At 44.7% G+C, this 71,728-nt stretch overlaps 5 protein-coding genes and 1 pseudogene across 6 annotated transcripts in view; 3 read left to right on the top strand and 3 right to left on the bottom strand.

Annotated features, from left to right (window-relative positions):
• The first annotated feature begins 403 nt into the window (after positions 1-403).
• Positions 404-11,653, top strand: LOC311319757 (casein kinase II subunit alpha-like; annotated as a pseudogene). Its single transcript has 7 exons — positions 404-436; positions 8,723-8,807; positions 9,777-9,892; positions 10,390-10,491; positions 10,678-10,786; positions 10,920-11,066; positions 11,640-11,653. The product of its transcript is annotated as a casein kinase II subunit alpha-like (transcript).
• Positions 11,654-30,252: 18,599 nt separating this feature from the next.
• Positions 30,253-39,492, bottom strand: poc1b (POC1 centriolar protein B; the record flags this gene model as incomplete). The annotated part of the gene is made up of 10 exons (XM_084451361.1): positions 30,253-30,289; positions 36,352-36,512; positions 36,629-36,697; positions 36,812-36,945; positions 37,045-37,160; positions 37,651-37,758; positions 38,149-38,328; positions 38,710-38,881; positions 39,049-39,133; positions 39,478-39,492. The coding sequence occupies 10 exons, from the start codon at positions 39,490-39,492 to the stop codon at positions 30,253-30,255; spliced, it is 1,077 nt and encodes a 358-aa protein (XP_084307487.1).
• A 523-nt stretch (positions 39,493-40,015) lies between these two features.
• On the top strand, positions 40,016-47,025 carry cep41 (centrosomal protein 41). The gene is made up of 11 exons (XM_084450718.1): positions 40,016-40,073; positions 40,428-40,491; positions 40,642-40,689; positions 41,627-41,688; positions 41,947-42,016; positions 42,237-42,372; positions 44,433-44,611; positions 44,847-44,914; positions 45,185-45,299; positions 46,262-46,477; positions 46,816-47,025. Exons 1-11 carry the CDS (start codon positions 40,041-40,043, stop codon positions 46,941-46,943), a joined length of 1,119 nt encoding a protein of 372 aa, XP_084306844.1. The 5' UTR covers positions 40,016-40,040; the 3' UTR covers positions 46,944-47,025.
• Positions 47,026-48,344: 1,319 nt separating this feature from the next.
• Positions 48,345-52,276, bottom strand: LOC311319325 (carboxypeptidase A1-like; the record flags this gene model as incomplete). Its single annotated transcript, XM_084450850.1, has 11 exons — positions 48,345-48,648; positions 48,921-49,005; positions 49,365-49,564; positions 49,663-49,753; positions 50,014-50,124; positions 50,350-50,451; positions 50,608-50,709; positions 50,898-50,996; positions 51,359-51,493; positions 51,826-51,907; positions 52,212-52,276. The coding sequence occupies 11 exons, from the start codon at positions 52,274-52,276 to the stop codon at positions 48,461-48,463; spliced, it is 1,260 nt and encodes a 419-aa protein (XP_084306976.1). The 3' UTR covers positions 48,345-48,460.
• A 2,760-nt stretch (positions 52,277-55,036) lies between these two features.
• Positions 55,037-64,789, bottom strand: LOC311319755 (uncharacterized protein; the record flags this gene model as incomplete). The annotated part of the gene is made up of 22 exons (XM_084451360.1): positions 55,037-55,340; positions 55,637-55,721; positions 56,080-56,279; positions 56,370-56,460; positions 56,604-56,714; positions 56,899-57,000; positions 57,145-57,246; positions 57,435-57,533; positions 57,813-57,947; positions 58,287-58,368; positions 58,673-58,770; positions 61,096-61,280; positions 61,500-61,584; positions 61,683-61,882; positions 62,116-62,206; positions 62,402-62,512; positions 62,690-62,791; positions 62,937-63,038; positions 63,234-63,338; positions 63,696-63,830; positions 64,244-64,325; positions 64,725-64,789. 22 exons carry the CDS (start codon positions 64,787-64,789, stop codon positions 55,153-55,155), a joined length of 2,556 nt encoding a protein of 851 aa, XP_084307486.1. The 3' UTR covers positions 55,037-55,152.
• Positions 64,790-67,662: 2,873 nt separating this feature from the next.
• Positions 67,663-71,728, top strand: part of tes (testis derived transcript (3 LIM domains)) — an 11,341-nt gene continuing 7,275 nt past the window's right edge. The window contains exons 1-3 of the mRNA XM_084450765.1: positions 67,663-67,795; positions 69,461-69,546; positions 70,767-71,187. Coding sequence (XP_084306891.1) covers positions 67,769-67,795; positions 69,461-69,546; positions 70,767-71,187 — 534 coding nt within the window. The 5' untranslated portion in view covers positions 67,663-67,768. The remainder of the gene's footprint in view (positions 67,796-69,460; positions 69,547-70,766; positions 71,188-71,728) is intronic.

Genomic DNA, 71,728 nt, shown 5'->3' with positions numbered 1-71,728 from the left:
ACACACACACACACACACACACACACACACACACACACACACACACACACACGCTCTCTCGTTCTTCAGCCACATCTGGGCTACATCTGTTCTGCTCATTTACGCTCAGCAGACCCAGACCATACATCTTTCTTTTTTCTCTTCTCTTCTTCCTCTCTCATTCTCTCCTGCAGGAAGTTCTGAGTGCAATCAGACATTAAGGATACTCCGGCTGGCCCATGTGTCAATCACAGTATGCAGATACAAACACACACACACACACAGACGCACACGCGCACACACACGCACGCGCGCGCACGCACGCACACACACGCGCGTTGAGGCACCTTTGTAATCACGCTCATCTGCCTTGCCTTGTGGAACGGTAGGCCACGACACGCTCATTGCCACGGTTACCAAGGCCATGGCCGGCAGCTCTCAGCCTGACTGCCTCTCGGTGGGAGAGATGAGATCACTGCCACACAATGGAAACTTCACCCAAGTCCCATAATCACATAACAGTGTGGCCGTGTCCCTATTTGATATCACAGCAACAACGTAATAATATCAAACCTGACAGTGCTAGATGCTGGCAACGCTCCTGGGCTGTGTAATATTATGTCAGATGCTGGACGGTTCCAGGCTTGTAATTCTACAACCAGGGAATATAAGCCAACTGCAAATTCAGTGAGATTAATGACACTGTTTTATACAGGGAACACCATGTTGACTGGGTTTGCTATTGTAATATGAGTGCAATGCCAAAACAATTATGGTTCATACATGTATTAACCCACCCGGTGGGTTTTTGTGCGTGGCTGTAAGCCAGCGCACCATAGATAGAGTTTGTCGGGTTGTCCCTCCCTCCCTTACTCCGTTCCGTTGTTGACCTGCATTTCCACCACAAAAGGCAGTAGTCCCAGCACACCAAAATAAATACACTATGACATCCCACACTTTCAAGCTCCTCGGTAGTGTTGTGGATTAAGCGTCCGACTCCCATACGGGAGATGAGGGGTTCGATCCCCGGTTGAGGAGGAACCTGTTTGATTCTTAACTTTAGCCACAATCTTTCTTCCTCTCCTCTCTGCCCCCGTTTTTCAGACAGACGGGAGAGATCCCATGGGAACAAAAAGGTTTTTTATTTTATTTTTAAGGAAATGTCTTTTTTGCAGATGAATTAACTGTGTCAAACTGATTGCAGAAACTGGGTGACCAAATAAGTGACCAATTACAAGTCCCATTGATATACTAGACTTGTGCTTACTGTTATGTTTCTCTGTGTATGCAACTCTGTGTTTTGTTTTCTGCTCCACCTGTTCTCGGTCCCACTCCCAGATTCCTGAGTGGATCCAGTTATAATTAAGATAATTCAAAGCATTTTAATAAATATGAGCATTGTGATTTGTCCAGTGTTTGTCACTGGATGTTATAGAAGTTATGTAAAAATGTGGTTACCTGGTGGTCCTATGTCAGTTCGTCCATCGGGGACCCACTGTAGGTCTGCTAGCCTTGTGTTATCTGGGTTTATCCCTTACCTTTGTCCAGAAACAGAAGTTGAACCAATTGCAGCAAAATAGCTAACGTTACAGGAATCATCAGTGTAACTGCTTTAGCCACTGACCGCTACCATTAATGTTATGGAAGCTGCTGCTAGTTGATTTGATTGATAGTTGTTGTGAGCTCATGAGCTGACTATCCCACTCTTATTGTGCTGGATTAGCATTGGAAGCATTGGAACTGATGTGTCCAGGCGACAAGACCCATCTTAATTTATCAGACATTATTTCATGTCATTTCAATTCACAGCTATTTCAGTGGCATGGCTAGCTTCCGTCCTACCAGTCCTGAACAGAAACAAGCCAGCCACGCACATAAGCCAGGCTGGACCTGGCCTGGTCATCCGATGCTCTGGTCCAAGGGAGATGACCAGGCTGCTCCATTCTCTTTCTTTTTTTTTTAAATCACAAAAGACCAACCACCCCCCTCCATCGACAGACCTCGTTAAAAAGAATCCCTGTGATGTTAGCCATTAGGCCTTTTCCAACTCGCCATGTACGGTCCCCCTCCAGTCCCAACGCTGTTTACTGGCGCTCTGAAGTGGACACAGGTGGAGCACTCAGCCCTGTAAGATATGCACCCAGCGCCTGGCCTCCCGTATGCAGTATTCCCCATTAATGCCAATGACCGAATCAGTCATCCCCTCTGGTGCTGGCCTCGCCAGCAGCCACTAACTGGGCACTCCATCTCGCCCCTGCGATTAGGAATATTTATGAGTTACTTCACAGCAGAGTGTTCAGAGTGTTCTTGGCCAAACAATGGGCGCAATCAAAGCAACAGTGTTTTCCTTTGTTGCTGCTCTATACAGGAAGTACAATATTAGCAGCCGCGGGCCATGGCCGTTTTTTTTTCAGAACTTTGAGCCCGAAAATGGTCAAGAATCACTCACGCTACTGGCAATGGCTACATTTTGGAATTTCTGTGCCACCTAAATGTGCGTTTGCCAGGATCTTGCAAAGTTTGTGCCAAAGAAAATTTAAATGAAATTGAGTTCGAATATATTCTAATTAATTTAGTTTAGTTTGAACGATATTCAAATTTATACATAAAAAAAAGATTTTTCATGAATAAAATAGCCTAATAAAAGGCTAATAAAAAGGCTAATAAAAAGCCTTGACTGTAATATTGTAAAACACTGTTACCCCACACTGAGGTGTTAACTTTCATCTTTCGATAAGGTGCTGGGTCTGGATTATTGGATTATTGCCTGTAAATAAATTGTAGCCTATAAATGTTGTTATTAATGTAAATCGCTGCATAATCTTTGATAAATAATATTATTTATTAATATTACAATATTCAAAACTCTTTTAAAAAAAGATTTTTTTTTTTTTCCGAACATCGATTTTTTTTTGACAGCCCTAGTGAGCACAGACCTCCGCCCTTGAATGCATTTCGTGGCTCTGTGCGCGCGAGCAGGACATGTTTGGTATTGCTGCATTCGGAAGGTTGAGAGCTTTATGCCAGTCAAAGCCCTGTGTCTCTGTGACCTTCCCATATCCAGATATGTCAGTTTCAATTCCCCCTATTGACAATGAAGAGGGAATTTCTCGCTCCTTAAGTCTAAAAAATGAATGGACGTGAATGGTCGGCCATGTTTGAGCAGCTTGTGGACCCGCCCCGTGATTCGGATCCACTCCAAAATGTAATGGGTTCTAAGTTGGCCCATGCTACACCCCTCCTACCGAGTTTCATGAAAATCAGTCTGGTAGTTTTTGCGTAATCCTGCTAACAAACAAACAAACAAACAAACAAACAAACCAAGAAACGTCTCGTGGACCTGCCCCATGATTCGGATCTGCTCCAAAATACAATGGGTTCTAGTTCTAAGCAACTCTATCATTTCATATCGTTATTTGTCTCTGTAATTTCACTCTTCCACAAGCATGTCGCAGGAATTGCCCATTTGTTTATACTGCGGCACAGTCGACTGGCTTTGGGAAAGGATCTTCCACTGCTTTTATTCCCCCCCTTCACTGGACACACCTCCACTGACTTCCATGTATTTTGAGCAGATGAACAAAATTTTACAATTATGCCTATTGCGCTTTGAATATTGCCAGAAGCCTTTGCCGCTAGCACGAGTGATTCTGTGTGACCATATTTGGTTCCCCCAGACTACTAAAGTGCAGCAACTGCAGTGTTCTCTCTGTACATTAATCTGAAAGCTACCAGAAGTTGGTATTTGTTGGTCTCTGCTCTGCATCAATCAGAAAGGAAGGTCAAGGGTCGGAAGCAATAAACCACAGAAAGATCGAAAAAAAACTTGTGTAGGCAAGATGCACAGCAGTGTGTGTGTGTGTGTGCGTCTGTGTGTAAAACAGCACTCCATCTAAGGCTCTCTCCACTCCCTTTCCGTTAAACACATTAAGTGAGTGGAGAGGAGGAGGGAGGAGAGGAGAGGAGAGGAGAGGAGGGAGGAGAGGAGAGGAGAGGAGAGGAGAGGAGAGGAGAGGAGAGGAGAGGAGAGGAGAGGAGAGGAGAGGAGAGGAGAGGAGAGGAGAGGAGAGGAGAGGAGAGGAGAGGAGAGGAGAGGAGAGGAGAGGAGAGGAGAGGAGAGGAGAGGAGAGGAGGGGAGGGGAGGGGAGGGGAGGGGAGGGGAGAGGAGAGGAGAGGAGAGGAGAGGAGAGGAGAGGAGGGGAGGGGAGGGGAGGGGAGGGGAGGGGAGGGGAGGGGAGGGGCTGCCTGGTCTGCTGATAGGGAAGAGAGCATTTCCTGGTCACAGGATGCCATGTAATGCCATTAACGTCAAACCTCCCCAGCACAAGGAAATACAAGGAGGCATTAGTCGTCGCTGACCGCCACGCGCTTACACACACACACACACACACGTACACACACATGTACACACACAGCACACACACCAAATTGAACCCCAAATTGCTCCTAACAAGCAGGTTAGCACTGTGCATGGTAGCTGCATTGGTGTGTGAATGTGTGTGTGAATGGGTGAATGAGAGACCATTGTAAAGCGCTTTGAATAAAAGTGCTATGCTGGAAGTGGACTCCATTTACACATACACACACAAACACACACGCACACAATGCTCCCAGCACACAGGCTATACACCCGTACCGACAAACACACACACACACACACACACGCACACAATGCTCCCAGCACACAGGCTATACACCCGTACCGACAAACACACACATACACACACGCACGCTGGACTCACCCGTATGCCTCGCTAGGCTTTGCTTCAACGTTGACGGTGGACAGGCCTGACACTCGCAGCAACAACCAATCAGATTGTCCATCAAAAGGAAAAATGGAGGACAATATCTCTGATGCGACAAATAATTAGTTACATCTACACCACTATAGTTTATCAGTAGCCTAATGTCACTGACCCAAAACAATTAAGAAAGTTAATCAAGTGCAACAACTGCTCAAGGTGAAACATCATTGTTTCTGAAAAAGCTATGTTTGGAACCAGCCGATAAACTGACCACATTTTGAGAATCTACATAGTTACCTTGTCGCCTGAAAAAAGTTTTTTTGTACAGTTGAGTAATGGTGGCGGGTGAGAGGGGTGATCAGCCCGTGACATCAGCGGCTCATGAATGAAACCCATTGGCTGGCGCCTGCGGTAACGCTTCAAAAAGTTGAACTTTTGTGAAGTCTCAGCGCGAGCTACGCAAGCAAAGCGACACAACTGAACCGCGACGCAACCACAATTCTGTTCGGCAACGCGAGATGGAGTCCTTCGTTCTAGAATTCTTTATCTGTCTTGCGTAGGAGATCAAAGTGAAGGTCGGGGGGGTGGCAGCAAGGCCAGTGAGTACCTGATGGAGTCTGGCTAATAAAGTTAAGTATCCTGGCCGTCAATCCAACCCCCCCCCCCTTCCCCACAGCCCCCAGCACTGCATTATGACTCATATAGTCTGCGCGTGCTCCAGGCTTCCTGAGCATCAAACAAGGATCACTGAGACTGGGAAGGATTAAGGCTGCAGAGGAAACTGCATAAATCTCGGCTTGATCCCGGCCGTTTCTCACACCAAAGAGGGTTCAAGTACGGTGTTTTTTCATCCACGTGCAGCGCAGGAGATTCGGATGGAAGGGACACAAATTGGAAGCTGATACCGGTGCTGGTTCAAGACGTGTTAAGTTAACCATACGTGGCATAAATCAGAGAGGTGTTTCCCGTGGCGAGGTTACCAGGGCCGTTTCGTGCCGTTCTGCGCCGGTTCAGATGGTTACCGTTTCTGTTCCCATCCGTCGGGCTGCTAGAACCAGACAGCTAGTGACGCAGTTGTAAATTTGTGTATTCATTCTATCTGTTCTAAGAACGGCACGTAGGCTACAAGGAGATGTGATCCAGTTCAAAGGGAGCAATCAGAAGAGGACCAGTGCCTCCCCTTGGGTTTCTGCCAAATTGTCAAAAGTGACTCGAGAGCGCAGAACTGCGAGCAAAACTTCCTGACTCGCGTGAGCAGAGCTCAACTAAGTGTGCGAGCAGAAGGTGCTCGCCAAGCAGAAACTCTGTCGCACGCGGTGGTTCTATACGCTAGCAGCTGCCTGTTCCACTCTTGGTTGTTGAATTGTTACGTGAGAACTTAGATTGTGCGAGTGGGAAGTTAATATCTGTGCTTGTGAAATAATAGAATTTGCTTGTGACGTGAGCATGTTTTACGCGCTCGCGACTTTTGACATAAATCTGACGCAATACAAATCAGTTAAAATTCACCATTCAGGGGGCGCCCCGGTAGCTCAATGGGCTGCATGTCTTCCCCTCTCTCTCTCTCTCTCCCACCTTTCCTCTCTGTCACCTACACTGTCCTATCATAATAAAGCAGAAATGTCTTAAAAAATATCCTTAAAAATAAAAAAAAATAAAAAAAATCACCATTCAAATCATTTCCGGCGTACACCACAAATCGAAACAAATAATGTTTCTTTCATGCCAGAAACCGAAATGAACGCTCCTCTGACTGTAGATATGATATAGTTAGGTAGCTGGTTTTTACAGCTCGCTGTGTACCAACAAGGGCTGGCCCTGAACGTTCGGAGGCTCGTTCGTTGTATTGACATTTAAATCTCATGGTCATTTGAAGTCTGAAATTGTATGCCTAGCCCTGACAGGCACCCCAGCAAACCGTCAAATCATTACATACAAGTGTGACAATTCTGTCTCTGCCACTGCTCTGCTTGCTCTTGCATAAACAAAGGCATTCACACATGCCCCCTCACTCATCCATTCTTGTTCGCCTAGTCATAAATACTGGCTGATGTTGTTTTTGTTTTAAGTTTTTTTGTATATATTTTTTTTTTTTTACGAACGTTCAGAGCCTCATTCGTGAACACTAACAAATGTTCGAACCCTAAAAAATGACATTCGGGCCCGCCCCTGGAACTCATCTCACGTTTGTTCAGTGAAGAACGCAAGGTGCATGCAAGTTGGCAGGCATGTAAAACTCAGCATAACACCCCAGGTGACAAGATCTTAATTTATCAGACATTATTTCATGTAATTTCAGTTCACAGCTATTTTGGTGGCATGGCTAGCTGATTCCCTCCTACTGACCAGTCCTGAATTGAAACAAGCCAGCCCCGCCCAAAGCCAGGCTGGACCTGGCCTAGTTACTGGACAACGCCGGTCGAGAACCGCTGACCCAAACAACAAGTGACATCGAGCGCTCGGGGGTGTTGAGTGACACATAGGAAGTTGATTCATACATTGGCCGGTTGTCGGGATAATCGTACGTTCGCTGGTCGGTCCAAATCTGTCATTGTAGTGAGATAGATCTCTTGTTATGCTTAAGCCTCTGACAGCCTGTTATCGGAGGGCTAGCTACAGCAGTATGCCCTGTCCTGTCATAAGTAGGACACTTCCTGTGTGGTAACCAGCAGCCACAGCTGTCCCCTTCTCCTGTGACCTTTAACAGGAAGTCAAGTGATAGGTAATAAGGCTCAGAGCTCTAAAGCTCTGTTTCCTCTTCCGCTGTTTGGAACACAGATTGGGCAATGGCAAAGGGGATCATTTTACATATATACTCGCCGTAACCTCTCTCTCTCTCTCTCTCTCTCTCCCCCCCCCCACACACACACAAACACACACACGAAATATCTCAGTCATTCTCCATCTCCCTCCCTATATCTCACACGCAAGCATGCCTCCTCAACCCACAGAGACACACGGACACAACCGCACAAACAAAAACACAATCTCCAGCTGATCTGATCCAGCTGGATTGTGTGTCTCCACCGTGGAGCCTATTATGCTTGTTTTGAAAGGAAGAGGAAACCAAAGGTGGGTCATGTAGCTGCAAGGAAGTGTCTACTTCCTCTTTATCCCTCCCTCCCTCCCTCCCTCCCTCAGGACCTCAGCACCCAACTGCCCACACATGCAGGCTGAAATATCCTGTTCCACAGATGCCATGAAATAAAAAACTCTAATGAATTTCAGAGGCGTGTCTGAGACTAAGCGCTGAAGCCAGCGCGTGATAGCGTCCGGGGCGCTCACCTCAGATAAGAACAGTAAACAGGACAGGGGAATAAAAACAGCGCCAGGCTCTCAAGGTTCAATGGCAGGTGAACTGGTATCTCAATCTCTTTCATAGACAAAATCGCTCACACACAACACTTGTGCACGACACGTGAGGCAAAAAGGACACAAGCACGTGCAAGCGCACACACACACACGCACACGCACACGCACACAGTCACTTCATGAGACTGTCTACGTTCTGTCTTCTACCGTTTTCTCTTTATCAAATTATTGGTTTTCTTTCATTCTAAAAAGCTCCATTCATTATCTTTACTAACAGTCTCCACCCCACCCCCTCGCTGGCTGCTACTTGTTACAAATAAACTGTCAAATCAACTTTCTATTCTATTCTACCTGCTGAAAGATGTTAAGCTCATCCATCTCACTTGTTATTGACTTGTGAAAAAGGCCTGTTTGTGAGAACTAAATATGTAAACTAAAAATGGCACTTTTTTTGTTCATTTACAGTATAATTGGCTGCCTGAGAAATACAATTGTGTTGAATTGCATCATATTGCACCGAACCACATTTTTTGTATCAAATCATGTCGAATCGCACTGGTTTGCAACAGGGGGTGAATCGTATCGTATCGGTAGTTGGTGGTGGAGATTCCCATCACTACTGCGTACTGTCTGCATCATTCTCTCTCATTACTGCTTTTATGATCTAACCTACCTGTTAACTCCAGTACCTGGACTACTGTCACAGTATGGGGGGATCATGCAGAGAACATCAAACCACAAGATGTAATGAACGACCATAAGCACAGAAAGGTGTAGATTTCCCTTCACACTAGTTTACACTAAAACCTTGTACTGGAATTAACCAAGCATCTAGAGCAGGGATCCCCAGCCTTTTTCACACGAACTGCCAGTTTGAAATGATCTTGTTAATTAGTGTGACTTATTAGTGTGACTTATGAACATAAGTGTCAAAGGGAAACTAAAAGATATAAGCTTTATTAAAAAAAAGCTCATGCGGCACCATCTTGAAAACATAAAGTGTATCAAACAGAAATAGCTACTGGTAGGCTACTATACAGAATGCTGCCATTCTAATGAAAACATCCACATTTCAGTTGTCAAGCCATGTGTAGGCTACTGCAAATCAACAGCCTACAAGTCAGTGTGATCCCTGGTTCTGTTTCCTTTTATCAGCTCTTGGCCTGCTTCCCATATCTGCACACGGCGAGTTTGGTGGATTCTGCCTTGTCTGCCTTATCGTTGAAAGTTCTCTCGTGCCCGGTCTCAAAATGGCACTTAACACTTATCACAATCGGCAAACATTTTCAAAACTAAGTACACACAGCACAGTCCTGAAGGACAAAACTGAACTCTTCTGTCCATGAGGGCTGAATGCCTGAACCTCCTTCACTATAGCTTTCTTAGCTAGCGTGTCTGGAATTGTAAACCGATTACTGAAATTCCTAATTCCTGTGGGAAATGTGAGCGAGAGGCCGTACGGTCAATCAAAATAATACAGGCCGCACGTGCATTGAGCACAACGGCCAATGGCTGTTCAAGAGGTGATTTGACATGCAGTTGATAGGACACTTGAACATTTCTTTAAAAAGAAAAAAAGAAAAAAAAAGAGAAGAGAAGTAAATCCTCTGAAGTGCTTATCGCTAGTGTGCCAGTGATTAGGCTGCCGCGTGCCAATGGTGGCACCCGTGTCTTAGGGTGCCAACCCCTGATCTAGAGTAACTGAAAACACAAGCAACAATGATTTGTCTTCTCTTGTAGCTGTGTCTGATCAATTGGGGCTTGGCTGAGTTCTATCACCCAAGTCCGGAGTACAATGTGAGAGTGGCTTCCAGGTAGCCTACTTCAAAGGAGCTGAGCTGCTGGTAGACTACCAGGTGAGACCCCTCATGCTGTCTGGTAGGGCCGCCCCCTGAAGGTCGACAAGTCGAATCGTCAGTCGGAGGCCCTGAAGTTGCCTGAGATTCTCTAAGTTGAGCCGTTGTTTTTTCGCTCCACTGTCAAGATGCGCTGGTGGGCTTAGACCACTCACCTGCCTTGTGATTTATATAGGACAGGCCAATCATTAGTTTTAGACCTATTACTGTAGCCATTTGTTGTGCAGTAAAAGGAGACTTAAGACTGCGTCTTTTATTGTGCTGCCTGCGAGTTTGAGTTTAAAGTTTGACAGATGTCCTGACTCTCGCGGTCAGGACAGAAAAAAAAAAAAAAGAGGAATGAATCATCGAATCTCTGGTTGGAACAGGTGAATCTGATTCGACTCACAAAAATCATTCGGGTACAGCCGTACTGTCTAGTGATACTGGTATTAAAAATAGAACCAGTTTGCAGAAGAATGTAGTCTTGATGAGCGTGTTGGTCTGTGTTGTGGTAGATGTATCACTACAGATTGGACATGTGGATCTTGGATTGCATGTTGGCCAGCAGGATCTTGAGGAAGGAAGCCTTTTTTCATGAACACGATAACAACATGCAGGTAAGAGTTGTGTAGGCCTATCTGTTACTCTGTTAGGTGTCTCATTCGACATGTTTGCTGAACTTACCACACAACTGATGGTAGAAAAGTGACATACTGTAGATCAATTAGGATATTTAAACGTTGCTTGTGCATGGGTCCTTTGGTTTACTCCCCCTTTTAAAGATGTAATTTTATCTAATGCGGCTTTTGCGAATTGCAAAAGTTCTTGACACAGAGGACCTGTATTGATTACATTGACAAGTACAACATCGAATTGGACCCACGGCTGGACCTGCAATGACATTTTGAACAGGTAAGATCCCTTCGAAAATCGTTCTTGATTGTATGCAGTGTGAGTCCTTTGCATCTGACCTCTGCTACATGTGGTGCGATAGCTGTTGTTGTCCAGCGAGTTGACAATCCCTCCCCTTTTTTGTCTCATATAGACACTCCCACAAGAGGTGGCAGAGGTTTGTGCACAGTGAGACCCAGCGCCTGGTGAGCACTGAGGCCTTGGATTTCCTAGACAAGCTTCTGCGTTATAACCACCAAGCCCGCCTCACAGCGAGAGGCCACGGATCAGCCATACTTCTGTACTCCCAAGTCCACTCAGCACATCGCTCTCACTTCTCTCATGCACACTAGCTAGAGAAGACTCATGCCCTGTTTCATAAAACAGTTTTCTGAGGTAAAGACTGCGCCTCTCTTTTCACAGACCCCTTGTCTATAAAGATCAGGGAAGATCGACCACCCTTGGGGGCATGGGCTGCCAGCTCTGTATTGTGAAGCGCTTTGTGCATTCGTGCTGTGAAAGGCGCTATATAAATAAAGTTTTACTTACTTACTTACTCTAAACCAGTCAGCTCCTCAAGTACGATGCCGGGTACTTGTCAGTAGTTCAGCACAGCAGGCGTTTACTGAGCCATTTCTCAGCAGCCATTCGACATTTAAAACAATAACATGCCTTTATTATGCCTTTCTTCGTCATGCAGGCATCACCTTGATGTCCACCACACAGCCGCTGGCTATCGCTAATGGATCTCCTGGTATCTGCTGCTCCCAACATACTGGCAACAAAGTCCCAGCAGCCACTGGGGCACAGCCCTAAACCGACCTCCTCATGACACCTGCTCACTTGTGTTTGTGTGCACCCATGTCCATTCTAGGTAGCTCTCAGTGAAGGAGACCCATGTATTTCTATGTAGCTCTCAGTGAAGGAGACCCATGTCCATTCTAGGTAGCTCTCAGTGAAGGAGACCCATGTCCATCCTAGCTAGCTCTCAGTGAAGGAGACCCATGTCCATTCTAGCTAGCTCTCAGTGAAGGAGACCCATGTCCATTCTAGGTAGCTCTCAGTGAAGGAGACCCATGTATTTCTATGTAGCTCTCAGTGAAGGAGACCCATGTCCATTCTAGGTAGCTCTCAGTGAAGGAGACCCATGTCCATTCTAGGTAGCTCTCAGTGAAGGAGACCCATGTCCAACCCAACTAACACATGTTCACCCAACAAGAAGGCCAGACCCATGGGTCTTCTTTATTACAGTATGTTGAGAAGAAGAATTGAATTGCGTTTCATGTTCAGTTATATTTTGGGATCTGAACTTGACAAAAATGTATTGTCGGACCTGTCAGAATTATTAGAATCAGTACGGTTGTTATTTCACAATGCCAGTGTCTAGAAATTCTAATACAATGTATACATGAAAAAGTATTTTGTATGTCCCACATATTCAGTCATGCTTGAACCTTGCTTGTTGTATTACACTGTGAACCTTACACAATTTCACATGATGAGAGAGAATTATGTTTCCTACCTAGCAGTGCTTTAAGGCACTCACACACACACACACACACACACACACACACACACACACACACTCAGCAGCAGGCTTTTAGTGCTACCTCGGGGCGAATGGCTGCCCTGTCATTCCAAGGCCCCTGCGGTCGATTGACACAATCACGGCTCTTCTCTGTCCTGGCCCCGCAGTGGTGGAATGAACTGCCCACTGATGTCAGGACAGCAGAGTCACTGCCCATCTTTCACTGCAGGCTCAAAACACACCTCTTCAAGAAGTACTACCAGGACCCACCATAAACACCTATTGTATTCATATTTTGCTACTCTTGCAGTTTGGCACTAGATTATGCTCTTAGTCACTTGTTTAGAAAGAACATGCACTTGTGAGTTCTGACAAGTACTACACTATCTACGTTAAATGCAATTATTGTAAGTCGCTTTGGATAAAAGCGTCTGTTAAATGAGTAATGTAATGCAATGCAGGATAAAAGCGTCTGCTAAATGAGTAATGTAATGCAATGCAGAAGTTACATACTGTAGCTTTAAAGATTAAAACCTATACAAATTTAAAGTGAGGAAGACAGAAAAAAGAATTAAACTAGAAATGGTGCTTGGAGACAGCTTTTTGCGTAATCCTGCTAAAGAAGGAACGAATGAACGAAACCAATGAACGAACCAGCCAACCAACACACGCCACTGAAAACATTACCTCTCGCCCTGCGCTGTCGCTGGGGTGAAGGTAATAAAGCAAGGGAGCGGTAGAGTGAGAGGGATCTGGACAGGAGAAAGAGAGGTAACGTTAGCTATTCTGACACTATGTGAGGCTGACGTTTAACCCGGGCATTCTGACCCACCTCTGGAAGGATGAATGAGAATGTCTGCCCCATGGAGCGCTGATGACTCATCAGCCCACCATGTTGTTAAAATAACAGCCCCTGGCTGCTTCTTAGCTAACTACTGACTACTGACTGACTGCTCCTAAGCTCCTAAACACTCAGACACAGCTGTTAAAAGCTGTTATATGCAGAAACTAGCGTAATTATGTTAAGCCTGTGATTTCATGAATGGGCAGACGTGCAAAGGTTTGCATCAAACACATATGGGTTGGCATACTCATATTGAAAGTCATAGCACCTTCAGTGCCAATGCATGTTACACAAGCCAGAGTATACAATATTTCTTGTATTAAGATATACGTAAATATAAATGGGAAGGAAAATACAACATTTGTCATATTGGTTGACAGGTGATTCATACTGTGATTATTAAACTTGAGGGAGCCATCATGGTAAATTCCTATAATCGTGTGATCTGTGATAACTGCTCGACTGTTGTCAATACAGTGCTATAGTGAGTTTATCCGTAATGAGTATAATCTTGGAGTTGGCAGCAAAAACTGTGACTGTACACCGTACATTACATGTGACGAATAAAAATGAATCTAAACACATCTTGAGGTCAGCCTGGAGACTTCTTTGTTCTTTAACAGTCGTTATGGTGATAAGGCCTTCGTTGGGCAGGGAGTGGAGTTAGAGCGGGGAAAAAAGACGACTGTTATTCGGCAGCGTTTCAACATCGGACTGCAATCAACCCTCAATTAATCCCCTCTTCTTAAGAGGAACGAGTCACGCCGAAGGAATGGTGGTGATATGAACTAGTGAATGGACCCTGCTGTTCAGACACCCACGCTGGAGCTACAGGAGCCGTTTAGGTTGAACTGTAACGGTTGTTGTTGTTGTTGTTGATGACAATAAAAGCCTTGAACTTGAACTTGTTGTTGTTGTATACAACAGTATTCACTTATGTTAGTAGGCGCTGGTCACGGCTGAAGGACAAGGGCCTGCTGGAGAATTTGCAATAGTTGCAGATATAAATGAATCGTTATTGTTGATGCTGATATTTTTGATGTTGGCCATTTTAGTATGAGTGAATATTAGTGTTGTATTATTTCATAGGTTGATATGGTTAAATTGTAACTTATCATAGTCATTATTTATTTATGCTGTTATTTACAATCTGGCGGCAACAGTGCACAAGCTTCGAGGAGGGGAAGCTCGGGGTGGTGAACAGCTGGGACGAATAGAACACGCGTCCACTGTTCAATAGTGTAATTCTGAACTCCTAACAGTTTGTTGTTGTTGTTTACATTCTGCTGCAGCTGAGGTTAAACGGACAGCCTTCTGTGAGAGTGTGTGCGTGTCTGGCCGGGTTCCAGAGGATACTCAGAGCCCCTTTTATATAACGACGTCACACAAAGATAAGTCATGACAGAGGAAAGTGGAGGTTAAGCCCCCTGTGTCTTTCTGACACTCAGGACGCGGGAAACATCTGAGGCTGGGGTGTCGCAACAGACGAGCGTGCGTGCACGCACACACAGACGTACGTCCCTGTGAATGTATCTGGCGCTCTGATAGGCTCAAACCAGGTCATAATAGAGTTACTGACAAGAGAGAGAGAGAGAGGGAGAAAGAGAGATGGAAGAAGTTGGAGATGGATAAAAAATACAGAAAGAGGGAGGTATGACTCATTCTCTTTCAAAGGCATCCATCTTAATTACTGTACACTGGGGTGTATTTCTTGCCAACATGACACAAAAACCCAAATACAGGAGATGATAGATAAGAAGTCGCTGATGTATATACTGTAGGTACGGGACTCTCAGTAAGTGTATATGAAGATGTATACAACGTAATCTAAGCATCCTGTGTTGCCATAACAACAAAATATTGTCCTCTCAAGATTGCAAAAAATCAGAAGTGAATCTGAAATCAATCTGGAAATGTATGTATGTGTGTGTGTGTGTGTGTGTGTGTGTGTGTGTGTGTGTGTGAGAGAGAGAGAGAGAGAGGGAGAGAGAGATACAAGCCTATCCTCACTTTGACCAAAACGCCTTGGTTAGCAACACTGAAAATCCTGATATTGACAACTAGCTGGCTGTTTTGAGAATGCCAGACAAATACTGACCAAAAGATACAGTACTCTTATATTGTGTTGTCTTGTACTTCTGCCCCCTCCCACTCACTCCCCATCCTGTGTTGAGCCGATGTCCGGCGTTGATTTCTCTAAGAACTTGGCTCAAAAGTGAGTCTGACCAGAGCCATTCAGCTCCGACAGACGAAAATATAGACTGACAAAGCCGAGTTGGCCTGAGGGTTAGACCCCCTACTGTTCTCGCAGACTGACGGCTTGGTGTATTTTGGCCTTTAGAGTAGCTTTGGTCCCAAACTCCACATGCTCAGCAGCATGTGTGTGTGTGTCCTAGTGCTCAGGTCAGCCATGTAGTGGCTGTGGCAGCTACAAATGAGCATGGCGGCAGTGCGGCCATAATGCATCAGGACAGGAAGCCATTAACGTGGCATTACCAGGCGGATGAGGGGCAGGAAATTAAATTGGGCTGCCTCAGAGAAGCTGATGTCAGAGCCCTCCCAGCGGGTAATTGATTATTACAGCCTTCTGTCAGCCCACTGCGCACACACTGTGTGTGTGTGTGTGTGTGTGTGCATTCTGCCTCATATAATGGCAGTGAGCATAGCCAAGGTAAATATTCGAAAGGTATTACCGGTTAAAGTGGAATGACACCACCTCACATAGGTACTCCTGAGGCAGGAAACAGAGAGCTTGTCTCAGCCCATATTGAAGGAGACCCCCTGCTGTGTGAGTGACGTAAACGATGCCAAGCACAACCACCAACATCCATGAATATCAAATTCAAGGCAAGTCAGCACATTAGCCACGGTTAGCTTGCACATTCGGCAACGTCTCACTGCACAATTGTATTCCAAATGGTAGGGCTCATCCCTACACCCTATGAAGTCACTTCCCTTCATAGTGAGAACTCTCATACGGTTTCAAAATAACGCTTGTTTGGAATGCCCTTCAACACCATTCTTCAGGGCTGGCGCATGTGTGTCAACAGTCTGTCATATGGATAACCGCTGTTAATGAATCCTATCTAAACTGAAGCTAGACGTGTGGTAAAATGAGGTGTCTTCATCTCCATGTAGGCTAATAAAAGCCCAAACGGCGGTGTCATCTGAGAATTTCACAATTATTGTGCATCACCTGTTTAAGCAGCTGGGTTTAACACAGCTGTAGCTGATCTGGGCCAGTTTGAGCTAATACTAGTTAGCTAGCTAGATTGTAAATTCTCCAAACTGAATAAATACTACACACATTAAACAAAACTGCCTATAGCTAGATCAATATTGATGCAAACATTTAAGCTTGGTTGCCAAATGACTGTCGCCTCAACGTCTCCTGTCTTTGTTGATAAATTATTGATCGGAAACTGGTGACGTTTTGTTGTCGTGGTTTGCGTCACAAATAATTGTGGGAGCAAAGGGAGCAAAAGTCACCATCGCTTGTTCACTTTGAAAACAAGCATTAAGAAGGGCTAGTAAGAATGCTAGTAAGTTTGCTAGTTTTGCACTCTGTTGTGTCCACGTCGGGGTTGTTTGGCCCACCCACATACTCTCAAAAGCGCTGGTAAATATATACCCTTTATACATGAGACTATCATGTAACCTCTGTGAATCAAGTGACAGAAACGTATGAGTGCACGCAGAACACTGTTTACACTCTAACACCTTTACACTTGGCATTGCACTTTGCACGTATGATACTGTTTGTTGTGTTTAGAACTGTATGTGTATAAAGAACTCACGTGTGAAAGCACTTTAAGTATTGTTATTTAATTGTGCTAATGTGCAATGACAATAAAGTAAACTTGAACTTAAATGGAAGCATGTTATTTTACACGTATATCCACTGTGGTCAGCCTTTTTTCCATTTGGCACGCTATTTACGCCCTCAATTCTGGATGTTGAAATAGGATGTTCATTTCTCATTTCCTCTCATTCCACATGTTGTGGGGTAGCCTAGTCAGTATGTGTACTTCCTCTGTTTCAACACTCTCTCTTTCTGTCTTTCACACTATGGTTCCCTTTTACACTTCTGCTTTGCTACCTCATCCTTGCATGCCAAGTCGTGCTGTCCTAAGTTTTCTGCCTGCCACTTGGTGACACAATATGATATTCCTTTCCTGTCTGGTACAGTATGTTGGAATCACATAATGATAACTAAATGCTACTAGAAATAGAATGAAGTTCCTTTAAGCCCCCCGCAAACGGCAGCGAAATGAAACGACAGCGCAAGACGGCACATAGCGTTGTGTCCGTTTAGCCCCGCACAAGGGACACGACACGCGACACATTCTAGTGCACTGCGCTGTCACAACAACACTTATTTTTGTCTATTATAGCCCACACGTTGAACAATTGACTACCCAAGTTAGGTCCCCAGGGAAAACTGAAACATCTGTTGCCTTTAGAAAGTAGTGCTTGGTTTAACATTGACTGACATTCCTATCTATATAAAGATGACAAATTGTAGACAGAAATGTATTTACATAAGTGGATTGAAGGCCTTCTCAACAAAGCGACCCATGCAACTGAGACAGTCTGTCATAGAGGCAACATTTGATGAAGTCAGCTGGCTTTTCTGAATTATAGTCTCTGCTGCTCACCATAAGAGGAAGTCATGTTGCATGATTTTGGGTGGAGCACTACCCGAAACTGGCAAACAATACAGGAAACACTGCCATCTATATTGAAAATGTCATCAGCATAAAGCACAGTTCGCATCTGTTGTTAGCACACTTAGTAGTTAGCAGTGTTTGAAATGGATTAACTTTAGATATCCCTGAATGGGCTTTCTTCTTGGAAATGAAATCACTAGTACTGGAGGTTTTTCAGTTTCTTGTCCTCCCAAGTCTGAAACCAGGGCAAATTCTCTCTCGGTTAGGAAGTGAATGAGCGCCATTGTATCTTAGCATGAGATAAGGCCATTTTAAAGCCCCTTAGAAAGATTTACGGGCCGCTCACACGCGTGCGTTTGATGCGTGTCCGTCAACGTATGGCGGAAGGCGTGTCTGCCGCACGCAACAACAACCAATCACATTGTCCGAAACTGCGTTCGCAACAGCCAGTAGATTCTCTGAACCTGCTAGCGCGCACTATTTTGAAAACCCATCCGGCTTTTCGTTTAGTGCTGTCATGGATGCTAATCTGTTCGAACGTGTGGCGATCGTCTATCCATTGTGGTTGAGGCGACGTGAACATGGTGCCCGCAGGTATTGGGTACATCCTATCCTGCAAACCCGCCGGAAACAAACAGCGATGATAAGTTTGTCCTCCATCTTGGTATCGAAAAATGTGAAAATCCCACCATGCGATGACGTCTTTCTCCGTCAAGACATCTGATTGGTCGGCAGCTCCAGCAACGCATCTGAAAGTTGAACATTTCTCAACTTTCGACGCTAGCAACGCAGGCAACGCAACACACCGGGACAACAACGGAACCAGAATGTCATTCGGCTGCAGCCATTGAAAGTGAATGGCATCCGTCAATGTTGACGCATCAAACGGAAGCGTGTGAGCAGCCCGTTACCCCCTTATTCGCATTGCAATGCACACACACACACCCAACTCATACACGTCACTGAAATCACAATTCACTGAAATGAACTACAACACTGGTAATCTTAAAGAAGGACTTTTGAGCCATTAAGGCTACGTTTACACATCTACAGTTTTGCTTTAAAACATACCTTTTGCTATGTTTAGGACTCCTGTCCACACTACCCCAAAAGCGTAGACTTTTGAAAACACTTCTGACCCGGGTTTTGTCTGAATACTCAAGATTACGTTGTACTGTAGTGTGTGAACAGATGGAAACTGAGACTTTTGAAACTGATGACACCCAAGTTCGCTCCATCATGCTCCCTATCACGTGACTATTTCCAGGAAGAAAACAAGCGACATCAGCCTCAACTACCAGTGGATAATTCGACATGGATAATGCAGTACAGGTGGGTGTGTTGTCCAAGACGTTCTCCACCTATCATCCCCCTACCCGTGTCACCTGCTACATCCAATGTTTGTCACACACAACACCCGGTCCTCACTTCATATCCAACTAAAAGAAATCCCAGAACCAACACTTCCTTCGGTCTTGCATCATTCATGTGCTTATGTTTGGTTATTATCTGTTGCATTCGTGTTTATGTTTGACTGCTATTGTTGATGTATTTTGTGTAAATGCTTAGTAGTTATCATTGATGTATTTTGTGCTTTTAACATGCTTTTATCTTCTAGCCCACCTCCCTTTCACCTGTGGCAGGTGGGGAAGTGGATTTTGTCACTTCCCAGGCCGCCATTGTAAATAAGAGTTTGTTCTTAATGACTTGCCTGACTAAATAAAGGTTAAATAAAATTAAAAAAATACAGGTGTTGCTGACATTGTTGTCTATGCTAGCAGCTGCTTGCTGTGCAGTTAAATTCAGCATTTTATAATGCAAATACTGCCTACAGTGTCAACAGCTGGTGTTCTCTTAGAGTAACGTTATCTTTAGTTAGACTAACATTTTGTTTTAAGACGCCGTCTTAAAAGGAAACCGTATTAGTGTAAACGTAGCCTAAGGCTCACTAACAACCCTTAATGCACAAGTAAACAATTGATTAGATATGGTGGGACCTGTGTGAATATGAATTTGAATAATGGTTAGCATGGGCGATTTAATGGGGCAACTGTCCAGAATCCTGGATCAGAATCAATAAACAGAGCAGGGGTCAGGCGATCAACAAACACATTTTTATTTTCATTTTAAATTTTATTTGGAAGGGACCATGTGCAATTAAAACATAAATGTAAAAACATTTGATGCATCGCACCAGAGTTAGCCTTAGGCTAATTTGCATCTGCAGTCCCTGTAAACAGGTAACAGTAGTCCAGTAGTCCGTAATCCAAGTCCATAGTAGTTTTTTTTAAGTTTTTTTTTAAAATAGTTTCATGGATCATGTGGTTTTCGGATTCCAATTATACAATGGATATTGTGTGTAGTAGCAGGCAGACATATTGTGAAAAAGGGAATTGAATGTTCCAGAAACTGGCAACTTTGACAGTGCAGTAAAATGAGCAGACAGACAGAGACGAAGAAGAGAGAGAGAGAGTGGGAGAGAGAGAGAGAGAGAGAGAGAGAGAGTGGGAGAAAGAAACTGAGTAAGACAAGAAAGAGAGAAAGGCCAAAAAGGAAAGAGAGGGAGAGACAGAGAACCCATGCGGGACGGGGAACCAAGCCTGCCTGTATGACTGACAGCAAGGCTGAGTGATAGGGTATTGAGGCCCTCACAGCAAGGCTGAGTGATAGGGTATTGAGGCCCTCACAGCAGGGGGGCCAGCAGCTAGCAGCAGGGAAGTTTGTCGGTGGGGTGGGAGGTTTGATTGGCGGGTGGAGCCGCGGGGAGTGAGAAGTCATGCCGTGCCCCTGCCCTTCACAGTGTCGGAAAAAGGGGGGGGGGGCACCATTGGGGAACCTGCCTCATGCACACCCGTTAGCAGTGTGGTGTACTGTAGGAGACTCTCTCTCCATATTGGGAGACGGGAAATGGTGTGTGTGTTAAATAGGTCATGCGTGTGGTTATGTGGTTCAAAAGTAAGTAGTGTGTGTGTGTGTGTGTTTGTGTGAAGGAGTCTCAAGAAAGCCTGTGCTGCTGCAGTCACATTGTTGGTAGCTGCATATACTCTGTGCTCCCCGCACCACTCAACCTCCCAGGGTGCAACAGATCTGAAATAAAACCCTACCTCAGTCTGCTGGAAAAACTTAGCCTGGGGTGGCCAGCTACCATTCAATAATGACTAGAGGACAGGCCGATACAGGACAGTGTTACATGGCATCCTTACACAGTACCACTACAAACTCTTCAGCCTATTTCGGCATAGCATGCTTCACCGAAGAACAGTGTTGCAGAACTAATCAACTTACTTTAAATTACTTAAATGATGGTACATTTTTTCCATTTTACTATTTCTAGCCTATAGACTGTAGCTTACTGTGTCTATCATAGCTATTTTAGGGCATATTTAAAAAGAATTCAATCAAAACATTACAGCTTTGATAAAAAATAACAATTTTGGATTTGAAAGAACTCTCATACCGTCAAAACAAGTGCCCTTAGTTTGTATAAAGACTTCAGCTATGTAGACGTAGTGTCATGTCCTGAGTGATCCGCTACAGTTCTCTACAAATCTGTCCCTCCACCATGCAAGTCCAGGGCCCCTTGTGACCAGCTATATTTGAACACTTAAATGAGCCGAATGAAAGAAAGTCACTTGTGACAGCAGTTGATTTGGTTCCCAATAGGGCAAGGTCATTTTTCAGTGTTGTACAGATTATGAAAATGCAGATTGTCAACTTTCAAATTATGTACCATGCATTGAAATCTGCAAATATTTGAGATTTTTATTTAAGATGCTTATTTGAATGTTGGTACACCTAAAATGAACTAGCAGAAAAAATTACCCTCCTCTCAAAGTTCCAAAGACTGACCGCTAGCACTAGCAGCTAACAGACCAGGGACTACAGCTAGCTGGGCTGGGGCTGAGTGCCTGGGCTAGGGCAGACGATATGATTAGTCAACCAGCTGGCTCATCCACCCATTGCTAATTTATCTATCTAGCTAACTAGCTAGCTGTCATATCCTTTTGAGTTTTGTTTAGGTAATTGCGTGAGAGCATGCATGGCCAAGCTAGCATGCATTGTTCTTGTTCTTGTCAGTAAGATAGCTAGCATTTTCCATAGCTAACATTAGCATTGCATAGCATAATCCCCTTTTGTATCTAACATTATCTAGCCAGCTAACTTGACAGTCAACAATTATTTCCTCACAAACCACTCAAATCCAGTGAGATTTAAAAAGCAAGGTGGCTGATGCTAACCGGCACTAGCTAGCACCGGGATAGTCAGCAGCATCTGTACTTGGCTAGCTCGTAAAACAAGCTTAGTTTGCAGACAAATTAAACGTACTTAAGTGACCTCAAAATTGTTGTTTGTTATAGAGTGGGATGTTCAACATTTAAAAATACACAATAATAACAATTATTAAACAGTAAAAAGTTAAAAAAAATAAAATAAATAAAAAAAAAATAAAAAAAAAACTTGTTGATTTGCGCGATTTCACGGTTGCCTACTTGGTCCATGTTTTGCTGTCACAATTTGCATTCTATTATTTTTTTAGAAATGTTCTTTGTCCTCTGTAGAGAATTGGAAGTACCACTTCAAAGGCCCGAGTCTGAATTGACAGCCTGACCCTTGTGAGTGCTGTGAACTTCAGGAACCTTGTGACAATCTTCCAGGGGTTATTTATGGAATGGCACATGTGAGGGCAATCATTCAGGATGCATGGACAACAATCCATGCAGTGATGTCCCTGATTTTGCCATGGATCAATCGGATTAGGCTCCCAGAATCTAATTATCTTCAAGTTTTTTCTGGAATTCACTTGAACACCCGGAGTCATACATTTTTAGATGCTGAATGACATACGTCAGTGTTTTCAAGTTTTTGGGAAACTGACCATGAGCATAATCCTCTAAAAGTACGTTCTGAATTTGGCCTCCTTGAAATGCTTGGATTGTGGCTTTTTGGGTCATGGTTTGGACAGGTCACAAAGGCTGAACAAATTGGGATTGAAACAAATGCAGTATTTTTGACGTGGGAAGGTCACAGAGACAAGCGGTTTGAACTCGCAGAAAAGTTTCAACGTAACGAACGCAGCAAGTCCAAACATGCCCCGCTCGCACATGTGTGCGCACACAGCCGAAACAAGTCACGAATGAACGTGAAACGTCCATATCTCCTCGTGGGAAGGTCGCAGAGACGTGGTTTGGACTGGCAGAAAATTCTCGACGTACAGTAACAGACACAGCAAGATAGAACATGTCCCGCACACACGGCCAAAACAAAACCTTGAGCAAAGCCAGCTCCCTGTGTGGGGGCGCTAGAGACACAGGGTGTCCCTGAGGGCACGGACTCGCCCCCGGCTGGTTCCAACCCGAGGAGGTCACCACAGAGCCGCCCATTCACCTCCATTTGGATTTGAGCACAGGAGCCAAAATGTCAGTTTTAGATAGATAGACCATGACGGCTCCTCGAGCACAGTGCACTTGTGTCCCCTAATTGCCTGAAATCACTTTCCAAGATGGCCACCGTGTCTTTATATCGATAAACCTGGACAAAGATTCCCAGAATGAACTTGCACAGTTCATTTCTTCCAGACAGTAAAGAAAGATTGTCCTTTCTATTAGACTGACTTTGTTAGGGGATCCTGGATCCTCTTTCAAGCCCATACAAACTGCTGATGCTAAAACATACCTCTCTCTCACCCTCACACGGAGAATACAATACTGAATACTGTCTGAGAGCCACAGGAAGGAACACTTGTCTATCTGTTGTTCCACCTGGCGGAGGTCAGTGTGGGACTGAAGGTAATGTCTGTTCGAGGTTAACCCTTAGCCCGTGTGGAGGTGGAGGACTGAACTCAAAGAATGCTCCACTGTTACTTGTGTTTTTCTGGTCTCTCCCAGGTTTGCCTCCAGAGTCCCTCCTCTGCTAAGTTCCTGTAGCCCTCCCTTGCTTCTTTCTTCTCTTCTTCTATCTCCCAATCCTCTCTTCTTTCTCCTTCCCCCTTCTTTCTCACACCTACTACATCTTCTCTTCCTACTCCCAAAACTCCTCCATCTTCTCTCATTTCTTTCATTGGTTTTCGTCCCCATCCTCCTGACCCCTGTGGTGTTGACTGGGTTCTGGACCTAGGGTCATTTTTTTACCATGTGAATGTGTGTCTTTGTGTGTTGTAGGTGTGTACGCCGTCTGTTCACGGGTTCCCATGCAGGCGTGTGCACACACCTCTATATGCACTGTGTACGTGTGCTCTCCTGCTAAAGTTCTTCACACATTCCCAGGATGCCTCATCGGCGCGACGCGGATCCTTCCTGCTTCTCTGCTCCAGACGCTGACTCTCCCAGTTATTTACGGGGGCCCCCAGGAAGTCGATCTCACCCCCCAGGATGCTAAAATTAGGGTGCTCCATTCACACCTTTTCCGAAGCTGCCATATTTGATACCTGCAGTTCCGGTGTTGGTGTGAATTGTGAACATGACCTCCTTCCTTCTCCTGTTTGGCAGAAAGAGCCAGGTTCTGTCGCTAGTTTCTCATTTTCCCGTGAGAAGAGGCCTGACACCTCATTAAAGACATTTTGAATCTGGTGTGCAAATGTGCTAAAGCCCCACGAATGCTAACGTCATGACCTGGATGTTTAATGCCAGGTCAGTATCAATGAGAGAGGGAGATTCTAATAGCCTACCCTGTGCCTCACTCATGAGCTTTGCCAGGGAGGGGGGGAACTACAGTCTCTTACCCCGTCCCCCTGGCCTCCGCCTGGGCTTTGATAGTGGGAAGGTTCTTCCTGGGAGAAATGGACCATTCCGGGCTTTTGGCCACAATGAGAAACCATGTGGAAACACCTTTTAAACCACATACTGCATCAGATTACCAATTTGTAGACGGAGCTTTTAGTAAGACTGATTAAGAATTTATCAAGAGAATTACACATTGAATCGTCATAAGCACCTAAGAGTTTATTCAGACACTGTGTTGGTAATGAGTGCTTCATTTAGGAAAAGTACATGTGCATGGGTTAGTTAAATTGCTTTGGTTACAGTACGCATTAACTCACATTGATAAACTGCAAACTGCTGCCCACACATGTTCAAAATAGTCAGATCATTCTTTCATACTCTAAAGTTCACTTAGGTCTACACATACACGCACGCGCACGCACACGCACACACACACACACACACACACACACACACACACACACACTGCGTGGTGCCTCTTGCACTCTGGAAATGTGTACTGGTAGGAGGGTGTCTTGTCGTTTGATGTGAGCAGCGGATGTCAGCTCTATTTAGCTCTCCAACCAGGGCTCCCATGAACTACCACTACTGGTACCAGGAAAGAAGAGGGGAGAGGAGAGCAGAGTGGGGAGAGGGGAGAGGAGAGCAGAGAGGGGAGAGGAGAACGGGCAGGGGAGAGGAGGCCTCTATCATTCATGCAACTTTAAGTTACCCCTACTATACAATGTACTAGGCTTTAAGCGACAGATTTGTACATGCACTACACAGTGTAACTTATCATGAAATGCTTTAGATTACTGTTTACCGTCAATATCAAGTGTTTGTCCTTTAACTCTATATTTGGCTCTCCTGTAATACTGAAATGGAGCTGGGTTAACACTGGACAGCTGTGGGTTAATACTCTAACACTGAATTGTGACTGGAGGCGGAGAGTGTGAGAGAGTGACAACTAGATACAGGGATGAAGAGAGAGTGGAGGACAGAGAGAGGCCCAGAGAGACATAGAGAGAGAGAGACCTAGAGAGAGAGAGAGAGAGAGAGAGAGTTTCAAGGAGGGAGGAGAAAGGAAAGGGACCCAAGGAAAGGGAGAGCAGTTGATAAGTAGGATCAGGAGGGAAGAAGCTGGTGGCCATATGGAGGATTAGGCGCATAGTGAGCATGTGTGGGTGTGTGTGTGTGTGTGTGTGTGTGTGTGTGTGTGTAGGACAGTAGGTTAATCTGACAGGTAAATCTGTACCCTGATCCAGGACTCACAGATTTCACATCACAAAACAAAGGGGGAGGGGGGGTGCTAAATAGACTGTACTAAAGACTGTACAAAGCCCCCACATTAATTTCCTTAACATCCTCTTTCCTAATATAAGCATCTACAGCGAGGACGGTAGTGAAAGGTTTTACAGAGGATATAGTCAGGGACACAGGCACGATTTATTCAAAGTGCCTTTGCTAGCTACAGTAAAAAACAAGTGACCAAGGAATTCAAAGAGGTTCCGAAAAATGTTGGGGGGAAAAATGTGGACTCACAGGCTCGCTGAAACAGAATAGTCAGGCTTAGGCCAAGTAGTGTTGCCTCACAAATGCCTGCTAATCTTCTTTGGCACTTGAGGTAATGCCTAACGGACTGAAAAACACCTGTGGGAACTCACTCACGATTCACAAAGCTGGCCACTGATGGCTACTCAATGTCAAACAATGGGAGCACTAGGTTCGCCCTGATCCCGTCCTTAGACCAGGCTACTGGCTAGCTAACCTTCCCACAAACACCGCCAACAAGCACTTACTGTAAGCATCTTTAATTAAGAGGATTTTAAGTCCAAATACTTGGCCAAACAACAAAGAACCCAAAAAAATACAAAAACAGGTCTTTGGTGTACAGAACTTGTTTGAGTTTTGAGGTAAAAATGCATCATTTTGATAAAAAAAATTTTGGGCCGGTACAATTTTGACCTGCTTCAAAATGTCAACCCTCTCAAAAAATCCTTCAGAATTTCTAACAGGGGAAAAAATATGATGGATGAGGTGACCTAGATTTACTGTGTGCAATGCGTTTGGAGGGTGTCTGAGAGGGACGTGGTTAGCGGGTTAGCGTTAGCGACAGGTCAGGATCAAACAGGGACGCCAGAGTGGAATGTGGAGCCTTACTGGTGAAGTGGTCTTTCTCTGGCCCCCAGTTTCCTCTCCCGAACCCACTGGCCCACTCAGGGGGCCGCTTTACACTCAGTCCACTCAAGAGGACACCAATACAATTCCAGACCATTTAAGGGGGGAAATTGGGTTGGAGAAGTTCAGACCGTAGGTTGCATTCTCTGAAGAACGTAAGAGGTTTAACCTTTTTGAGATTAGGGTCCATACAGTGTGGCTTTAAGCATAGGTGATCAAATTTATCATGTTGGGGTTAGAGTTTGGGCTCATAAGATATTAACTGAGAAGTCAACCTGAGAGGTTAGGGGTCATATCCTAACTGAGTGACAAGAATTTGCCCCGTAAGGCTAGAGATCCGGTTCATGTATCGGGCTCGTGGTATGTGGAATGCTCAACTTTGGACCGGATATGCTTTAATTGAGGAACTGCATGGTTGAGCAATGGTTCATAGCCGCTTTAGGCTCAAGGCTTGGGGTTGATTGTGGGAAGTGGGTTAGATTCTCTTAGTTTAAGACAAACAATACCTAACATATTTGGGACTAGGTGTTGGATAATGGCGGTGTGTGGTGCAACATAGACAGATAGAGGGGTCCGAAATGTTCACAGCATGTCTAGCATAGGTTTCACAAAGCACCTGACAGCTGGACAGCCCTCTGCATAGACGGACAAGGACAACACCAGATGCAGTAGAACAGGAACTGAAGAGGCAGACAGAGAGGAATAGGGGAAGAGAAAGGATGAACACAAGGGGAAAGGGCATAGATGAACAGGAACACAGGAACAGAGAGGATAGAGGTCAAGGAGACCCACCGAAGGAGACCCACCGAATACTGGCCGGTCAGGGGGTGACTGTGGGGGGAATGCTCCGTCCTTCTGGAGGGGGAACAGAGATGAATGACTTCCTAACAGGTGGGCGGTGGGCCGGCCCTGTGATGGGGGCTTAACCTGGGCCTGGGCCAGGGTTGGGTTTCACTCCATACCTCCGGAGAAACCATGACCCCGCAGGCTCTCTCCCCTCACAGGAAGCGGATTTGTTTTCCTATCTTTCCCTGTAATCCTGCCCTCAACACACAAACACACACACACACACACACACTCACGCACGCAAATAATATCCCCCCCAATCACGCACACTGATCTATCTCTCTCTCGCTCTCTCGCTCTCTCGCTCCCTCTCTCTCTCTCTCTCTCCATTTTAATACACTATATTCAATACAATACACACATATTAGAGAAGGTACTGAAGATTTAGATGTGGATTTGATATTCCATCAACTTTCCCTTTAGGATAAATATGGATTTGGTGACTTTAATAATAACCGCAGACGATATGCTGTAGAATAACTGACATGATCCCTTTTCCCAACCATCTTAAACACATACCACTCCCACACAGAAATGCACCAGAGAGAGAAATGAAAGAATAGGATCTGTAAAAAGAACAACAAGACACTTCAACCCACAAACCTCACTATAAATACCGCCGCTAACAATTTTTCTTCCGAAAGCGTACTGGAAGCCTGACCCCTATTTCAATTGACCTTCAGCTGCCTGCACTCCCAGTCTGCCGGTGAACACTTCTCGCAGTGGTGAATTAGCTCAAACAATAGTTTGTTTTCCCACTCTGGGTCCGCATGTGAGATACAGAAATAAACCCACCCTAAGCTGGTAGCAGAGAGGCGGTCCACTCCATTTGTTCAGACCACGCAGTTCACCAGGCCACATACTCTCAGCCTCCTCCACTCGGACCGCCAGAAATAGCACCGCCGGCGCAGGTACACAGTAGAGAGGGGAAACAGTAGGATGGATTTTGGAGCGGATAAATGCAATGGAAAAATCCCATCGCTGTGTAGTGTGAGAACGGGTGCCCTGAGGCGCTTGTGCTTCCGTTTGAGGAGAGAGATGAAACAGAGAGAGATAGAGAGAGAGCGCCAGAGACAGATAGACCAGAATCCAAGAGAGAGAGAGCGAGAGAGAAAGATAGAGAGACAAGGAACACAGAGGGGGCAAGATAGAGAGAGAAAGAGAGAGATAGAGAGAGAAACAGAGGGTTCCAGGAAGGACGACCATTAATTATGGAAGTCATGTACTAAAGAGACAGTTGAACTTGTGTGTGAGGATAATAAACACACACGCACAAGCACACGAAAGGTCCTGCACACATCAAGCCAGAAGAAGTCCCTGAATCAAACAGAAACTGTATAACGTATACAATGTGAAGCCAGTACTTGGAAAGCCAGAGCCATTTATCAAAATGTGAACATACAGTATAAAAATATGAATGATTGACTAAATCAAGTGCATCTCAAATATTTGACAGTATTTGATCATTTTATTGGACGGACCTGCGTATTGATGCATGTTTCTAAGACTGCAGCCGTCACAAAGGGAGGATTTCACAAATGATTTGGTGATTTAGTGGCCATATCATATTGGTGATATGATGACATATTGGTGATATGATGACATATTGGTGATATGATGACATCCATCGATTATACAATCTCTGCCACCTTCATGCTTGTGATAGACTATAGGGACATACTGTATAGTGAGTGCCTCCATGACATCACTACGTACAGTACGCTGGGCACTGCGTACCATGGGGCACTGAGCTTTATTACAAACTCCAAAGCTGTCACCTATCATTGAGCCCTCTACATTAGTGGGCTTGCCTTCCTTAAGTCAGCAGGCAAATTAAACTTATCAACTTGGTTCACGTGATTAAATCATTTTTTGTAACTATGGCCTGAATGGAGCTACTGTAGAAAAAAAACCTTCCTTTATTCTGTGCCTTCCACTTGGAACGAGCTGCAAAAATATTTAATTCTAAAAGAGCTTGTTTTACCCAATGACTTCAGAGCCAGGATAAAAACCATGGAAGACAGCAAGGTGGGAGACTAAAGGTTTTGACATGTAAATGCACTTTCTTTAAATGTACCAACTTTTCAAATGTACAGACTTGAGTTGCTGTTTTTATTTAGTTTTGTACAATTTAAAATGTAAACATTTTAAGAAAATTTTAAATCTCAATGAGACTGACCTGGTCAAATAAACATTAAATAAAATTAAATGGAGTGAAAATGGTAAAGGAATGACAAGAAGATGGTGGTTTCAGCCAGTGTGACTGCATGTGAACAACAACCATATAGTTCTGTGTGCCAACGAAACATATATATAATGGTCTCAATCATTCTGTATGACCTTACATTACCAACAGCATATCATCAATACACCCCATCCTAAAATGTCCCTATCATATTCATCATCCCCCTCGAGCATGAGATAACACAGTGGATAGAGTTGGAAAACAGGAGTGCATCATTTGCCTTTGAGGTGTCCCCGATACCTGTAATAGACCTGTGCGCTCTATTTTTAGCCCACTGGGTCCACCAACTGTCAGCGCATTCTCAGCAGAGGCCCCTCAGGACACAGCTTGTACCCTTGAGAGAGCATATTTAGAGAGGGAGGACATGCGCGACTGAGGCGAATGCTACAGGCTAGCTTATAATAAGCTAGGTTATGCTTAGCTAATAGCAGTAGTTCCACTTGTCCCCTGCTAATACTGTCATGATTAAAGGGGCTCATTTCACTTGCCCTTCAATCAGGACGTTGGCGCAACTGTTAAGAGAGCACACTTTACAGAGCGGGGGAACTGAGCGCTAGCAAGGCCAGATAATGCTACGCTAATAGCGGATATAATTCGGTTGCTAATACTAAAAATAAATACAGGCGGATTTTGACAACCTCTCAAGACAAGGGGGGGGGGGATTCTGGGAAGTAGGGATGAGCAGGATCTGAGGTGACCTCTAGCTAGGCTGGCAGCTGCTAAACTAATACTCGTCTCTGTATGATATGAGCTAATTTCAGAGACCCCCTAGGACACAACATGCCCCATTGAGAGATTACAGAAAGGACTGGAGTTCGGGAGGCTTTTTATGGATTCAATTGAACTGGAGTGAGTGTGCATTTTGGACAATTGAATAGCAAGCATGTTTTGAGTTTCTGAGTGGTTGGGGAGTCCACATACATAATTCGCAATAGCCTGAATGCCACTCACTGATGAACAAAAAAAGTGGGGGACATTTAGGAGTCAGTATTGAAACACGTCATGTCCAGGGGGTGTACTTGTACATCAAGCTGCCTCACGCAAAGGAATCAGGAGATAGGCTCCTGCCCTATGGGCCACAAAGCTTCTCTCAACTTACTTACTTATTGAAACAAGTCACTAGGTATTGAGACACTTGTTTAGACATCTCAACAGATATATTTCAAAATCTGAGAGAGAAAAAAAGTATAGGAAAGACAGAGTTCCGTAGTTCCATAGACGAGTTGCGTAGTCCTGTACAAGCCTCAAACACCAGAAGTCCACTTCCTCCAAGTGATCGCTGCTGTGTTCACACCGGGCGCAAATTTTTCCTGCGGCGCGGTGAGTTTACATAGAAAGTCAATACAATTTGCGCGAACTGGGCGGCGGGCAGCACGGGCGGCGCGAATCGCCGAACGCGGCGGCGCGGCGGCCAGGATTTGCCGCGCGGCGACATTCGCAAAAGTTCAAGCGAATTTTCTCGCCGCGCCCGGTGTGAACACAGCATAAGGGTTGAGATAAAGAGACAGTGCATGAGAGGACAACAGGAAAGGAGACAGGAAGAGGAGGAGAGTAAACTGAGAGAGAACCCTACTGAATTAGTTATAAGGCTTGCCCCTCATGTATCTTTGAAGATCATGTTTGGAGGCTCACATGCTAACGTTGCCACCGGAGCCAAGGTCTGCCAGGCGTCTGACGACAAAAGACAGTAAAGGACGTATATGGTGTCACCAGACAGCTTCCGTTTTGACTCCTCTGTCGGCAGCCCATCAAGTGGTCAGGAATTGTCACACAAGTTACTGAATGCCGCAGCAAAATGCTTCATGTAATGATTATGAGGCAGTTATTTCCACAGTTTGCCTACCTCCTGCGTTCAAAAACACACACACACACCAAAAATAGTTCACCGGCCCAAATCCCAGAATTGAGGCGAAATACAGAGAAATACACTAAATAGAAAAGGCCTCAAATGTCAGCTTGTGTGTGTGTGTGTGTGTGTGTGTGTGTGTGTGTGTGTGTGTGTGTGTGTGTGTGTGTGTGTGTGTGTGTGTCTGTATGTGTGCTGTACTCTCAGGCTGTTAGGACCTCTGAAAGCTCTCCTGGTGGAAAGTGAACCTTCCCCAGGGGCCGTGTCTATCTTTAGCCATTTCCGTCATGTCTTGTCACTCCCGCTAGTCTACAGCACTTAAATCTGCTATCCACACCTCCGGGCCATTCAATATCCTGTACTTTCCTTCCGCACAGGAAGGAAGGAAGGAGGCTCTGGCAGGTTCTTGTACACACACAGACAAACATACACAAACACACACACATGCTGAGTATGATTCCTCACACACACACACACACACACACACACACACACACACACACACACACACACACACACACACACAAATCATATGATCCCACCCACTTATAGCAGCAGACACCCACACACACACACAGCCATACTGTAATTCAGTAAGTATACGCAGACACACAACCTGATACTCACAGTGATAGCACCATACACACACACACTTTGTAGGGTAAGACGGGAGACGTGGTGGTTGGAGAAGTCTTGTCTAGCCGAGCTGGCTGCACAGCAGAGATATAGAAGTTGGGGTATGTATCCGAAGCTAGCCTTTGACATCTTATAGACACACAAAGACACGCAAACACACACACACACAAACACACAAACACACAAACACACACATACATAAACACACACATTGTATGCCATGCCATTGTTTGCTTTGGACTCATATGGACTCATTTCACACCCTGCCTACTTGATGTGGTTTTCACTTGATGTGATGTCAATGGATTCCAACTGATCTGACACTCGATGTTCACTCACACTGTCTCCGGACCCCTCAGCCAGAAGACATACAGACAGAGCGAAGTGACAGAGGAACCGTACTGTAGATAAACATGAATACAACGTTTACCTTTGAGGTGTCCCCAATATCTGTAACAGACCTGTCTGGCTATACATAGCGCTAGGAGGCCTTGCCATTGTAACCCTGTCTCTTCTGTCACTGTCAGCAGGAGGCACTCCTACGGAGGCTAGCTGCCATGGTACCATACACTATGGAGGATAGCTACCATGGTACTATACACTATGGACTATGGAGGCTAGCTACCATGGTACCATACACTATGGAGGCTAGCTACCATGATACCATACACTATGGAGGTTACCTACTATGGTCCCATACACTATGGAGGCTAGCTACCATGGTACCATACACTATGGAGGCTAGCTACCATGGCACCATACACTATGGAGGCTAGTACCATGGTACCATACACTATGGAGGCTAGCTACCATGATACCATACACTATGGAGGTTACCTACTATGGTCCCATACACTATGGAGGCTAGCTACCATGGTACCATACACTACGGAGGCTAGCTACCATGGTACTATACACTATGGAGGCTAGCTACCATGGTACCATACACTATGGAGGCTAGCTACCATGGCACCATACACTATGAAGGCTAGCTACCATGGTACCATACACTATGGAGGCTAGTTCTGGTCCAGGGGGTGAGTGAGGTGAGAGCTTGCCAACACCCCGTTCACATTCCACACACGCTTTTCACTCATTCTGCTCTTCAGTATCGACAGATAATACTTTTTCCTTACTCACTGAAGTGAAGACGGTTTTCAAACAATGAGAGCCTTTTTTCTGAGGTGGTTTGACTTTCAGCCCTCCGCCTTTTATATAAAAGCACTGGCTTCACGGTTTTGATCACAAGATCTCCCACAATAGAGAAATAGTATATGAGATTACGTGATCGGGATGGCGAAGTCAGGCTCGCAGATATGGGCTATTTAAGTGCAAAAAAGTGTTGTTTTTTTTTCTTTACAAGGAAGAGAGGATGGAGGGAAGGAGTGGGATGGGAGGAGGGAGAGAGAGAGGGAGTGTGTTGTGTACTGCACGTGTTTAAGAGCAATGGTGTGAGTGTTTCGTTGTGTGTGTGTGTGTCTGTGAGTGTGTATGCAAGAGAGGAAGACAGTGAGTTAGTGAGATTGTGTGTGTGTGTGTGTGTGTGTGTGTGTGTGTGTGTGTGTGTGTGTGTGTGTGTGTGTGTGTGCATGTATATGAGTGAGTAAGTGAATCTGTAAATGTGCCCATGTATGGAATATAAGCACATTTGTGAGTGTAAGGCTGCTGTGTTTGAATGAGAGAGTCAGTGCATTACTAGATCTGTGAGTGCATGCGTGTGAGTGAGAGAGACTGAGAATGCAGTTAAGGCGGCACGTGCAAATGAGTGTCTGCGACAGTGAGCAAGTTGTACTGTACAATATGTGCATGCATGTGTTGAGGGGAGGTGTGTGTGGTTATAAAGTGTGTGTGTATACAGTACATGACTATAAGATGCTCTGTATGTGTGCGTGTGTGTGTGGCCATGGTGCAGTCAACATGTCAGACAGGCAGTAGCCTATTATTGGGACAGTTGCTCTCTGGTTGAGGCGCCCCTAGAGGGCACACAGGCACGTGTATTCTCTCTCTCTCTCTCTCTCTCTCTCTCTCTCTCTCTCTCTCTCTCTCTCTCCTCTCCTCTCCTCTCCTCTCCTCTCCTCTCGGGCCCACACTCAGCCACGCTTGGGCGCCTCGCACAGGGAGCTGAGCCAAGACAACCTCACACAGTCAGGGAGAGACAGAGAGAGAGAGAAAGCAAGGGAGGGAGAGGGAGAGAGAGAGAGAGAGAGAGAGAGAGAGAGCCCCGACAAAACGAGGGAGAGACAGAAAAAGAGAGAGGGAGGGGAGAACACAAAGAGAATGAGTGCACCTGAACACAAGTGAACCAAAAGCACCACGGCCCCACAGTGAGGGGAAGCAGAGAGGGAGAGGAAGACAGGTGGCTTTACTAAACTACATGAAGGATCTTGTTTACACACACTGTATAAGTGTTATCTGCTATGTTTAGTCATCCACATAAGGTACATCGTGTGCTCAAGTGTCCCTTTATCAAGCGTATTAATGGCTCATTAGCATTTGAAAACACATACGATAAGCAGCATACCGCGACTGACACACACACGCACGCACACTTTCCCCTCCACTGCGAGAAGGCAATCACCACTGGCATCTGAAATGGTGAAAGAGGGCTTTGCGCTCATGTGCTGGCAGCCGTGATCCACTTATCTATCTGGGCCATCATCATCACTCCAATGACTTTCACTCCACTTGTCCCATTCATGACTTTCCTCTGAGACACTGGCAATTGGCAGCGAATGACATTCCATCAAAGAGCTGCCAACAGTGTGTAGTGTGTAGTTAGTGTGTGTGTGTGTGTGTGTGTGTGCGCGTGTCCATCACATGAAAAAGCCATCCCACATTTGCCTGACTTGCTAAGATAGTTAGGCCCATCTACTGTACCTTCTGACATAGTTTTCATATATCCAAACTAAAACACACTAAAATATGCGTGCAATCAATAGTCAAATAGTTAGGCTATACTTCTAATCTAATACTCATTATCAAGCAATTTAATACATCAGTAATTGTCAAATTGGCTTCGTATTAGGTCAAAAATGTGTACTGCACAGCGTTGACGGTGAAAAATGCCCCCCTGACATTTTGGCTTCACGAACAAGTGCATGTAGGGCACTGTACTGCACAGAGCACACAGGATGCCTTTGTACTGAGGAAATGAAAATGAAAGACTAGCCAACACTGCCACCTGGTGGACAGTAAATGTTTTTACATTGCATTCATATTCTACAGTATTATTATTTGTCAATCTGAGCCTACATTTGTAGGAGTGGAAGGAGCGGCTACCATGACAAGGCTTGCAATGTTATTGACACTGAAATGTGGAAAACCGTTTCCCTGCTCATTTCTACTATTAGAGAACAGGCTGATTGGCCAGCAGTTAGACTATCAAGGTCAGTTATACAGTCGTCACATAGTCACGTCACCTCACAGTACCTCATGGGATTTTCTGTGGGGAGTTTGCATGTTCTCCCCGTGTTCGCAAGGGTTAAGAGCACAAGAGAAGTTTCATCAGTGGATGCTCCAGCCATTTTGTATGTGTGTGTGTGTGTGTGTGTGTTTCGTCGCCTACACAGTGTGATGTGCCGCCTCTCACTGCATAACAAATAAAGATGTTTGTTTTGTTTGTTAAAAGGGGAGTAGCTTGCTCTCTGCTGGTTGAGAGGGTGGATGGGAGGGCTTACCGTGGTGGAGTAGAGAGGCTGGCCCACCTCTATGATGTGAGGGTCAGTGGACTGGGTGTCCGCCACGACAGGACTGATCTGGGACGGTGGGATGACCACTATTAAAGAAGGACCTCAATATAGGTCTATAAGAAATACCCACCACATTCTCAAAAGCAACATTCATCCATTTCACCACCTGCCTTATGATCCTTAGCTTGAATATCAGACCTTTATCATGATGTAAAGTTCAAAAATATGAATAAGAATCAAGGAACAAAAAAAGGTTGTGGCCTGGATTCAGGTCAGCATCCCCTCATCCTCCAATAATTTAGTCTATTACAGCTTAGAGAAATAGACAGAGAGCTATTTTGCCTCAGAGTACAACATGTTTCCTGTAATAACAGGAAGTAATTTCAAGTCCAGGAAGTGGTACCCTCTGACCTCTATGACCCCAGCCTGGGGGGAGTGCAGGTGTGGTCCCCGGGGAAAGACGTCCATCAGGTGGGGCGGGGGGTCGGGGGTGACTCGCTGGCTGTGTCTGCTCAGGACCTCCCGGTAATCGGTCGCATCGAAGTTGGTCCTCCACATCAGAACCTGGGAGACAGCGCATTATGTTTTGTGGCTATGATGGGAGAACATGTAGCACATTTGCGACTTATGGACAAAGTAACAAGCGAGAGGGTGTTGTGGTGCACAAGAGGCCAACTCACCTGAGCATCAGTTCCCCCAGAGACAAAGAGGTCCCCCCCTCGAGAGAAGGCCACAGTGAGGACAGGACCCTGGATGGACACCAAACAACAACATCAACAACAACAACAGAAATCACACAAACTACATCATCTCAAATAAGGGAGAGGAACTGTGTAACATTTAGACCTGAGGTATAGCGCTACCTTGTGGCCATGGAGGGTGTAGATAAGGCGTCCCTCCAGCAGGTCCAGGATCTTCACTGTGCTGTCACTGGAGCCGCTGATCAGATAGTTACCCGACGGGTGGAAGGAAAAGCAATTGATCCCCGCACTGTGGACTGATCCAAGACACAAGATGGGCAGAAATCATTACTTAGTACTACAAGCTAATGCAGAAGCATGCTGAACCAAAAGGGATGCTGTGGCTCTTTGTTTACCTTGGTAATGTTGAAGAAGCTTGTTTGTTCTTATATCCCAGATTTTCAGTGTGTTGTCGGCTCCTGAGGATGCGATGCAGGTGCCGCTGACGTTGAAGTCTACAAATGTCGCAGACCTAGGGAGGGTCGAGAGAGAGTACTTATCAAGCCACAAACAAGCTACTAGACAACTAGTCTCTCTCTCTCGAGACTCATATATTATTCTGAATAGCTGCACTCCGCATGCTACAGTACATAAGAGTCTGTGCCACTTTGCCGCCCAAGCTGGTATTCTGAGGGCGTATCAACGGTTCAAAATTGAAAGAGTGACAGGTTGTAGCAGCAAATGAGAGATGCTAGCCCAGGTTAGATGGGCGGGGCATATCTATGGGTGGGAACGCCTGATCGCGAAAGAAAACACGAGTCGATTTTATACTGTATAAATATGTCTTCTTATTGAAATTCTTTGGTCACAAAAGGTTTCACAGTGAGACAAATGGTTTAGGATTTACTCCTTTTGAATGCCATTCTAGACAGATGAGGAAGATATGACCCATGCTTTATGAAAATTGTGCAGTGTCAGTATTTTCTGAGGAAGGGTGAAGAGATGTACTATACAGTACCTACCCCCCATAGTCAGTGAAGATGTTGATGCACTGTTTGGTGGAGGTGTCCCAGAGTCGGACGGTGCGGTCGTCACCACAGGACGCCAGAAGACGCCCGTCGGGAGAAAACCTACAAAGGAGGAAGAACTTTTGTGTGGCCAAACAGTACAGCAAACTTGTTGATTTCAATTCCTGTCACACTCGACAACGCTACACTTATTAAATCTGCACTGTAACTTTTATTCCTGTATTCGATTTTTCCTGCATTTTGTTTTAAATGTCCTTTTTTTGCATTTCGTTTTATATGACTTATGTGTTGCGCTTTGTCTTGATGCTTTTAATGTCTCATGTAAAGCACTTTGAATTGCCTTGTTGCTGAAATGTGCTGTACAAATAAACGTGCCTTGCCTTGCCTTACACATACAAAATGTTGAAATGCCCGAAATAGTAATGGAGCATATTTGTTCGATTCTGAAAACGGATAGACAAAACACAGACACACGGGTTATCAGCCATTTACCTGGCACAGCGGACCCAGTTGGTGTGCTGGTTGAGGGAGTAGAGGAAACGTTGTCTGTGGACGCTCCACACCTTCACTGACTTGTCGTCGGAGGCCGTTGCCAGCCTCTGGCCGTCCTGAGAGAAGCTGACACTGCGCACCGTAGCCGTGTGGGCTTTAAACACCGTTGACTCTCCTTTACTGGACATCACACACACAGAAGGTTGTTAGTAGAAGCCACACCCACACACACACACACACACAAGCTGAGTGTGTGTGTGTGTTACAGCTATGGAACCAGAAGAATTTAGCAGGTAGCCTAGAATTAATCTGACTTGTTTTCAAGCCTAGCGCTTCACTTATGTTAACCTTTATCTACACTTGCTTCACATACTGTAGTCTTCAACATGGGTTTCAGTTACCGTCGAACATCACCAGAGTTTGAATATGGTTCCAATCTGGGGTTTTTCAAGCTTGTTTTTCATGTGAGCAATGATAACGCAGCTACGGTACGGAAGCAATAGCAAACCCCTGTCTCCCTGGCCACAGTGAAAACTTGAAACGTGTTCTCTCTAAACTCACATGCTGGGGGTCCACAGTCTGACTGTCTTGTCCCTGGAGGCGGAGACCAGCAGGTTGCAGCAGGGGGAGAACTGGACCCCAGTGATGACGTCGGTGTGCCCCACAAAGCGGAAGGCCCTGGCCTTCGGGTTCAGGTTCCAGATCATCAGGGACTTGTCCACAGACCCGGTGGCTAAAGACAACATGGAGGAAGATGAGGTGAGGAGGATTAAATGGCGACGTGAAGTCATGGACTGCAAGGCACACTGCATAGGGTGCATGAGAGCAGTTCTACTACACACGGTATGGAAGTATGTAGTACTGGACATATAAGCTGAGCCAAGGAAAGTAATGACTTACCTAGTTGTTTGTGGTTGGGGTTGAAGTCGGCACAGGTGACGGCATCTTTGTGTCCCTTGAAGTGGCGATCAAGGGTGGGGTCCTCCTGCGAAGACAATGCACATCCATGAGGTGTGTGTGTGTGTGTGTGTGTGTGTGTGTGTGTGTGTGTGTGTGTGTGTGTGTGTGTGCAGTGTGCACCCCACCTCCTTAACAGGAAGCTGGCTGTTTTGCATTGAAATCAGCTCAAAATGCCCATGGGGAAGTATAATGTATATTTATCCAGAGCACACATCGATCTTTGGAAAATGTGACGAGCTAACTACTGCTAACGTTACCCAACTAGTCTCACTTTCTAAATCCTCTTAACTTTCAAGCATGCTACCGCGGTCAACCTTGAGCTCGTTACTAAAGGCTATCGGATTAATCCCAAAGCAAGCATATACTTACCATAACCGATGCCATTGAATGCGTTGTGTTCGATTATCCTTATATGTGTGAGACATTTGCTTTTGAAGAGGTAAACTGCAGGGAAAGTTGCGTCGCCCTGTACCCCTCCATCTGTCAAAAAACAACCACTGCGCGCTTTTGAATCAGACTCTGCTGGTCGAGCACCGATGCAATGCGGTGATTTGCCAACGTCATCAAATGCAGCTAAATTAGCGATCCACCCCGCGTTTAATTATTAATTACAAAAAATGTACGATGTGACTTCTATGTTGTAAGAAAAACGGTGAAACCCACTGGTCAGTTGCTAGCTAGCAAGTAAGGGACACTTGTGGGTTGATCAGCGGCGAGAGAGCATCGAGTATGAGAGCACCGGGGAGGAGCTACGGCGTCCTCTGCTGCTAGGCAACGAACTAGCTACAGCAAACTGTGGAACGAGCTATGTCGCAGTGTCGGCTTTATTGATTGGGCTGCTGTACCGACCGGACCAATCAGCGCCAAGTTTGTTCAGCTTGGAAATTGATGTTTGTATTCCGTTTGAAACGATACATTCATGGTTTGAAAATATGTCGTCCAAGCGGGCTATTGGAGATACAGAGGTAAATACAACACAATGTTGTCGTGTACATTCGCTGATGGTAGCTAACGTTAGTCGTGTCCCTATTATTGTTGCCGAATCCATGAAGATTATACTGTTTCCAGTGAGCAGGTAACGTTAGCAAGCAAAACCTAGTTAAGGTTAGATGTTCTCCACTGTTTGCATCGCCACTCTGTTGTGCTCTACGTTAGCTAACTCTAGCTTACTGCTAAATTCGTGCTACACCGCAGGATAGCTACCTAACCTAGCTAACGTAAGCTAGATGGTTTAGGCACCAACCAAGTCATACCACCATCCAAACTGTCAGTCTCTTTGCTGTCTGTAGTCTCTAATCCGATCTGTTCTCCCTCTCAAGTACCTGAAAAAGAGAATCCCCCAGAACCCCAAATATCAACATGTGAAAACAAGACTGGATACGGGTACGCAGTGCACCTGATGACGTCTGACTTTGACATGTCTCAATCGACATTTGTGATATGAATATCTGAATCATGTTTGTCTATCCTGGTGTCATCAGAAATGTTAACAATGTTCAGGGTGTCTAAATGGGATTGTCCTTCATTTGATAGGATGCAGCCTGACAAAATATATGGAGAAGCTAGAGGACATCAAGAAAAGTAAGTCCACTAAAAGCTTGGCAACAAGGCAGTAAAGGCAATCAGCAGGTGGTAGCTGGTCACTGAATTTGGATGATCTACATCACCAAAGTGCTGTGTAACATGGGAAATGGAGAACAAATTACACATTGTTCAAAAATGGTGGTGGTGTCATCACTTTGAAAAACATTCAATTGGTCGCTATCCCCCAAACGATAGATAAGAATACTTCATTCTCTTTTGGTTTGGAAGTAGATCTTGTTTGCAGGATAAATAGATTTGGGGCCACTAAACTTTTCTCTTTGGAAAAACAGCCCTAGTCCACTATCAGTTTCTGTTTGGTGTTTCAGTCCATGCACTCTCAGAGGTACACCTGAGAAGCCCCGTCCTACTGATATTTTACAACCTGGTGACTGGGCCCACCACAGTGAATAAGCACTTTGTGCCTGCCGGTCATTTTCTTTCTGGCTCTACAGATTTCTCAAGGATTAGTAACTGATTTCTTCTTTCGACTGTGGGCCGATTGTACGGTTAATCACAATAATTGCTCTGTGGGGTTTGATGTAGAAGGTGTTAGCTACACTGTTTGGGTGCCAACAGGGGTTTTGGTTTTGGACAGGAGAGAGAGTGAGATTATACTTTGGGTCACCTCAGTGCCAATGGCTCTTGTTAAAAGAGAGGTGAGAAGCCTGGTTTGGGCATTAGAGTGCGGCAGTGTTGCTCGCAGGGCGCTATGGATGCAGACAGTGTTGAGTTGACCTTCAGTGATATGCTGTTGCCGGAGGAGGATGAGCAAACGGGTGACAGGCAGGACCCAGGTGAGACACAGCAGGGGAGGCCCACAGTACAGCAGAGCTAGTCCACAGGCTGTATTTGAGATATTTGAAATGTTGAGATTATGTTTTGTCATGCCTACTGTATGTTCAGTGAGATCAGGTTAACTTTTGCTACTTTTTAGATTACAGGTACAGAAAGGGCGAACTCTTTAAAAGGCTTAAAGTGACAACATTTGCACAGCTGGTAAGATATGATATGTTTTATCTTGTTCCTGATGCGTTCTACCCCTTGTGGCATGTCTGTCTTAAACCAAACTATTGTGAAAGGCTTTCCTGTAGATTACAAATGTATGGGTGGGAGTACAGGGATGAAGAAAGTATATCTTTTTACAGTATTCAATAATTAACAGACTGCTGGATAGGATTCTTTGCATTTTACAGTTCAAATCAAGTCTTACATTCACTTACAAAATCCACACTTTTTTCATCCTTCTTTTATCAGGTTATTCAAGTGGCATCTGTGTCCGACTTGAACGAAAGTGTGAGTGATGGTGAAATACCAACGTTTGAAGGTAATGATTGAACTGGTTAAAATTTTACAACAGTAGTGTCCAGAAATATGTTCTGGAGTTTATTTTGTCATAACAAATATATAAACTGCTATATCCTCCTAACTCTGATGTAGGCCTACTGTTTTATCTGTCACGCACAAGTTAAAGTAACAGTTCACAGGTTCAACATGAGTCAGCAGACCAGAACTAGCTGTGTGTTATTTCTCTCCCCCCCCCCCAGACAATGTGTCAGTATTGTCCGAGCATCTATCCGAGCAAACCAACGGTTCCCCCCAACCACAGCCCACGCCGCTGCACTTCATTGACAACAACCATGCGGGGGACGCCCGTTACTCCCCGAGGTCAACGCTTCAAAGGTAGTATTGCGGTGCCCCCCAATTAGAATACACATATGCATACATGCACTCAGACACACACCTTTTCTGTTTCTCACGATCTCTTAACCCAGACACAACACACAGATGCACCAGGGTTTCTCTTAGAAAAAAATCGCTGCCGGTCCATATGTCCTGGACAAATGGGAGAAATCCCAGTCCTTATATTATAATGTAATGTAATGTTAGCGGTGTTTGTCGTAGTGATTAGCTGTTGTGTAGCCTATATTTGCCAGTTAATATCTATTTCTCACCTGATACTTCCATTATTGACATGTGCTATAGATGTTCAGGGTGCCACAGGGCAGCCTTTCACTTTATTTAATCACCTTTGCTACTTTGACTTACGGCTGTCGGCTACTTTAAGATCTTTATGGCATGAATCAGATTTGAGGATGTAATTGGTCATTTTAAGTAGGCCTACTTTTCTTATCTTATCTTTTGACGCCTATTTGAACAGACTGCATCGATCAATGCACATACTCCACATCAGTTTGTTTGGGATTAACGACAGTTATATTACATTTTAAAGTTTTAAATTTTCTCTTTTACCCTTTTCATCAATAAAACAACGGCATTTTTATATAACCACGTCTCATTGATTGGGAAGGCATTCAGAGCTGCCTGTCAAATCATAGCCTACTTATTCGGACTCGGAGGATGAGGAGGACATACCTATTTATTGAGAAACAATTAATAGGCAGACTGGGATGTAAAGAAATACCACAATTTAGTCTAGATTTATAACATTATGGTTAGGCTATACACGTTATGGCAGCCTGCCATCTCGCTTGCTGTAACCCTATCCCTCTGCATTCAACTCCACACATCTATCTGCACAGCCTGGCAGAACCCTCTCCTTCCCTCCCTTGCCCCCCTTCATTATGTGTGCACAACAACCCACCCTCCTCTCTATGTGATATCAGCCTTCCGCCCCTGGTCCCTGGAGCCTTCTCTACCTCCGACAGGAACAGAGGAGTGTAACTCTATCACTTCCCAGGGCCAGGGGCCTCTCTAATGGCAGAGCAGTAGATCACCTTCACTGGCAGAATAGATGGGGTGGGGGGTGGGCAGCACCAACAGGGTAAACCAACCATTACAAGGCTAAAGTGACGTTGACAGATCGGCCTGGATTACACTAATACAGTGTGTCCCCAACCATTGCCTTGGAGCCCTCCTGAAAGACCCAAAAAGCCAAAAAATAGCAGAGTTTTAGATGGCTAACATTTTTAGCATAAGTCAATGGAGTTTATCATGGCGAAAATTAGCATCGTGACTAGCGGACATTTTCTGACGGAGTGAGAGATGATCACATAAAAATATTTTCTGTTGCTGTAGCTACAGAAGTAATGTAACCACAGTTTAGAATATGTCTTATGATGTCAGTAACTAGGGCATACATTGTAGGCTAACATTAGCTATGTGTTGTGGACTAAATGGGCTATGCATTTTCAGCAAGGCTTTTGCAATTTCTTTTAAGCTGTTCAGCATTCACACACAGTTTCGCTCACTGTAGAGAAATACACAGATAAACGCCTAACTGTGCACGTCTATGATGACACTGTTGACACCATGTATCCGTGACACTACCGCCCTGCGACAACACTAGTAGTTTCGGGGGCCTACCACCCCCCCTGAAAAAACCTAGGGGAAACCCCGTAATGCATATTTGCATGGCTACGTATTCGAACCGCGATTACAAGGGCAACTACAACAACGCGACTACAACACAGCTCCAGATAGCTAGTCCGAATACGCAGCTCGGGACATATTCCAATGTATGCTTTTTTCGGCGAATACGCAGTTGTGTAATCCAGGCCTTAGTTCACGCCTGACAGGACCCTGGTAATCCAATGACTATCACTCCATGCTAGCTCTCCACAATATCACAGTAGACAACATATTGTGACACTGTTAATCATAATTAATTCATATCATGTAATCTGTACTGAGAAGTACTTGCCTGGGATGAGTTTGTTTTATAATCATGCAGTATTTCATAATGTCAAATAAGCCTATGACCTTTGACCCCCCCCCCCCAGTGTTATAAGTGGTGTGGGAGAGTTGGACCTGGATAAGAACGGTCAGAAGACGGTGACCCTGACGCCTGCGTCTAGTCCTAGACCCAGTCTAGTCACAGACCAGCCCTACCCAGACTGCCCCTACCTGCTGCTGGACGTGCGTGACCGGGAGCAGTATGACCAGTGCCACATCATCAGCGGTACGAACAGACTTCGAATTAATCGAGTTACAGTTATTTTAACGAATTGGCGATTGGCATATGACTTGAAATGTGTTTGATTGAGCTTCCTTGGTGCAACTGAAACCGATGGAATAGTCCCAAAAAGGGGACATCCTGTTCACTTGCTTCACCAAGTACCATTGCAGTTCCCAGAGTGTACTGTACAATTACAATACCCTACCTAACCCTTCCTTTTTGTCTATTTTCTCTGCAGCATACAGTTACCCCATTGCCACACTCTCACGAACAATGAACCCCTACACCAAGGAAGTGCTGGATTATGTATCCTTTCACCTTTGAAAATAAATCATCGAGACGACTAATGTATACAGTTTTCCAAACTCTGATATCCAGTCTTTTTTGGATGAAAAAGTGCACCAAATGTTTTATTTTGTTCATGATTAATGTGAGTTCTATAGTGTGTATATAATGTGAGTTCTATAGTGTGTATATATAATTGAGTGGTAGAAGTGGAAACACCTGCGGAGTAAAAGCTAGGGAAATGTGTTAGTCCCTCCATTTTGATTGGCACGGCCTTGACGGTGTGTGTAGAAAAACGGCTCGGGGAAGATCATCATAGTGTACGACGAGGATGAGAGGATGGCCAGCCAGGCCGCCACCACCATGTGTGAGCGAGGCTTCGAAAACCTCTTCATGCTGTCGGGAGGTGAGCTCTTACACACACACCATTCATCTTAGATAGACACGTATATGATATATTTGATTAAAGATTTTAAAGTGGCAATCTCAAGGATTTTCATATAAATAAATGTCAGTTTGGCCAATTGCAGATTGAGGTAAACCCATAATGATTCAGCCTATTCCCCATTCATGAAAGCCTTTCCATTCGCAGCTTTGCCAAGTGTTGTGAATCGGGTGTCTGTGGACCAGGGTAGGAATTCGTCATTTTAGGGGCAAGGTCATTTGGCCTTCGGTGTCACTCTTTTTTTTTCTCAACGAACCACAACACAACAGCAGTCTTTGCAGCTGGTGGCGCGTGCCAGTTTCACATCGCATCAAAGCCTAACAGGCTACAACTGTATACTATCGGACCAGTGTAACGTTTTATTAATATCAATGAAGCCTCAATTGAATTTCATTTCGGAATATCAGGAAAATGACAGGAGAGCACAGATGCTTTTAAAGCAACCTCGAGATTTAGATGGTAGCAGGGGCACAAAAGCCATGGCGGTCGCAGGGGGTAGAATTATTTTCAGGCCATCGCGGCCAGAGGGAGGGCGTGGCCGTCGTGTAATTCCCACCCTGCTGTGGACATTCCCACGCTGCGTTCATCAGCAGCGCACAGGCTGACCCGATTGGTGGCTCGTCTTTGGTTTCGAACAGAACCGTTGATATATGACGCTGGGTTCGAAATGAAGCCTGAAAAAAAAACTCGCGCAACAAGAGATTTTGAAATGAACTGCCAAAGACAACGAAGATGAAATCGTCGAGATTGTCACTTTAAGCGATTGAGAGTCATTTGTCACGCTTAAAAGAAAATATGCGAGTCTGTGGACATTTGCTCTTCTTTCTGAAGTGATGGAGCCTTATGTGAACTAGGTCAGTATCTGATGGCGTATGCATCGCCGGAACTAATCCTCTCTCACTCTACCTGCTTCCCTCTCCCAGGCCTGAAGGTGATCTCTCAGAAGTTTCCAGAGGGATTGACGACGGGCTCCATCCCGGCCTCGTGCCTGCCGTCTCCCACGACGTCTGCGGGTCAGAAGCGCCTCACACCGCACCAGGTGTTCCTGCCCGCAGAGAGGAAGTGGAGATTCACCTCAGACGACCTGGCCAAGATCCAGCACCACCTGGATGAGATGCTCATCCCCAGCGATTGCAACAGTAAGACAGTGTCGTATGGTGTGGTTGAAAGATTGTTAGATCAGAGAGGGAGTAAAAATATATATTATGTCAAGATGTTGAGTTAATAGAATTTGTGGACAGAATTAATCCATGGGGACTGTTTTGGATGATGTTGCAGTCTCATGTTGTGCAGTCACTTCCTTACATTTTATCATCTACCATTAGATGGCGCAAAATCATATTAAAGATCATTGAGTATGATTTGGCAGTGTTCTCTTTTAAATGCGAGTATTTTCCTGTGTGTCTTTGTGTGTGTGTGTCTTTGTGTGTGTGTGTCTTTGTGTGTGTGTGTGTGTGTGTGTGTGCGCCGTTTCAAGGTCGTCTCAGCAGCCGTATGTCCAGCAGTAGTGCTCAGTCCAAAGCGTCCAGCACCCGGAGTCGAGGGAGCTCCTCTCTGGCCGGCTCTGAAAGCGCCAGGGCCCAGAGCAGCAGACCCTGGAAATGACTTTGAACTAACGCCGGCCGCCAAACCCACCCCAAATACAAATAAAGTCTTTCAAGTATTTCAGTATCAAAGCCCCTGTACACCTCCACGATAGGAGCAACCATTTCCATATTAGAGGGGTGGACAACTCCAATCCCGCAGATTTTTGCCTTTCGCTGACAATACTTAAGGCACACGCACTTGAGTGACCCAGGTCTTAATCTGCAGACACAGCAACCCGCAAAGAAAAGTGTTGGGCATCCCGGCCTTTTATTATTAAGCAATTCCAAGACTCTGTAGTCCAGTTACTTAATGTAGGATTGTTGCTTTTTCTCTGGATGATTTTAGTCAAACTTTTTAAAAATCAGTGTTACAGTAGATTTTGACTTTGTCACACAGTGAATGTGGGGTATGTCATCATTGCCTTATTGCTGAATGAAATGTCAGGGGAGAATTTATGGATATGCTTACACTGAAATAATGTTAACTTATAGATTTTGCTTGGAATAACTTGTGACCAGTTTTCCTTCTCTGTACCGGTACATGCACCTCTGTCATTAGTGTGTTTGTTAAAGAGCTTATCACATGGTACAAAAGTGAAAATGCTCTGCTCCAGTGTTGTATTGGTGTTTTGATGCATTCCAAATAGACTACGCATATTACAGTGCAAAGCATTCCCAAAAACATGAAACTATCAGTATGAATATGAAATAAGCCTTTTACATCTGAATTGTACACTACACATTTAATCTATCTAAACACACTGACACAGTGCACGTTTTTTGTTTTAAGATGAAAAAAGGAAATGCTATTTTTGATGTTATCTATTTTCTTGTGCAACAGAGTATGTCGCTTGGATCCTTAACTCTTTTTAAAAGGGGATAGCCTTTTTCTGCTACTTCTGCCTGCACTTATTTTTTTTACAGTGTAATATTTGTCTTGAAAGTACTGCAACGTTTTGCATTTTCGTAGTTCATGTTTGGTGAAAGCATTTGTGCACTAATGCAGGTGACCCAGAGGACAAGATGGGCATTATGGTATAGTAGTCATGGTAACAGGTTAGAAAATAAGGAGCACCCAGTTACTGCTGACCAACTATTTGAAAATGTGAAAGTATTGATCTTCATATTGCTGTTTAGACTATGTTCATGTCTTTGACATCTGTTTTCATACTGAAGAAACAAATGAAGTTATCGAATCACAGGGTCTTAAAAAAGTGCATTTACTGTGAGGTTTGGGGCTTGAGAGGTATAGACAAAGTATGATCTGTGTGTGTGTCTGTCCTTTCTACTCAAAGCTCCTGAATGAGCCTGACAATGCCTGTCAATCTTAACCCACTTTCAATCAACTGGTTAATTACAGTCCAGTTTTTGTACATTAATGTCAAATAAAGTACATTATTCTTGTCAATGTAATGTTGTATTGATACAAATGGTCAGATTGCAACACAAGACTAATGTATGCCAATACACATTAGTCAGTACAAAATACAGTCAGTACATGTGACAGATACAGTAGTTCACGGTTCAGAGGTTGTATCAGTAGGTGTTGGCGTTGGTGTGCTCCATGATGGTCATCAGAGCCTGCCAGGTCTCCTTGGAAGTAGGGAGAATCTGATTGGCAGGCAGGAAGAAACCGTAGCGACCGGTGTCTCTCAGCTCAAAGATGTAGGAGTACTTGATGCCCTGGTTGTAGGTCCAGTCAATGGTGTTGCCACTTGCTTGGTCTGGTGGGAATCAAGCACAGGTGACATGGAACCAGTTGTTACCATTATCAGGTTTGTTTTCTGATGAATGGTTTGAGTTAAAGGGATAATTCACCCAGATATTCTTTATTATTTTCTCAAATTTCTTTTGCAATTTCTTTCTTAATTCGCAACATCTGTTCTTGTGGAAATCCACAAATAATCCATTATGTTAAAGTACTTTATAATAGGAATAAAGTAAGTGGCTTGTGGTAAGACCGTGTAAATAATTGTGTGATCAATTTGATTCTTACAGATGGTGTTGATTATGCTGCCATATTTGTAAGCAGTTCCATACAAGGAGGCAAGGTCAGTGACAGCCTTCCTCGCCAGGTCGTGCTGTGGATGAATGGCAAAATAAATATTACTTCATGGCTGCAGCTTTAAAATGTTTGCATGCGGTTTGTGCAAGTGCACAGCAACAGCCAATATAATACATGGTTCTAATCTGTTCAATCATTGTTTCAGCACAAGCACATTTTAGCTCAATTCAGGCAAAAAAAATTGAAAGTTTATATGTTGCACCGTGAAACAGACTGGCCAATAAGCTGTTGAAAAACATCTCTCTTGGTTGTGTCTACTGCTCGTGACCCAGACATGAGCTGTCTGGTAATGAAACCAGCTGTAACCAGTTTAAAACAAGCAATGGTCTCTCTTATCAGAGCATTACTGAGACATGAAGCATCTGCTGGACTCACCAGCTCTCTCTGGTCCTTGGCAGGAGTGCTGGTGTAGCCGTGGGGGTAGAGGAGCATCTGGGAGTAGCTGTGGATGGACAGGAAGGCCTTGATGTTTCCGTGTGCCTTCACAAAGTCCACAATGGATTTGACCTCGGACTCAGAGTGAGCGACGGGGCCTCGGTAGGACGCTGAGCAGGGATTACCACTGGAGCCAGCAGCTAGGGAAGTCAGGAGGAAACTGGATGTCAGGGACTATCAAGTTACAGGATCAGTCTTCTACTTGAAGATGTGTCATAGAGTCATATAGAAGACATACTTCCAAAACCAACATCCCAGTTTCTGTTGGGGTCAACTCCAACACAGGCAGAGCCAGGGTTGGGCTTCCTGGTCTTACGCCACATGCGGTTCTGTATGCACAAGTTAGACGACAATGTCAAGGGTGTCATTTTTACCCTCTCTAAGACCACACGCACACACACTCTTTAAACCACAAACCAGAGGTATGAGGCAGAGACTCCCAATGTGGTGGGTGGACACACACACACACTCTCTCTCACTCTCTCTCTCTCTCACACACACACACATACACTCTTTCTCTCTCTCTCTCTCTCTCTCACACACACACACTTTAAGCTACAAAGCAGAAGAATTAGGCACAGAGACTCACAGTGCTGTGGGTGTAGTCGTAGCCATCAGGGTTGACCACCATCTCCAGGAGGATGTCCATTCTGTCCAGGATAGCAGTGAGTGTGGGATCATGTCCATAGTCGAGCACAATCTGTTTATTAAACATTGTGGGGATCAATTGATATTTTGAAACATTGTGGGGATCAATTGATATAGTATATAGTATATATATAATTGGTGTAGTATAGACTATATCATGCCATGAGCATCTGACTATTGCCTAGACAAGACATATCAGATAATAGGTCTGAATTATTTTGTTTGAAACATACATAGGTTGCAACAAACTACTGAAAAAGGATTAGAAGTTGATAACCTTCTTGGCGAACCATGTTCCACTAGTGGGGGTGATCCATTCTATAGCATGGATACCAGTATCAATCCAGATGGCAGGACGGTTAGTTCCTCCAGTGCTGAACTGGGAGAGAAAGAGAGTGAGGGAGAGAAAGAGAAAGAGAGAGAGAGAGAAAGTAAGCTTACAGTAATACAGTATAGTAGCTCAACTTTCACTAACCACTGTAAATTACATTGATATGATCCAAGCTGCACAAAAAACATTATTTCAACAACTAACCTTGAGCACATTCAAGGGTCGGCCCTCATGGCTCTGGCCAATCACAATCTTACTGACCAGGTTGGGGTTCTCAGCCACAAGCATGTCCTGGAAACTGTAGATCTAAGGAGACAGTTAAAAGCTCACCATACTGTATCAGCCCAAACAACCCTGAGAACAATTCTTCAACAGATTTTCTGTCATTCTTGTGACAGAACCATGCACATCAGACATTGCATTGACTTCGAATCTATATGACAGAGGAGTTGGTGGAAACAGGTTGTCCAGCTTAACTGATTTATGGTGCTGACCTCATTCAGGGTGTGGTAGTTGGCGTAATCGTAGTCGTCGGTGGTCTTGGCAACCCGAGAGGCGCGCTGCATCACCCTCTGCTCGTTGTCAATTTCAGACTGTGGGCAAAACAGGTCAAACGTCAGTCTGTCACTGATTGGTCTCTTTTATCCATTGAGGCCCAACAGTACTGACATTATTACCTTTTAAATCAAAGAATCATCAGTTGAACTTGGGGATAAGTAAGCCGGCATGCAGACATGGACTGATGGCTGTTCAAAGACATGGTAGATTGGTAGACAAAAGTAGAGTCGATTATCTTTCAGTGGTCTTCGACTTCAATGCCTCCTACCTGCAGGTCCTTGATCATGACGGAGTACTAGATGTTCACCTACCTGCAGGTCCTTGATCATGACGGAGTACTAGATGTTCACCTACCTGCAGGTCCTTGATCATGATGGAGTACTGGATGTTCACCTACCTGCAGGTCCTTGATCATGATGGAGTACTGGATGTCCTGGGTCTCCAGGTAGGCTTTGACAGCCTGCAGGCTGTGGAAGGGAACTCTGATGTCCACAGGGGAGGAGACATCAGTGGGCTCCCTCCAGAAGTCCAGCTGGGAGAGAGTGGGGAGTGGTTAATCACTTCTGTAGAGGGTCTCCTGACAACATTTGCAAAGAAAATGCTAATTTGTGGATTCAAAGAAAGAGACTTGCTTCTGCACACTGTCAGTGCAAATCTATTTTGGTTTTGCTGAAGACAATAAAAGGGTTTGCCACCAACATATTTGTACTGACAGTACTGTACTGAAGTCCCTGTCTTCCAGTCAATTAGTCAGGAACATGGTAATGGGATGACAGAATTATAGAGCACAGGTTGGAATCATGCTGCATGGTTGTTTATCTGAAATGTGCATCTTAGTCATGAATGTATTGAGATCATGGACACCTGAAGATGCTCCATCTCAGACAGTTCGTTGATAAGAGAGAGCTGGACTTTATCCTTTGCAGTGATACGAAGAACCTGATCCCTGCAAATACATCACAACTTTGAGATTAATGCATTGCATTCACACAGGAGGTTGGCTAAACAAATGAGTCAGTACACCAAGAATTACATCATGACTAGCAGTAAACAATGGCCATGTATACTGTACGTGTTTGACTCAAAAAACGTATATAGAGATGAGGTTAAGTTAAACCAATAGTGTTAGATATTCAATTGTAGATGTTGCAGTTCAGCAACAATGTTATGATAATCAACACAGTATGCACTGTAATGGATCATTCTTCCCAATGGAAATACCTCAAAATTTCAGATCATAGTCCACTCACCCCACAAAGGTCTCCTTGCCAAAAACGGCCACCAGCAGCGCAGTCACAGCGATCAGCCCCTTCATCATGCCCAACAGAGTGGTGCCACAGGGTTCCCTCTACCTCTTATGCCATCCATCAGGCTGGTCATATGACCTCAACATGATCTTGCTGAAGGTGTTTAGCTCAACTGCTGCTCTTTCTCCCACGCTGGCCCTTGTGTAAGACTCTGGACTGGAATGAAATGTGAACTGAATGGAACAGATGTGTCCTCATTTTTGGCTGGACCGCAACAGTAGAGTCAGCCCTAAATGTGTGTGAGTGACTGACAGTGCTGAAGTTACACCATTGGTCAAATTTCATACACCTGACCAAGTCACGTCATTAGTTGGCCGGAACAAGTGTGTTTCACCAGGGGTTAGTTCAGTCTGAAAACGGTGTGCACCATTTTGCTACAGTTTCGGGGTTGAACTACACGCTTTCTCTCTTGTGTGTGTGTGTGTGTGTGTGTGTGTGTGTGTTTGTGTGCGTGTAGGTGTGTGTAACGTTATCAGGCCTAAAAAGGCTGTCCTTTCTACTCAAAGCTCCTGAATGAGCCTGTTAATGCCTGTCAGTCTTAACCTACATTTCCTTAAATTAATCATAGTTTTTATTTGTTTGTACATTGTCAAATAAAGTATATAATTCTTGTCAAAGTCACTTTGAATTTATACAAATGGTCATATTCCAACAAAAGACTAATGTACGTCAGTATACATTCATTAGTCAGTACAAAATTACAGTATCAGGTCACTGGTATTCGTAACAGGGATAATAGTTCACTGGTCAGAGGTTGTTGTATCAGTAGATGTTGGTGTTGGTGTGCTCCATGATGGCCATCAGAGCCTGCCAGGTCTGTTTGGCGATGGGAAAGATCTGAATTGCAGGCAGGATGAAACCGTTCCCTCCTCGGACCTCTCTTCTGTGCTCTCTGGGCAGCCCTTCGAGCCCCAGTGAACCGCAGATATGAAGGCTCTCTCCTTCAAGACTGCGCTGGTGTTGGCTCTATCCTCTTCGAAGAGGGTGAGTGAGCTTCAAGCGTTTTCTACCAGCCCCATGTGCATGAACTTTACCGTAGGGTTGTCCAAAGTTTCCTTGAGACTTCAGCCCATGTTTGTACTTAAGATAATTTCCGCTCCCAACAGCACCTTTGTGGAGCTCTTGGCTTTCCACCCTCCTCCCTTCTCCTCTGATAAGAAACAGAGGCTCCATTTGTTGTGTCCTGTACAAGCTTTACGCATGACAGGAGTCAGGACTAGTGCCATCAGACAGAGCGACCAGCTCTTCGTATCATGGGCTCCTGCCCGCACAGGGAAACATATTTCTAGCCGATGGCTATCTTACAGGAATGTGGATACCACCATGGCATATGGGTGTAAGGGTCTGTCACCCCCTGTGGGTCTTAGGGCTCTTTCTACCAGGGGCATGGCCACCTCTTGGGCACTGTTCAGGGGCTTGTCAGTGCAAGATACACTATATTGACAAAAGTATTCACTCACCCATCCAAATCATTGAATTCAGGTGTTCCAATCACTTCCATGGCCACGGGTGTATAAAATCAAGCACCTACGTAGGCATGCAGACTGCTTCTACAAACATTTGTGAAAGAATGGATCGCTCTCAGGAGCTCAGTGAATTCCAGCGTGGTACTGTGATAGGATTCCACCTGTGCAACAAGTCCAGTCGTGAAATTTCCTCGCTACTAAATATTCCACAGTAAACTGTCAGTGGTATTATAACAAAGTGGAAGCGATTGGGAACGACAGCAACTCAGCCACGAAGTGGTAGGCCACATAAAATGACAGAGCGGGGTCAGCGGATGCTGAGGCGCATAGTGCGCAGAGGTTGCCAACTTTCTGCAGTCAATCGCTACAGACCTCCAAACTTCATATGGCCTTCAGATTAGCTCAAGAACAGTGTGTAGGGAGCTTCATGGAATGGGTTTCCATGGCCGAGCACCTGCATCCAAGCCATACATCACCAAGTGCAATGCAAAGCGTTGGATGCAGGGGTGTAAAGCACGCCGCCACTGGACTCTAGAGCAGTGGAGACGCGTTCTCTGGAGTGACGAATCACGCTTCTCCATCTGGCAATCTGATGGACGAGTCTGGGTTTGGTGGTTGCCAGGAGAACGGTACTTGTCTGGCTGCAATGTGCCAAGTGTGAAGTTTGGTGGAGGGGGGATTACTGTATGGTGTGGGGTTGTTTTTCAGGAGCTGGGCTTGGCCCCTTAGTTCCAGTGAAAGGAACTCTGAATGCTTCAGCATACCAAGTGATTCTGGACAATTCCATGCTCCCAACTTTGTGGGAACAGTTTGGGGATGGGCCCCTTCCTGTTCCAACATGACTGCGAACTAGTGCACAAAGCAAGGTCCATAAAGACATGGGTGAGTGAGTTTGGTGTCGAAGAACTTGACTGGCATGCACAGAGTCCTGACCTCAACCCGATAGAACACCTTTGGGATGAATTAGAGTGGAGACTGCAAGCCAGGCCTTCTCATGCAACATCAGTGTCTGACCTTACAAATGCACTTCTGGAAGAATGGTCAAAAATTCCCATAAACACACTCCTAAACCTTGTGGAAAGCCTTCCCAGAAGAGTCGAAGCTGTTATACAGTAGCTGCAAAAGGGTGGGCCGACGTCATATTAAACCCTATGGATTAAGAATGGGATGTCACTTAAGTTCATATGCGTGTAAAGAAACTTGCACGGTGTTCAGAGAAATAGGTGCGAGAATGGCGGGCTCACCGCCGGTCAGATTGCATTAGTCAATAAAGTACATAATTCTTGTCATTGTTACCTTTTATTGATACAAATGGTCAGATTGCAACAGAAGACTAATGTATGCCAATACACATTAGTCAGTACAAAATACAGTCAGTACATGTGACGGATACAGTAGTTCACAGTTCAGAGGTTGTATCAGTAGGTGTTGGCGTTGGTGTGCTCCATGATGGTCATCAGAGCCTGCCAGGTCTCCTTGGCGGTGGGGAGGATCTGATTGGCAGGCAGGATGAAACCGTAGCGACCGGTGTCTCTCAGCTCAAAGGTGTAGGAGTACTTGATGCCCTGGTTGTAGGTCCAGTCAATGGTGTTGCCACTTGCTTGGTCTGGTGGGAATCAAGCACAGGTGACATGGAACCAGTTGTTACCATTATCAGCTTTGTTTTCTGATGAATGGTTTGAGTTAAAGGGATAATTCACCCAGATTATTAATAATTTCATATTCTTTATTATTTGCTCAAATTTGTATAGCAGTCTTCATTAACAATACTGTACTGTATATCGAGTACAACACTATAAACTGTGGAAACCCATAAATAATCCATTATGTTAAAGTCCTTTGTAATCAGAATAAAGTAAGTGGCTTGTGGTAAGACTGTGTAAATGATCTTGTGATCCTTACAGATGGTGTTGATCATGCTGCCATATGTGTACGCAGTTCCATAGAAGGAGGCAAGGACGGTGATGGCCTTCCTCGCCAGGTCATGCTGTGTTTAAATGGCAAAATACAAATTACTTAATGGCTGACATGTTAAAAAGTTTGCATGTACAGTAGTTTGTGCAAGTGGGTTGCATGGCAGCAGACAATATAACCCATTGTTCTAATCTGTTCTTTCACCACTGGTTCATCACAGGCACATTTTAGCTCAATTCAGACAGAAAAGGGCAGTTTATAGGCTGCAGCCTTGTTAATAAGCTTTTTGCAAACAGTCTATCTTGTTTGTCTACTGCTCGTGACCCAGACTTGAGCTCTCTGGTAATGAAACCAGCTGTAACCAGTTTAAAACAAGCAGTGGTCTCTCTTATCAGAGCATTACTGAGACATGAAGCATCTGCTGGACTCACCAGCTCTCTCTGGTCCTTGGCAGGAGTGCTGGTGTAGCCGTAGGGGTAGAGGAGCATCTGGGAGTAACTGTGGATGGACAGGACGGCCTTGATGTTTCCGTGTGCCTTCACAAAGTCCACAATGGATTTGACCTCGGACTCGGAGTGAGCGACGGGGCCTCGGTAGGTCTGAGTGCAGGGATCACCACTGGAGCCAGCAGCTAGGGAAGTCAGGAGGAAACTGGATGTCAGGGACTATCAAATTATAGGATCAGTCATCTACTTGAAGACGTGTCATATAGGAGACATACTTCCAAAACCAGCATCCCAGTTTCTGTTGGGGTCAACTCCAACACAGGCAGAGCCAGGGTTGGGCTTCCTGGTCTTACGCCACATGCGGTTCTGTATACACAAGTCAGACGACAATGTCAAGGGTGTGTCACACACACACACACACACACACACACACACACACACACACACACACACACACACACACACACACGTTAAGCCACAAAGCAGAAGAATGAGGCACAGAGACTCACAGTGCTGTGGGTGTAGTCGTAGCCATCAGGGTTGACCACCATCTCCAGGAGGATGTCCATTCTGTCCAGGATAGCAGTGAGTGTGGGATCATGTCCATAGTCGAGCACAATCTATTTATTGAAACATTGTGGGGATCAATTTCTATCTTAGTATAGTATAGACAGACTCATGCCATGAGCATATACAGTACTATTCTTGTGAATATAGCCTAGACAAGACATACCTGTAGCAGATAATAGATCTGAATTATTTTGTTTCAACAAACTATTGAAAAAGCAATAGGAAGTTGATCACCCTCTTGGCGAACCATGTCCCACTAGCCGGGGTGATCCATTCTCTAGCGTGGATCCCAGTGTCAATCCAAATGGCAGGACGGTTAGTTCCTCCAGTGCTGAACTGGGAGAGAGAGAGAGAGAGAGAGAGAGAGAGAGAGAGAGAAAGTAAGCTTACAGCAATACAGTACTGACTACTTTCACTAACCAATGTAAAATACATTGATATGATCCAAGCTGCACAAAAAACATTCTTTCAACAACTTACCTTGAGCACATTCAAGGGTCGGCCCTCATGGCTCTGGCCAATCACAATCTTACTGACCAGGTTGGGGTTCTCAGCCACAAGCATGTCCTGGAAACTGTAGATCTAAGGAGACAGTTAAAAGCTCACCATACTGTATCAGCCCAAACAACCCTAAGAACAATTCTCCAACAGATTTTCTGTCATTCTTGTGACAGGGCCATGCACATCAGACATTGCATTGACTTCGAATCTCTATGACAGAGTAGTTGGTGGAAACAGGTTGTCCAGCTTAACTGATTTATGGTGCTGACCTCATTCAGGGTGTGGTAGTTGGCGTAATCGTAGTCGTCGGTGGTCTTGGCAACCCGAGAGGCGCGCTGCATCTCCCTATGCTCCTTGTCAATTTCAGACTGTGGGCAAAACAGGTCAAAAGTCAGTCTGTCACTGAGTGGTCTCTTTTATCCATTGAGGTCCAACAGGTACATATAGCCTCTTCCAGAGTAAAACAGAAAATTGTCAGTTGAACTTGGGGATAAGTAAGCCGGCATGCAGTCATGGACTGATGGCTGTTCAAAGACATGGCAGATTGGTAGACAAAGGTAGAGTCGATTATCTTTCAGTGGTCTTCGACTTCAATGCCTCCTACCTGCAGGTCCTTGATCATGACGGAGTACTAGATGTTCACCTACCTGCAGGTCCTTGATCATGATGGAGTACTGGATGTCCTGGGTCTCCAGGTAGGCTTTGACAGCCTGCAGGCTGTGGAAGGGAACTCTGATGTCCACAGGGGAGGAGACATCAGTGGGCTCCCTCCAGAAGTCCAGCTGGGAGAGAGTGGGGAGTGGTTAATCACTTCTGTAGAGGGTCTCCTGACAACATTTGCAAAGAAAATGCTAATTTGTGGATTCAAAGAAAGAGAGGCACTTCTACACATTAAGTGTCAGTGCAAATCTATTTTGCTGAGGACAATACAAAGGCCTTGCCACCAACACATTTGTACTGACAGTACTGTACTGAAGTCCCTGTCTTCCAGTCAATTAGTCATGAACATGGTAATGGGATGACAGAATAATAGAGCACAGGTTGGAATCATGCTGCATGGTTGTTTATCTGAAATGTGCATCTTAGATCTGGTCATGAATGTATTGAGATCATGGACACACCTGAAGCTGCTCCATCTCAGACAGTTCGTTGATAAGAGAGAGCTGGACTTCATCCTTCGCAGTGATACGAAGAACCTGATCCCTGCAAATACATCACAACTTTGAGATTAATGCATTGCATTCACACAGGAGGTTGGCTAAACAAATGAGTCAGTACACCAAGAATTACATCATGACTAGCAGTAAACAATGGCCATGCATACTGTACGTGTTTGACTCAAAAAAGTTATATAGAGATGAGGTTAAATTAAACCAATAGTGTTAGATATTCAATTGTAGATGTTGCAGTTCAGCAACAATGTTATGATAATCAACACAGTATGCACTGTAATGGATCATTCTTCCCAATGGAAATACCTCAAAATTTCAGATCATAGTCCACTCACCCCACAAAGGTCTCCTTGCCAAAAACGGCCACCAGCAGCGCAGTCACAGCGATCAGCCCCTTCATCATGCCCAACAGTGTGGTGCCACAGGGTTCCCTCTACCTCTTATGGCATCCATCAGGCTGGTCATATGACCTCAACATGTTCATCAACTTGCTGAAGGTGTTTAGCTCACCTGCTGCTTTTTCTCCCACGCTGGCCCTTGTGTAAGATTCTGGACTGGAATGAAATGTGGATGGAATGGAACAGATGTGCCATCATTTTTGGCTGAAGTTTCACCATTGGTCGAATTTTACGCATATGATGAATCGTCATTGGCTGGCAGGAACAAGTGTGTTTCATCAGGGGTGAGTTCAATCTGAAAACGATGTGCACTTCTTTGCTACGGTTTCCGGGTTGAACTACAGGTTTTCTATCATTTGTGTGTGTGTGTGTGTGTGTGTGTGTGTGTGTGTGTGTGTGTGTGTGTGTGTGTGTGTGTGTGTGTGTGTCTGAACGTTATCAGGCCTAAAAAAGGTTGTCCTTTCTACTCAAAGCTCTTGAATGTGTTTGTCAATGCCTACATTTATAACTGGTAGCCCGCTCTGTAAGGTGACATAGAACCAGTTGTAACCATTATCAGGTTTGTTTTCTGATAAATGGTTTGAGTTAAAAGGATAATTCACTCAGATTATGATTTTTTTTTTTTGTATTCATGGGAACCCATATATATTCCATGATGTTTAAATCCTTTGTAATAGGAATAAAGTAAATGACTGAAAGAATTTAAAAAAACAAAAAACTAAATTATCTTGTGATCAATTTGATACTGTACAGATGGTGTCCATTATGCTGTCGTATCTGTATGCAGTTCCATACAAGGAGGCACGGTCAGTGATGGCCTTCCTTGCCAGGTCATGCTGTGGATAAATGGCAAAATAAATGTTACTTTAAGGCTGACACTTGTGCATACAGTTTGTGCAAGTTTGTTGCACAGCAACAGACAGTAACACATTGTTCTAATCTGTTCTTTCACAACTGGTTAAGATGAAGACAGGCAAATTAAATGAATACAATTTTAAGTTCATGTTCTATTCAGACAAAAAAGGGAAAACTTGTAGGCTGCTCCCTGTAGCAACCTGGCCAATACGCTGTTTGAAAAAATTCTCTCTTGTTTGTGCCAGCTGTACCCAATTTAAAACAAGCAGCAGTCTTTCTTATCAGAACATTACTGGGACATGAAACATCTGCTGGACTCACCAGCTCTCTTTGGTCCTTAGCAGGTGTGATGATGTAGCCATAAGGGTACAGGCAGTGTTGTGCAAGTTCACACTTTACATGAGCTAGTTCAAAGTTCAGTTCATACATTTTAAAATAAACTAGTTCACTATTGGATGAAGTGATTAATCAGGTGTGTCTGACTGCAGCACAATGATCAGGCACACCTGAATAATACTCTCTGCTGTAGCCTTGAAGAATTAACACTGACTTGTAATCCTTGCCTGAACAAAACAATTGCTAAAATGTTTTGTTTCCTCTATACCTAATACTATTCTGAGGCCTCTAATGAAATACATTGTTTATGTGGTAAAACACATTATTTGTTGTTTATGTGGTAAAATACATTGTTCGTTGTTTACTGTATGTGGTAAAATACATTGTTCATTGTTTGTGGTGAAATACATTGTTCGTTGCTTATGTGGTAAAATACATTCATTATGTACAGTAGGGCCTATGTGGAAAGACTGATGACACACTGTGTCTCAATGGTCAAGGAAGGAGTGCACTCGCAGGACACTGAGCTAAATAAAGTTTAGTTTAGTGTAATAAACAAAAGGCTCCACGAGGGGTGAAAACAGAACACAAAGGTAACAACTACATAGGTACTCACTCCACGAGCGGATATCGAACAAACTAGACAAAACACAGGTAACTGTCTGCCAGGTACAGGAGAACAGCGCACGGTTCCAACTTCAAGCTCACACGCTGAGCAAACAAACCAACCGAGGGGTAGATGGACACAGACAAAGGCCTCCTTGGCCGCCCTCTGCTGGCCGCTGCTGGTCCTTCAGGCGCACCACTCCTGACACATTGGACCAGATTCAGACATGAAGTCTTTATTTCTTAGTCATTACATGTTCAGTACATGAACAAAGACAGCTTACTGTAGATGTATTTATTCAAAAAGACATCAAATGGCGGTAGGGGAGACATGCTATGTTTGCTGCTTAGAAGCAAAATCCATTGCATGGCAGAATACAAAATGAAAGAGGACAAAGGTGGATGGATACAAGAGCTGTCGTTTATTGTGTTCTCCAAAGAGCAGAAGTGAACATTGCTAATGATAAAGGTTCTACCTTGGGCTTGACCTATCTACAAAGTTTTGCAGGTAACATTAGGCTAGTAACGGGAACAGTAGGTGTCATGATGGTGGCCCCCCTTTAGTAGGGGTTGGTGTTGGTGTGCTCCATGATGGTCATCAGAGCCAGCCAGGTCTCCTTGGCAGTGGGGAGGATCTGATTGGCTGGCAGGATGAAACCGTAGCGACCGGTGTCCCTCAGCTCAAAGGTGTAGGAGTATTTGATGCCCTGGTTGTAGGTCCAGTCAATGGTGCCACCGCTAGCTTGGTCTGGGAGAGAGAAAGAAAAATTATTTTCAGACTTGTTGACAACATATCTTACATTGGTACAGTGGAGAGCAGTAACTCTAAAGCTGAATGTACCTGGCTTGAATTGATCTCGCACAGTCAAGTTAATAAATTGGACTTGAATTGATTGGAATGAGAATGGATAATTCAGGGCCTGTGTTTAATGACACACAGCCAGAGATTTTGCGTCATAAAACTTACAGATGGTGTTGATGATGCTGCCGTATCTGTATTTGGTGCCATACAGGGAAGCAAGGTTGGTGATGGCTTTCTTGGCCAGACTGTGCTGTTGGATAATAGATGATGGTTAATAAAATAACACTGACAAACATACAGTACAGCATCTAGAATTACTGAAGTTACCCCACAAGTCACCAGACTCACCAGCTCTTTCTGTTCCTTGACAGGGGTAGATTTATAGCCGTAGGGGTAGAGGAGCATTTGGGAGTAGCTGTGGATTGAGATGTAGGCCTTTATGTTGCCGTGACTCTTCACAAAGTCCACGATTGACTTGACCTCGGACTCAGAGTGAGCATTGGGGCCACGGTAGACCTCAGAGCAGGGGTTGCCGCTAGCACCGGCACCTAGAGCACATTAGACATAACAACAAGTAGACAAAACAATAACAACCATTATATAATCTGGTAGCTAGGATAAGCTGCAACTATGTTACTTATTGACTTACTTACTGAGCACATCAAATTGGGTGTACTGTAGCAGTTTTTCCAGTTCATGCCCCTTTCTGTAGTTACTGTACTGTTCTTCATATATTTTGTTAAATGTGACAAGTGACAACAATACTGTAGATGTTTTGTACCTCCAAAACCAGCATCCCAGTTCCTGTTGGGGTCGACTCCAACACAGGAAGAGCCACGGTTGGGCTTCCTGGTCTTACGCCACATGCGGCTCTTGAGTAAACAGAGAATATCAACACATTGGCTCAAGGTTGATTCCTTCTAATCTATTGAGACACTTTTATCAGATGACAAACATGTTTCAACACCAGCTCTTTATTACCTTAAAAGCAAGACCATGAATCTACTGTGCATCAAGTTGTCATACAATAGTAGGGGTCAAAAGATCAAATGAATCAAGCTGCTCACGTTGTTGTGTGTGTAGTAGAATCCATCTGGGTTGGTCACAATCTCCAGGAAGATGTCCATCCGGTCAAGGATGGCGGTGAGAGCGGGGTCACGACCGTAGTCAGTCACAATCTACACGTTGCAACAAAAATATGAATGTATCATTACGACGACCTCTTTAATATTAGTATTACAGTGGTGAGTCATGCAGTCATGCAGTAGGGTGGTTATTAGATGGTGTGAGGTTTTCATTGGAGTTCATGTTGTGAGATGTATACTGTAGGTAATGGGAGAAAAAGCTGTAGGAACCTTCTTGGCGAACCAGGTACCGCTGGCCTGTGTGACCCACTCTCTGGAGTGGATACCAGTGTCGATCCAGATGGCAGGACGCTTGGTTCCACCAGTGCTGAACTTAGGGGGAGAAGCATCAACAAGGTGTGAGGAGATTATATTGCATCAGTGGCTTGGCTTCATCTTATCATTTTGTCATCAAGAGTTCTAGCGATGTGAAAAGACTGTGGTAGGTTTAAATACAAACAAACTATTGCCTTGTTACCTTGAGCACGTTCAGGGGGCGTCCCTGGTAGCTCTGGCCAATCACCATCTTGCTGACCAGGTTGGGGTTCTCAGCCACAAGCATGTCTTGGAAACTGTAGATCTGTAGAGACAACAGACCGTGGCCATAACCAGTCAAACTGTGGATCCCTTTAACAAATACACTCACCATCCGTTTTATTAAGTAACACTTCATTCGATATATAATGTATTTTTATGGCTCTTGTGGGTGCTGAACAGAGATTAAGGACCATGTTAATGCTGTTATCGTTAGTTATGGACCGGGTGTGTCTCTGACCTCGCTGATGGTATGGTAGTTGGAGTAGTCAAAGCTGTCAGTGCTCCGGGGCTCAGCAGCGCGAGCTGCCTTCTGCATCTGCTCCTGTTCCTCGTCCAGAACAGCCTGTGGAACACAAGGTCATGGCGCTAGGAACACTTCAAGATAAAGGTCCGTGTATATGACCTTTCACTTTTCCAAGTCTAGTACAATCCTGTGGGTGTAGCACATTTTAAAAGTTGCAAGCGTCACAATCTTTGAGGTCAAATATTGTCACATTTAGAAACTAGAGGGATAATGAGGGAAGAAATCATAGTTCTTTAGACTCCTCCCCTACGAAGGACGTTCGCCTACCTGCAGGTCCTTGATCATGACGGAGTACTAGATGTTCACCTACCTGCAGGTCCTTGATCATGACGGAGTACTAGATGTTCACCTACCTGCAGGTCCTTGATCATGACGGAGTACTAGATGTTCGCCTACCTGCAGGTCCTTAATCATGATGGAGTACTGGATGTCCTGGGTCTCCAGGTAGGCTTTGACAGCCTGCAGGCTGTGGAAGGGAACTCTGATGTCCACAGGGGTGGAGAGGTCAGTGGCCTCCATCCAGAAGTCCAGCTGGGAAGGAGGAAAGAGGAGTACATGTTAGGTCTACTAGCCATGTATATGATTTGAGCTAATGAAAGAGGAGTACATGTTCGATCTACTAGCCATCTTCATGATTGGAGCGAATGAAAGGGTTTTTCTCAATTAATGTTGATTGTGTTCTCAGCGAAGGCTGAAACTCATTGTGAAAAGAGTGTGTGACTCAGTTGGACAATTACATGGCCTGTATGACTTGAGTGTGATTCGAGATCTGTATGGTTTACATATACTAGGAATTTGACCAGGGTAATGGCATGCGCAGATGAAGATAACAGGACAGGGTGCAGGACAGGATAGAACAGTAAGGATTTGAAGTGAATCAAAGTTATGTGTGGCTTCTTGGCTCTCTATAGTCATGAAGAGTCATGGACATTGTCACAACACACCTGAAGATGCTCCATCTCAGACAAGTCTTTGATGAGGGAAAGCTGGACCTCATCCTTTGCAGTAATACGAAGAACCTGGTCCCTGTAGAGGTGTCACGGTGTTAAGACGTTGACCAGTGTTTTCAGTTGCACAGAGGGAAGTTGTGATAGGAAGTGGTTGCCCAAGATGTACTGTGGCTACAATGTCCGCTATCTAGTAGTAAACAGTTTTCTTAGAATTTTCCACAGAGCACTTATTGCTAATGATTAAGAATGATTGAAGAATGACCAAAAGAGAAGGTGTTGCTCCCAATGCAAGAATCACTTCCTTGTTGCACCATCCCTATGATGTTGTAGCATCATACCTGTATTACAATGTAATGTATGCTCATGAGCGTCTTACCTGCCACTATTCCCCCCCCCCTGCTGTACCTACACGGGCAAACGGACAATGTAATACTGTAGGCCTATGGATAAACATTTTCACATGAATGCGACTCACCCCTCAAAAGAGTCCTTGCCGAAAACGGCCACCAACAGCGCGGTGAGAATGAGAAGCCCCTTCATTGTTCCCAACAGAGTAGAGCTACATGGGATGTCCCGCTGGCTTTTATGCAACTGGTGAGGTCACATGATCTGCCTACATGTACAACCTCGCCTACGTTTCTAAACGTGTTGCACCTGCTGCTGAGTTTCCCACAATGGCCAGGACATATGGTGAGATACCAGACAGCGTTGTCACCTTTTCCATTTGTTTTTCCATTCGTTTTTTTAGTGTATTGAATTCCTCGTTTGTCTTAAAACACATCTTTAATCATGAATCTGAGCAAAAGTAGGCCTTCTGTATTCCTCAGGTCAATGTCTTTATGGTGTCTTTTCATTTGAAAATGAGTTTCCTTAGGAAACATATGTGGTTGGATCAAAACGTTTTGAGAAAATTTTGTCCGAGAAGTCACAATCACATCACAATGCTTCAATGCTAAACTTTGAGGCCAACTTCCTGTGAGACATTTGTTTATTTTCAGAACAACACTAATGCTCTTTTAGGGATCTAAATTCAAACTACAGCAAGACCTCACACTCTAGGCCTCCAGTAAGATCACTGAGGAGAGAAAGCTGGAATTAAGAATTCAGTAAAGAGCTATCTGTTCTTATCATTGTATCAATGTTCCACCATCTCTCAGATCAATGGGGCCTGTGCAAAAACAGTTGAATTTAGTATTAGATATGATGTTCACTTACTCCTTTTATAACGAAAAGGTCGCACACCAAGGTACGCTTGTGAGGTTCTGAAAAACTGATCATAGTAATGAGGTTACCTATTCTTAAAAAGGCCAACAGGCCAAAACGTTATCAATAAAAGAGTTGCATATGGAGCCAGAGTGTGCAACACTTTATTTTCTTACAATAGCTCTTTTAGCCAAATTCATTCAATAAGGTTATCAATAAGAGACTAGATAGACACGTGCACTACACTCATTGTCTTGTTCTAAAAAGGGCCAACTGTAGGGGATTCAGTCTTATGCAATCTAGCTGATAACAGCAGTACCAGAGAAATATGTTCTTTCCACGTCAGATTTTACAGACATTCAGACAGGATTTAAAGGCTCACCTACAATTAAGAGTTCTGCACATTTTAATTTACTCAAGTTAATTTACTCAAATTACTCCAAGTCTGTCTAAACTCAAATGGAACTTTAAAAACTAGTTACAGTACTTTGTTTCAGTATAATCCACAAAAATATAAAACCATGCATTTTGTATGATCCCAAATAGTCTTTCAGTGACTGTGGGAGCAATTGTGTGTTTGTTCAAATTGGAGGGTTTGTCATATGTTATCAATCAACATGGAAGCCACAAGAAAGTCAAGCACAACCATAGCCTTTTTGTCTTCTCATTTAGTTAGTTATTTATTTTCATTTTGCAAAGTTACAAAATGTTCTCTATTACAAAAACAATGAGTTTCCAAACAGATACCCACTGGCTTGAAAGTAACTCATATCTAGAGTCTACTGTACTGCATGCTCACTCAATCAATCAATCAAAGTTTTATTTGTATAGCGCATTTCATACCCAGAGGCAACACAATGCGCTTTACAGAGAACAAGGGAGGTGGGCATACTTCCCACCCCTACATATTCCAGAGGGAAGCAAAAAAAACAGTATCACCCGGGGATGATAAGTGAGCTGTAAAAATTCTTCCCTGACCCCTCTCAACAAGGCGATCGAGCAAGCTCCTGGAGTATGTTTGTCTACCGGCTGGACTACCGCAATGTACAGAGATGCCCAGAGATACTGTAGCTGTTTTACAGACACTAACACAGTCTCATATCCCCTCCCTGGGTGAGACCATGGATGTAAGGTGAGACAGCAATGTTACCTTGAACAGCAGATGCACAGAAAGTCAACTTGAGCACCATTACCCACTTCCTACAGGAGGCCTACTTGTACATCTGCAGGGCATCATCTCATGTTTTACTGTCTTGTCTCAATGTCCTGTCTTTAAGTCTTTGTTACTTAGTCATCTGTCTAATGTTCACAATTGTTTGTTATTGTGTGTTATAGTTTTTTAGATACAGTAGTGAATATATACATAAATTTATGATTATTATATACATCACACTCCTGAAGTTTACAGACATCACCACCCTCATCGGTCTCATCTCTGAGGGAGTCTGCCTACAGGTGGGAGATTGATTGAAAGATTGTGCCAGACCTGTCCCAACCCGGTCATAATCTCTTTGAATCACTCCCCTCCGGCAAGAGGCTGCAGTCCATCAGGGCCAAGACCTTGTGCCACAAAAGCAGCTTCTTCCCCACTGCCATGAGCCCCATGAACAAGGCTTGTGTTCCCCTAAGACCCCCCCCCCCCCCCCCGTGACTCTATACCCTTTGCACCACATGCACACGACTGCTGATTGTATTACATACAGTATCACAATGGCACACACATGTACTGTATAAATTAAACATTGCACATACCTGTACATCACACTACACTCTACCACACACACACACACACACACACACACACACACACACACACACACACACACACACACACTATACATATTCTCTCCACACTCTGTGTATATTGCTTATTTTGCATTTGTAGGTCAATCAGTGTAGGCTCCTTTGACTTAAGCAAATTCCTACTATGTGTAAACCATATACATGGCAATAAACAGATCTTGAATCTCGATGTGTGTGTGTGTGTGTGTGTGTGTGTGTGTGTGTGTGTGTACACTTTTTGTCTGTAGTCTGCTGTAAAATTTACATTTCATTCAGTCTTTGTTTCATTGTAGAGAGACTTCCCTCCGTAAAGGTCGATTGGTAGTGCGGTCGCTGATTGGTCGCTAACTCAATTCCTATTGGTCTAGAGTTGGAGAACAGTAGATCGCGGAAGTCCTGCGTAGTATGTTAATGAACGGGACGCAGAAGTGGGGAGTGAACTGACCTAGAAATCTACTGATTCGTCTCAAAAGTAGTGTCAGACAAGTGTCTGTGTTTACGGTTCGCCAGGACTTGAACAGAATAGGTCAGAAGATGGAGGTAGAGCGAGAAATCAAAAAGGTGAGCTTTGTTTCCTCGTTGAATGTTCTGATTAAACCGGGAGTGGGTAACGCCCTGAGGTGCTGCTCGCTAACCAGAAGTTGGACTCGGGATGCCTGACAAAATACATTCATTATTTCTATAAGTCTACTTTTCCCTTAAGTCCTGCTGAAATTAAGTAGCTTGCGCAAAACTGCTAGTCAGTCATTGTTTGTAGGGGTAACTCATATTCAGCAGGGCTACACATCTGCGCGAGTCCAGTAACTGTAATTTTAATATCACAGCCTACTGCTAAAGCCATACCGACGACATTGAACATCTACTGTCCAGAGAACGTGGATCATACGATATAGCTCAGTGAGCCAGACAGACCCAGCCTGTCATCTGTCATTAATTGAAGAGATGCCTCGTGTCCCGTTTGTGAGATGTCCTCCCTAGACAGAAGATCATTAATCGGCTGTAATTACAGAATCACTAAATCAGCAGGAATTGTGGTGATTCATGTTCAGCTGTTTATGTTTTGTTATAAATAGCCCTTCAGTGAGTCTTAACTTCCATATCATGAATTCAGAATTTAAGCTATGTAATTTCCTACCAGGGCAGGTGTATTTGACATTGTGATAGTGTGGCAAAATGACTCCGGACTGTGCCCTAGTTACAGGATGTCTGGAAGTATCTATTGCAGTAGGACTACACTGCTGACTCATTCTTTCAACAACCTCTCTCACTCAAGACAGCCATTGACCGATATCAGCTCCCTCCTAATGGACTCCTCATCTGGGACATGACTCAAACGCTGACTGACCTCGTCCAAAAATGGGCAGAAAAAAAAAACTCTTAAGCAAATATTTTGATGCTCTGGGATGATGTAGCTGCGAGAACATGCTTCAGAAAAGATGACCCGTAGGCTACTCTCTCCTTTTCAAAACCCACACAGATTTACTTCCAGGCAGTGTTGTGGATAAGTGGAGAAGGGATGACGTTAATGTATCATCAACAGACTCAAGTCAGGCTGAGCGTTCCTCTGCAGCGTTGTGACGCTCGTTACCAGAGCGTTCCCAAAAACCGGCCCTCTTAAAACAGGAGAGCGTGCTACTGCAGTCCCCCTGGGGTTTTCTCCATCATTACATTCTTGACCATATATGGGCACAGGCAGCCGTGACGGCTTTAAGATACACAAAACCAATACAGTCCATGAGGGAGGCGTCGGCCTGGGGGGTGCAAACAGGGACTGGGAACACTTGTCTAAGAACTTGAGAGCTTCTATGTGTATCTAGGTATGCATACCCTGTCCAATATCAACATTAGCAGAAGGGAATCGGACAGAGAATGCAGACAGTCGGAGCAGTAGGCTAGGCTATGATGCCGGGAGTCAGACCAGATTTCTTGGAAGGAGGGAGAATTGAGAGGTGAAGCTGTTTTGACCCCTCACCCACTGTTGTTAGGCCAAGGTTATGGTAAATGCCAATAAAATGCTCAAACTATATGCATGCATGCCTCAAAGCTGTACCAAGTGGATATTAGTTTTTACCAGTGTGATACATCCTCTCTTGTCCAAGGCCTGCTTCTTTTTCTCATTCACTTGCTGACTTAAACAGATGATGTCAGTCATCAAAGTGTTTAAAACAAGTCCTGGAGAGGGCAGCCATGCTGTAATTAACATGCGTTCATGTGCTCTGTTTGCAGATGACCCTCGGGCACGACTTTGGCGCCGGAGCAGCGTGTCTCAAATGCAAGGAGAAATGTGAGGGCTTCGAGCTGCACTTCTGGAGGTCTGTACTGCTCTGTTGGTTTTCTTTTTATTTAATTGGCCCAGCAAGGTCGAATGTGCCCACTCAACAGCCGAGGAGAATCAAAGGCCCAAGAGCACATGTTGTCCCATGAATGTGTCTTGTGTAGGCTTATTTTTTTGTTCTTTTATGTTTTGAACACTGTATCACTGGCCCACATTCCCTGTCACTTCCACTTCCTGTCTGGTTTCCCAGTCTCACAAGGCATTCTTTATTTGGATCAGTGTGTCATGAAAAATTACTACTTCAACTGTCCCACCCAACACTCACGCAGGCACACACACACACACACACACACATACACAATCTCGTCCAGCATTCTTCGCTCCCCTACAATTATCCACACTCGGCTACTTGTCTTGAAGACATCACAACATGTGCCCCGATGCCCACTGAGCACAGTTGCCATGGCAACACCACCCCACAATGCCACACTGGGGTCTTTGGTGTCTTTGGTGAACAGACATACGGTACCAGGTGCTCCGTTAGGGCCATCTGGTCAAAAGGAAAGTCACACAGAAGTCCTATAAGTCACACAGAATTTAAGCTAAATTTAAGAACAATAAGACTTTGGGACAAAAAACACAGACCACATTGATTAGACTTCTAGGAATATACCCTACTTAAGATCTTCGCGAACATCTGTCATGTACAAACGTTGCGCTCGGTGAAGCCCTTGCTCTTGTGTAGAGAGCGAGGTGCAGTGAAGCAGCCTGTCCTGCTCTCTCCCATATCTGAGGCTCATGCCAGAGCATGCCTCACAGACCTACCTCATGACATATCCTTCTTGGGAATAATGAGGCCAGTTGAGCCAAGAAGACAAGTCGTAGCAGCTGACATTTTCATTAACTCTAGGCTATACTAAATCATTCCTCTGTGAATTATGATTACATATGTACTGAACCTTTTTTGGAATATTTGTATGCGAGATATAAAATGGAAGGTCCAACAGGGAAAAGAATGTAAACACAGGGCTCTCAGAGAAGGGGTGTGACTCGATCTCCACTCACCCTCTTTGCGAGACGTTCACGATACGATCATCGACCTCATTGACCGCCACCGATCTGCAAAAACAACGACCAGCAAAATGACCAGTGATGAGGAGAGGAGGGAAGGAAAGCAGGAATGTTCACAGTTCACACACCCTATTTGGACTCGACCGCTTATTAAAAAACCTCACTGTCCCCGTTGACCCCGCTCAGAAAGATCTGCCGGAACTGCAAATGCGGCCTGACGGACCACGACGTCCAGATGAACTCGGAGGAGAACAAGAAGGTGGGCAAGCTGTTTGAGGACACCAAGTACACCGGCCTCATCGCCAAGCTCAAGACCGACGGCGTGCCCACCTACAAGGGCAACATGGTCACCATCTCCCTCGCCAGCTCCGCCACTGCCACTGTCGTGCCACCTAGCGCCACGGCGTCGGCCGTGCCGGTCAGTGCCGGTGCCGGTCCGGTACCGGTCAATGCCAATGCAATGCCAGCCAACGTCATGCCAATCAGGGCCAACGCCGTGCCTGTAGCTGCCGGCGTTCTGTCAGCGAATGTGGTGCCAGTCAAGAAGGACGTGCCCATGAAGTCTGTGACCTACGAGTGGGCGCCGCCGGGCGCCAGCCAGTACATGGTGAGCATATCATCCGTCTACAAAATCTCATCAATAACTGTCTGTCCTTTTACAGTAGTTATTAGTTTGCGCTTTCCAGAAAAGCTTCTTTCTCATGATGTTCACAAGCTCTACTTTTGTATTGTTACATGTCAGACCACGGCTGCGTTACGAGTCACATACTTCCATACTATATAGTATTCCAAAAAAGGATGTAGTATGTCCTTGCCACATGCAGTATTGCAAAAATACCAGGATGTCTTACTACAATGTTATGACAAAGTAGTATGTCAATGTTATGAGAAAGTAGTATGTCCCAATTGGATGTGAGTGCAAAGTACATACTTGGGGGAGCTGTAGTACGTACTAGTACTGTAGTAAAAAAAGAAGTATGCGATTTGGAACGCAACCCACTTCTTTTTTGTTTGACCACTTCACAATGGAGGATGGTATGTCCAGTTCTGACAAGACCATATGCTGTAGTTACATTGACAGCCCACTAGGGGTCATACTCATAATTCCATGAAGTTCATTGTGACTGGACTAGCGTTTAGTCTCTTGA

The sequence above is a fragment of the Borostomias antarcticus genome (assembly GCF_949987555.1).
Source record: "Borostomias antarcticus genome assembly, chromosome: 16".
NCBI lineage: Eukaryota > Metazoa > Chordata > Actinopteri > Stomiiformes > Stomiidae > Borostomias > Borostomias antarcticus.
This window is presented reverse-complemented; position numbering and strand designations above follow the sequence as displayed.

Coding starts and splice junctions, on each gene's coding strand:
- cep41 (XM_084450718.1), top strand. CDS start 40,041: ATGTCGTCCAAGCGGGCTATTGGAGATACAGAG. Junction 40,074..40,427: donor GGGCTATTGGAGATACAGAG/GTAAATACAACA, acceptor CTCCCTCTCAAG/TACCTGAAAAAGAGAATCCC. Junction 46,478..46,815: donor CATCCCCAGCGATTGCAACA/GTAAGACAGTGT, acceptor CGCCGTTTCAAG/GTCGTCTCAGCAGCCGTATG.